This window comes from Strigops habroptila, chromosome Z, assembly GCF_004027225.2.
Source record: "Strigops habroptila isolate Jane chromosome Z, bStrHab1.2.pri, whole genome shotgun sequence".
NCBI classification, from domain to species: Eukaryota; Metazoa; Chordata; class Aves; order Psittaciformes; family Psittacidae; genus Strigops; species Strigops habroptila.
The window spans coordinates 32601784-32673338 of record NC_044302.2 but is presented as its reverse complement, the minus strand read 5'-3'; the positions used below and the strand labels follow the sequence as shown (position 1 = coordinate 32673338).

Sequence of the window (71555 nt, the reverse complement as noted above, 5' to 3'; positions counted from 1 at the left end):
GGCACGGGCTCAACTTCACTTCTGCAAATGGGAAAAAGTCACCCTCATCCCTGAGGCTGGGCAGAGACCCTGTGACCCCTGGCACCAGGCTGAGCTCCAGCAGCCAGGCAGGACAGGGCCTCGGCTGGAGGAGGCAACTACACTCCCTACATCACTCCACAGCAGTATCAGACAGTTCTCCCACAAGTAAGTTAAACTGCTTCCCTGGTTACAGTGACAGAACCCTATTTCTCTTCCTTCTGATACCAGTCCATTTTCTGGTGGATCTGGTACCAGCAATACCGCTGAAAATACAAACAGTACTTCTTTCCTACTCCTCCAAAGAAAGAGTGAGTTGAACTTCATGAGTTTCACATATAGATACAAAAATCCAAATAAGAAGCAACGAAAACCCTATAATAAGTTTTGAATATTGCAAAGTAAAACATGAAAATTAAAAAGTATCATAATTAATGCCACTTTAATTCTTTATACAGATGATAACAGGACTCCCATGACATGATCACACAGTTCTTTCATGGTAGTATCTTTGTTACAAGGTATGTACATTGTCTGTGTTCTAGGAACAAAATGAGGTTTTGTTTTGAAAGAAGAAAATTATCTGCATGCTTCCTGCCTCATTTATTTTGGAAATAGATGGTGGATTAAAAAAAAAAAAAAAATCAGAGAGAAGAATTAAATCAGAGAAGAAATAGTTTTATGAAAGCTGCTATAGCAAGCTTAATCTTTATCCCTGTATTGGCTCCACCATTTTCCATGGACACCTAAAAAGTCAGTTTTTTCCCAAAACAAGTAAAACTAGTTTCCTAGTTTTAAACTCCCCTTTAACTTACGGGAAGTCATCTTCTGAATACAAAACAAGCTACATGAAGATAATTATCACTAAGAAAAACACCAAAACCATTTGCAGGTATCAGTTAAATTCAATTAAAAAAACAAACAAACAACCAACCCACACACACACTACTGGGTGTTTTTAACACTAACTCTGGGCCACAGCTAGTAGTCTACAGAATGCGGAGAGCAACAGTTCTTTCAACTCAGAATGGCTGCAAGTATGATTTCACTCATCCTGAGGCAGCATTTGTAAGCCAGACACTGACAGATTATTAAAACCACTCTTATTAATTGACCCTTATTAAACAACTCAAACACCAACTTAGCCACCACCTGAGAAACTTGAGAAACTAAATTACCCTGTCTAGTACTCCAGGAACCATGCTGCCACATTCATAAGCGACCAGTCAAACACAAGTGCGTAAAAAATGGAACCAAATTAGAATACAGAGAAAACTGAAAACGCAAGAATAATTTGGAGAAAACTAAAAAATCTCCAACTGTCAGCCACAAAGCACACATAAGAATCATACCCATACCCTACCCCTCATGAGGTATTACTTCTTTTCTCTGCAGCTTTACCAAAGGGTTCTGAGGAGTCCAACAGATTACTACACTTGTAGTTGCCTCTTTGGGTTACATCTTCAAAGAGTTTTTTATTGCCTTCATCTTTCTACAATGAATCAACATTAAACAAGTTAAGCACGGTGAAGGAGAGAAAAATGGAACAATGGTCAGGTGTTCAATCTCACATATGAGGCAGCTAGGACCTTTCAAAGCAGTGATCCCTCCAAAAAAGCCACTTGCTGAGAAGCTAACACCTCCCCAGCTGACAGTGCTCATGATCGTGCTCCTGCCTTCCAGTCCTCCACATCATGCATACTATCCCTGCAAATTTAACTCATGAGTATTTATTAAGTTTCTGCACTCACCACCCCCCCCCCCCCCCAATATTGTTTGGGGAAAATTTGTTTCACTAACCTTCATATCATAAACCATCCACTTTTCAGAAACACACTCTGAGCAGATGGGTACTGTTGCATTCCTTTTTTTCTTGTCAGGCACAGCGTATATTGTACTACATTCCACTGCTGAAAGAAACTCTGAGAAACCTGGTCTACTGGGGGCTGATGAGGTCCATATGTCAGGGAAGGCGAAGAGCATCTTCAGTCACAGGCTTGCCAAGTTGGTGGAGAGGGCTTTAAACTAAAGTGGCCAGGGGAGGGGAACCTCAACCGATCCCACTGCTACCAGTCTGATGATGGTGCCAAGAGGAGATGCCCAGAGCCTGGAGAGGGATCGTAGACCAGCAGGAGAGCACATGAAGAACAGCACAAAGGAATTCCTGACACTCCAGCCAGTAAGTTGCCTTCTTCAGGGGGCCAACTTAAATGCCTCTATGCAAACACATTTGGCATGGGGAATAAGAGGAGTTAGAGAAATGCCCATACTTGCAGGGCTTTGATTTTACTGGAGATATGGTGGGATGGCCCCTGCGACTGAGTGTTTGAATAGAAGGATACAGACTCTTCAGGAAAGACAGGCTGAGGAGATGAGGAGGGGGTGTCACCCTCTATGTCAGTGAGCAGCAAGAGTGTGCAGAGCTTTGCCTGGGGATGGATGAAGAGCCAACTGAGAGCTTATCAGTCAGGATTAAAGGAAGGACAGGAACAAGAGACATTATAGTGGTGGGCTGCTACAGGCCACTACAGACCAGAAAAAGAGAGCAGACAAGACTCTCTATAGACAGACAGGAGCAGCTTCACGTTCACAAGCCCTGGTCCTCCACGAGAACCTTCTATGATTCTATGCGGAACATGTCCTTGCTCATGGCAGGGGGGGCACATGAAAGACAACGAGGCAGTTGGTGACAGCCAACATGGCTTCACTAAGGGCAAATCCCAGCTGACCAATTTGGTGGCTTTCTATGATGGGGCTACAGTACTGATGGATGGGGCAGAGCAGTTGACCTGGACTTGGGGCAGAGTCATCTACCAGGACTTGTGCAAAGCGTCTGACACTGTCCCACACGACATCCTTGTCTCTAAACTGGAGAGACATCAATTTGATGGACGGACCACACAATGGATAAAGAATTGGCTGGATGGCCACACGCAGACAGTTGCGGTCAATGGCTCAATGTCCAATTGGAGATGGGTAATGAGTGGTGTCCCTCAGTGTTGGGACTGACCCTCTTCTCTTGGAATGCAGGGATGGTAACTTCCTTCTCCAAGTGACAGAGGAACAAATGAGGAGAACGCTGTGCTGCACCTTGTGCTCACCAACAATGAGGGACTTGTGGGGTATGTGAAGCTCAAGGGCAGCCTTGCCTGCAGTGACCATGAAATGGTGGAATTAGAGATCACTAGGACAGCTAGCATGGACCATGTCTTGGGCCGCACCAAAAGGAGCGTGATCAGCAGGTCCAGGGAGGTGATTCTGCTTCTCTACTCTGCTCTCATGAGGCTCCACTTGGAGTACTGCATTCAGCTCTGGGATCCCCAATACAAGGAGGACATGAAGCTGTTGCCACGAGTCCAGAGGAGGCTACGGAGATGCTGCGGGGGCTGCACCACCGCTCTGGAGACAGGCTGAGAGAGCTGGGGCTGTTCAGCCTGGAGAAGAGAAGGCTCCACGGAGACCTCAGAGCAGCTGCCAGTGACTAAAGGGAGCCCACAAGAAACCTGGAGAGGGGCTTTTTATAGGAGCAAGCAGTGACAGGACAAGGGGGAATGGCTTTATACTGAGAAAGGGTAGACTTAAATCAGAAATAAGAAATAAACTTTTTTACTGTGAGGGTGGTGAAGCACTGCTACAGGTTGCCCAGTGTCCAGGGTTCAGCTGTAACAGTTCTTCTTCTCCTTCTTAGTAGCTGGTGCAGTGCTGTTTTTCACTTTAGCCTGAGAACAACGCTGATAACACACTGATGTTTTTAGTTGTTGCTAAATAATGCTTATTCCGACCAAAGACTTTCTCAGCCTCATGCTCTGCCAGGGAGGAGGGGAAGCCGGGAGGAAGCAGAGACAGGACACCTGACCCAAACTGGCCAAAGGGGTATTCCATACCACAGCACATCATGCCCAGTATATAAACTGGGGGGAGTCACCCTGAAGGCCCAGATCACTGCTCCCGTCAGGCTGGGTATCAGTCCGCGGGTGGTGAGCAATTGTATTGTGCATCATTTGCGTTTATTGGGTTTTTTCCCTGTTTTCCTTGTTTAGTTTTATATTCTCTCCCCTTGTTATTTCCCTCATCATTATTATTATTGGTGGTAGCAATAGTGGTTTTGTATTGTAGTTACGGGACTGTTCTTACCTCAACCCGTGGGAGTAACATTCTTCCAATTCTCCTCCCTATCCTGCCCGGAGCAGGGGTGGGGGAAGAAGGGGGAAAGTGAGCAAGCAGCTGCATGGTTCTGAGTTACCATGTGGGCTTAAACCATGACACCCAGAGAAGTTGTGGCTTCTCCATCCCTGGCAGTGTTCAACACCAAGATGGACAGGGCTTGGTGCAACCTGGTCTAGTGGAAGGTGTCCCTGCCCGTGGCAGGGGGCTGGAACTGGATGAGCTTGAAGGTCCTTTCCAACCCAAACCAGTCTGTGATTCTGTGATCTGCATCTTATAGCAAGGTCTGATTACACTGACCCACAACAGAAAAATACTTACTACTTGTACATGAGGCGTGACAGTATGAATTAATTAAAAAAAAAAACAAACATACTCCAAATTCAGTAATCCATAGTGATATTTATTTTTGCAGTCATCTTCTAACTACTATTTGGGAGAGACACACAGGCTTTGAGAGTTTCAAACAGTAAGAACCCAGATGTACTGCTTCTAGGAATGTTCAGTGAGGGAAGATCACGAGTCATACATTCAGATGTTATTTTTCCTTATATACACTACATCCACTTCAAACAGAGGAAGTTCAGATTATTCTCTTCAAGTTTCTGCCTTTTAAGATTTTTATTTTTTTTTAACCCTTCAGGCATTTGGAATCCCTGAACAACTACATGGCCTTGTACAACCTAAACTTACAGTAGTTTCTGCCTTGGAGAGATCCCTTCTGCAACTTCTCCATAGTTATACTAAGAGCCTGTTTGAACAATAACTGTATATTGCTAAGTGTTTGCAGATAAGGTTATGAAACAACTGGGGATCAACACTTCTCTTCAGACTGCTGCTCTCCCATTCGTACTATTATTTTCTCATCATTTAGGCTAACAGGAGCACTGCTGTCTCACTTCTTGCAGGACATCCAACTTTTTTTTGCCCACACACTGCAGTGCTCCCAATGGCACTTTGGTACATTCTTTACAGCACATGCAATTTTTAATACAGGCTGCAAAACAAAATGAATAGGGCATCAAGGCATATTACTCCCTGTTTGCTGACTGCAGTAATCAGCAAGCATTTTGAAAAGACTATCATTAGTCACCATCAATACAGAGCCACCATAGCATCTTTCAGGATCACAGAAAATTAGTGGCAAGCATCTATTTCGATTTTTACACTGACAACCTTCCTCAAACTCCAGAAGCCATACAAATACACCTTTACAACAGTGCTTCCCACTACTATAGAGTCAGGAGACTCACTTAAATCAAAGCCTATACTGGCCAGTATTTATTTATTTACTACAAAATTCAAGAATAATGGCACACTCAAGTCTGGCACCACTTTGAACTTCTCAGTAAGCTTTACTTAGATGTGGAAAACATCAAAGGAAAAAAAAAAACCCAGCTTTTAAAGCAAGTTACCATCACACGTTTTAATTCTAAAGAACTATTAAATAGCTCTTAGAAAATACAGCTCAGCAATTAAATAACATTCTATATATTCACAAGAATCCGTAACATTTTATCCAGCACAGTAACTGAACCTGTTAGCAGAACTAAAACATTCTCAAACTCACACATTGTTATGTTATGATCATGTAAAATTCCCATTTAGTTTTTCATTACAGTTATTGGTACCTAAAACAAACAGTACTGCATTATTTTTGCAATGATGCACTGGCACATGGCGCAAATTCAACTTGAACTACTTACAATCGCACAAGTTGGGAATTGCTGACATGCACGGTGTGAGGACACAGAGAATGTGCCCTCCCATGAGCAACCAAAGACTGCTTCCTTTGATTATTTATTTCTGAATATACATTCCCAGCCTTCTGCAAGACTCATGATTCAGAAATGACACTGCCCTTGAGTAGTAGGTTAATACAAGTAAGCAACACAGAAACAGCATAGCACAATCTCTGTTATTGTAAATACTGTCATTTCTGTGGTACACAAATTTGATAAAGGCACATGGTGGGGAGAGGGACACAAAAAAGTTTTGAAATCTCAATCACTATGCTGAAAAAATAAGTGTTCTGCAGAGCCTGCACTTTGGAGAGTCACCAGCTACAGTCTGACATGCTAGCAGTTCACCCAAAACACACATAATGCAGATGTGGTGAGGAACCACCAGTCTGGTGTGGACTTCTGGGTGAATATATGTTGAAATTACAACCAAAACGAATTTTAAATGACACATTAATGTATGTTTTTAAATGGAATACTATTCGGCAGGAAATATACCATACGCTAACAGAAATTAGCACACACAGAGAACAGGGCAGAACACAAACTGACTCTAAAGTTATTTACCAGTAGGATTTATAGTTCAAAGGCACCAAAATCTCAAACTATTTCCGTATTTCCACATAATTTCAAACGTGTGCTTAGAAAAGAGGACCCTTCTACCTACAGGTCTAACAAAGATTAAAACCAAAACATATATATAAATATATATATACAGATGTATTTCTCACCAGCTAAATCTATTTCTAAAATAAAAATTTTATGAGTGGGCACATTAAACTTTCTGAAAACCACATTTAAAAACAAGCTAATGAGCAATCATTCTATTCAGTATTTGAAAACACAGAGAACAATTTAAATAAAACAGAGATTCTTATGAGTTAGTTATTCCTGTGTAACACAAACACAAGTGACAAATCCAAAAAGGTAACACAGATGGAAGAACTGGATTTATCATAATCTACATGTCCCAACTGGAGTAACTGCAACCAGTTTTGCAAGATTTTACTGTAGATGTATCACTGTTGTTACTTTGACTTCTCTAATTAGTCTTTTTTTTCCCCTTCATATGAAAAAGCATGTGGGGAAAAAAGAGAAAACCCTAAGCTATACAACTTTATCTTAACAATTAATTTGAATTTATTACCTAAATTGTATTTTCTAAAGAATGCAAACTTTGCTCTATTTCAAGGAGATAAAGGGGGAGAAAACCTTACTGCAATAAGGTCTCAAGAAGACCTTATAGGAGACGAGGGAGAAAGACCTCATCGCTCCCTACAACCATGTGAAAGGAGGTTGTAGTGAGGTAGGGTCAGCCTCTTCTCTCACGTAACAAGTGACAGGACAAGAGGAAACGGCCTCAAGCTGTGCCAGAGGACGTTTAGACTAGATATTGGAACAATTTCTTCCCCCAAAGGGTGGTCAGGCATTGGAACAGGCTGCCCAGGGCAGTGGTGCGATCACCACCCCTGGAAGCATTCACAAACCGTGTAGACGAGGCTCTCAGTGACACAGGCTAGTGGTGGCCTTGGCACAGCTGGGGTAAAGGCTGGACTTGATCTTAAAGGTCTTTTCCAACCTAACTGATTCTGTGACTCTATCTTCTGGCTTGCATCATCATTCCAACTTCCCTGTTAACTCTCCTCCCCATCACGACATCTCATGTGCTCCACTCTTCGCACAAGATATTCTATTGCTTGTGGGTTTGCCTTTCACTAGCACAGCGCTAAAGAACAGTTCAACTGCTTTCTATAACCACCCAGCTTCCTGCCTGAAGCACAAAATAGCTGTGTGCTCTTTACCCCGCCCAGCGATCTGCCCCAGCGAGCAGCAGCACTCAGCGAATCCCGGCTATCTCACCAGCGCCGTACAATGCCCAGGCGTAACAACCCCACGCACAGCCCCGCTGCAGGGCGGGCCTTCCGCGGCGGCCGCGGGGCGGGGTGGGCCACGGCCGCGTCCCCCTGCTGCGGCGGAAGATCGTTCGGAGGGCGGCTGCCGCACAGGTTCTGCTCACGGTAACGGGGCCCCTACGGGCGTTGGCAGCGGTGCCAGCGGCGCCAGCGGCCAGGGTCCGTGTGCGGTCCCGGGCCCGCCCCTGCCCGAGGCGCCTGGGCCCGCGGCGGGTTCCGGAGGCGGGCCGGGCTGTGCGGCCTGCGCGGCGCGGCCGGGAGCCGTTATGAGGCTGTAGCCGGTCTGTGTTCGCTTGTGCGCATCCCCAAGCCGCGGGTACTGCGGTTCGAGCTCGGCGGCCGCCGCAGTCGTAGCGGTGATGTATGTGTGGCTGAGGGAGAACTGCGGCCTGCGGGCACCGGCCTGACCTCCGTTGTTTTTCTCTGTTTCTAAGAAACCTGAGACTTGTTTCTTGCTGTGGGCTCTGCGTTGGTTGCGTGCACGGTCAGGAGACCAGAACGTGTTTCTCACGTTCAGAGAAGCTTCATTTCTATAGCAAAATCCTTCAGTCTCTCCAAAACTGGTTTTGATTATTAAGATAAAACTTTGCTGTGTTTGGAGATGTGTGGGACTGTCGTTTGCTTGGGAATAACAATATCATGCTAATTACAAAAGTTTCGCTGTTGTGTCCATACTTTGGGTGATAGTGTTGGTTATCTGCATATACTTGAACTTAATTCTGTCACCTAAATCCTTTTCCTAATAGTCGGTATGTTTTCAGGCATTTTTGTTTTGTGTTTTTAACTTAGTTGGTGCAATGACGGACTTTGAAAAGAACCTCCATCGGGATGCAATTTCCCAGCTGCACAATTTTGCTGCTGTTGGAGATGCAGCCAAACTGAAAGCATTGCTCAGCGTTTATCCGTCACTCATCAATGCAGCTGCAGATAATGGCTGGACAGCCCTGATGTATGGTGCCAGAAATGGACACCTTGAGGTTGTGCGGATTCTTCTTGAAGAAGGGTAGGCTGTTTAGTAGATCCTGTTGAAGAGCTCTAACCTGAATCCCTTTGCACCCATTTCAGCCTGATCTCAGGAAAGTAAATTACTTGACAGGTAGCAGAACTTTCAGGGTTCAAATTCAAATATACTGTGTCTGTTTATAACTGGATTCTGCTGCCATGACAGTTCCATATTTGCTAAGAAACTCGTTAAGAGTTAGGACTGTGTCTAAAATTATTCCTTTGGCCTTCAAGGATATATTGTCACTTTTCCCAGAGACCAGCAAAAGAAAGTTTGTATCCCATTCCAGCCACTGTACAGAGAACAAATATGGTATATTCGATTGTTCCACTTAGACTTCTTCTTTAAAGTTCATTTGTAATCGACCTGTATCTACATTACAGAATGTTTGCTGGCATACTGACAGCATACTTAAGTAGGACATGATAGACACACCTTTACCAAAGTTAGTGATTGATGTGTTTCAGTTATCTCTTATTTTTTGAACAATTCACTTCCTCCTTGAGCTGTCACATTATTTTCATCAGTCAGTATGACATGAAGCATGTTCATTGTTTCTTAGAAACATGCTGTCATACTTGTCTATCTTCAGGTCAACTCATGTAGTTCTATTTTTTCAAGACACTCAGCAAAGAATGCTTTAGCGTTCTCCTTGGGACCCCAAAGAAGATTCTTCTGAAGCCTAGATAGAGTCAGGACCCAAATATTTCAAATGGAGAATATTTCAAAATAAAGGGTGAAAGTCAGGTGGTGTGCTTCTACTAAGCTCTACATTAATCAAGCCCAGTGTGTTCCTTTCTGCAGCTCAAAAAGCAGAACAAAGCAAGTTCAGTTCATTTTCTGGTTATGAGTAATCTCAGTGTTCCACAGCCTCCAGTGATCATCCCATTCTTTTTAGTTTCAGTCCTGCCCAGATGCTGTGCCCTTTCCTGGGGCCAGTCATGGAGCATCAGGTGAACTGCTGTTTTGTACTGTTGTCAGTATGTTCTAGCATGTAGAGGAGTATCTCAATGCCAGATCTTGTGGACTGAAATCATCTGGGTGTTGAGGAGTCTTTTGAGATTTTGTGGGATTCACAAATTTGGTAAATAGCATAACAGTTTTTTAAGTTATGCTGACTGTAAAACTAGAGTGAATATCTGCTTGTAAATGTCCTTTTCAAAGCTGTTCTCTTAGGCAATTGAATATTGTTCCTGAGGTGATACTCTTGCCTCATTGGTCTCATTCTAGTTAATGCTTAGTCATAATAACCATTTGGACAAATACCGTTGCTGGATACATAAACGTGAATGTCTGTGCAGGTAGCATTGCATAACATTCCAGAAACTAATCCAGGAAAGCTAGTCAACTTTATATATTCATATTTGAGAAAAGCTGCAGGAAATGTTTGTAGACTGGAAAAAAAGTTCTTGGTGATATAACTAAACAGCAGCCTGATCACAGGCTGTATGCACATAAACAGATAGAAGGGGGAAGAAAAATTCAGAACAAAATTTAGTGGCTGAGAGATAGGAATTCCTAATTAAGTAGGAAATTAGACAAGATTGTGCCTAGAGGAGACAATAATAAATGGGCAAAAGTAGTTTCTTTAGCACCAAAACCTTGTAAATTAAGTTTTGAATGCTTTTCTAAAATGGACTCGAAACACCCTCGGAAACTACTAAGGTTAATGTAAAATCTCAAAACAGTCTTGCCTGTGGGACAGCTACATGTGCATCAGTTTTAAGAACTGACGAGTCTGGCCCCACATCTGCTGTGTAAGTTCTAGTTTACAGTGAAATTTCTGTTTTACTTACCCACTTGACTTAAAATTGACAAAAAAAAGTGCATTATTTTTGACATCCCAATCAATCCCAATCAGATATTTATTTTTTTTTTAATACAGAAATATGTATCATGAGTCGATGTTTCCTCATCTGTGTCACTTTGCAGACGTTTTGGTAACAAAGGGATCCCTTCAGGGACCAGCACTGGCATTTTAAGGGTGCTACTTCTCTCACTAAGCAGAGGCTGTATTTTTCATTCTGATTTTATGGTACATATTTTACCGTACCATTGGTACATATGGTACATATTTTACTTTTTTTGTTTTGTCTTGTTATTTGTGGTTATTCAGAAGAGACCTGTAACCTGGCTTTCAAAGTCCAAAGGTCCAAATGTAAATGTCCAGAGAAGGGCAGCAAAGCTGGTGAAAGGTGTAGAGAACAAGCCTTATGAGGAGGGTGTGGGGGAACTGGGGTTTTGTTTAGTCTGGGAAAAGGAGGCTGACAGGAGACCCCATCACTCTCTATACGCTACATGAAAGGAGGTTGTACTGAGGTGGGTGTTGGTCTCTTCTCCCAAGTAATAAATGGTAGGAAAGAGAGGAAACGGCCTTATATTGTTCCAAGGGAGAACAGATTGGATATTAGGAAAAGTTTTATCACCAAAAGGGTTATTAAGCTGTGAAACAGGCTGTCCAGGGAAGAGGTTGTGTTACCATCCCTGGAGGTATTTAAAAGATGTGTAGGTAGCACATAGTGACAGGATTTAGTGGTGGACTTGGCAGTGTTAGGTTTGCAGTTGGTCTCAATGATCTTAAAAGTCTTTTCCAACCTAAATGATTGTATAAGTCTATGATTTTTTTTATATTTTTTTTTAGTGATATGTTGTGTAGGATTTTAATTAATTCATTGCTGTTGTAATACTGCATTAACCATGGTAAATGATGGTCTGGAGTAGATCAACAAACTGGCGTCTCGCCTTAGCAAAAGAAAATGATGTAATGATGTGTGATTAGTCTTCATTACCATAATGCTGAGTATTTAGCCCTGGGACAGACAAACTGTCTAGAAGTTCTTGCATCTTAATAGTGTCAGATGTATAAGCTGTAATTAACAATAATACAGCATCAGGACTCAACATGTTTATCTTGGTAACCACTGTTCTTTTCTGTTTCTCTAGGTGTGACAGGACTATCGTTAATAAATCAAGGCAGACAGCTCTAGACATTGCTAAATTTTGGGGGTACAAGCACATAGTTAATTTGTTGGCTAATGTGAAGGGTGGGCAGAGGCCTACTTTTCTGTCAAATGAAACAAGGGAATATGAAAATTATTTTGGCTTGACACTTCTGGACAGAAGGAGTGATAAAAGAACAGATACCAAGTGGCTAAGCAAAAAACAAAGCCATCCAACTACAGTATACATTCTCTTCTCAAATCTGAGTCCTTTGGTTACTTTGGGTGGTGGAAAAGAGAGCTCTCAGCAGTCAGAAATAAAGCTTTGCAGACTGCACCACAAAGATGTGGAGCAGTACGTGAACCAAACCGAAGATGGGACCTTGATTTTCCTTGGAGTTGAGCTTCAGTTCTACACGAACCTGCTGGCTGCTTGCAATGGAAGAGTTCTGCAAGAAGATGAAGAGGATGGGTTAGTTGCTTGGTTTGCTCTTAGCATAGATTCTGCTTCAGCTGAGGAATTTAAACAGAAGCATGAGGACTGTTACTTTCTTCACCCACCAGTGCCAGCGCTACTGCAGCTACCTGAAAAAGAAGCTGGTAAGACGCATAAAAATCAGCAGTTATCAAACATGTATTCAGAAAGATACACTTTGGGATGCACTGAAACAATGCAAGGACAAACCACTGCAAAGGAATCTGGTGTTCTCAGTGGCTTTAGAAATACTGTAATTTTAAAAGCCTGGCAGTGGTTTTGTGAATAATTTGTACGTAAGTGTGTAAGAACTTGTGCAGTTGCCCAGGTGTTAGCAATGCCTTTGCATGGCAGTGGCAAGTACTGGACCATAAAATCTATTACTATTATGGTTTTATAAGCGCTGCTATTTAAATATTGATGCATGTGCATAACCGTTCTAAAATTAAGAAAAAATCTGTTGCTACTGAGTTTTCATTACGCAAAATGAAACTGTGCCATTAAGAAGAGTGTGTTGGACACTCATCTGAGAAGGAAACAGCATAAGCAAGTGTTAGAAAGTCAGGATCCCAAAGTGAATGAGTGTCATTATAGAGATGGTGTTAACAACTACTGTTGTAAGAAATTTGCTTTTGCAGAAAGATAAAGAGCAAGCTTGCACCTGAAGTTTGAATGGAGCAATGCATTATTATGTCAATACCTGTAGTAGCCCTGAAATGGTCATCTGGAAAAGGTGTGATATGTAATTCTGGCACTTTGCCCAGATAAAGTAGCTTTTGTGAGAAAGACAGCATATTGATCCGGATGAATTTGTTTCTGAATACATAAATTGGTCCGTAGTGTGTTCTATTGCACGTGCTATGCTACAAAGATCTGAATAACTTACATTGCTCAACAATTCAAGCCATAGTCTTACTTAGATTTTTATGTTAAACTTTACTACTTGCTTTTTCTGTGCTGTTAAAAGCTTACATGAATTGGTCATTGATTTTGTGTCTTTTCAATATATTCTTTTAAAGGAGTAGTAGCCCAGGCTAGATCTGTTCTAGCATGGCACAGTCGCTACCGATTCTGCCCGACATGTGGGAGTGCAACCAAGATTGAAGAAGCGGGTTACAAGAAAACTTGTTTAAAAGAAGATTGTCCCAGTCTCCAAGGTGTTCACAACACATCATATCCAAGAGTTGGTGAGAATATTGCAGGATTTATGGAAGTGGCTTATTTTCCTTTAGTTACTTCAGCTCTTGCTTCAGTTTCAGGTCTTAACAAACGTGTCTTTCCCCAGAGTATGTGTGTCTCAGCTCTACTCAGGACTAAGTAGTTCAGGCTTTTCTTTCTTGCAGTAGTCTGTGACAAAGCATTCTTGTGACAATACCAGTCTTTATTGCAATGGATTAATACCAATTAGAAGTTCCAACAACATAAATGAGATACTAGCAATATAAAGGGTCACATTTTAGTTTATTTTTTTCCCTACATACTGTTTTCTCACCTGTTGCAAGCCATCTGAGCTTGAAATAGCTCTGTATCAAATTTGGCCATATATCAAATTTCTCATACAGTGCTCATTTTCCTGTAATGCCACTTTGACTGTATTAGACATCTTCACTGCCTTTCATTATTCACTGTCAGTCACAGACTGCCAGGCCTATTTCTACTCAGAATATAAGCTTGTATAGGCAGTCTTCTATAGCTCCTTTTGTTTATCTGTTGCAAAGGAAGTGTACTGTGTTACTGATGGGGAAACAAGGAAGGAAAAATACCGCTTCTTCCTGGATCTTTTGGTGATTGCGATCACCTTTCCTTCTGCTGTCCTGTCCTCTCTTTTGCAGATGTAGTTCTAGATGTATGTGTATTATATTTCTGGATTTCATGTTCTCTTACATGCTGTAGATACATCTTTGTAGTAGTAAAAGCAATTCTGTCATATTCTTCTGTCTTACGGACTATAGTGAAGCTTGCTAAAATACCAGTGCCTGTTTCTTTAAAGTCTCTAGCACAACAAACTTGGAGAGGAGTAGGTTTATATAGGAAAGACTGATGAACCAGCATTTTCTACTGATAACTCTCTGAAGAAAGTTTACAGACAGCAATACTGCATGATACACACTGTGCTATATGGCACATATGTTTGAGCAGGACAGCAGTCTCTCAAATTATTGTTTATAGTGGTTGCTGAATCAAGCTTTTTCATACAGAAAATACTGGTGTTCTGAAAAACCACCCAACATGGAAAGCAATAGCTGGAGAAAAAAGTATATAAAGGCAGGGGTAGATAGAAAAAACTAAAACCCAAAACAGTTTCTCTGATTGAGAAGCTTAAGAGCTAGATAACAATAAAAATGGGGAAAAGATGACAGATGAACAATGTGCAGAAAGGCATGACAAAAAGAATGACACCAATAGGAGAAAATATTAAACAAGAGTGAAAAAGATGCATAAAATGACCAGAAGTGAGAAAGTAGATAAAAGTGCAACATCAGATGAGATATTGATAGCAAATGGTCAACGAAGTCAAAAGTGGCAAGTTTATTCAGTGTACACATTGTAAATGGAGTATCTGGTTCTTCTTTGGTATTTCAGTCAAAAGTACGTTTCATACCTGTGTTTGTACAGAAGGTGATAGTAAACTGGTTTTCCTGCAGAAATTACTGCTGTCTGGTGAATGCATAGCTAGGTTAATATTGCTGGTACTCATAACAGATTGTGTGCTTTGGTTGCAGGTAATTAGTGTCATTTTAAGCCTTGGCTAGTAAACTGCTTCTACTAAGCATAGGTGTTGCAAAACAAAGTAAACAGATACCTTGCAGGAGATAAAAAACCCATCAAACTGAAATAAAGTAACATCTTGCTCTGGGCCTCTATACAATTCTGATGTCAGTCACTTAAAGGTATCTTACTTGTACTTACATGTATTGGTATTGAATAGGCTGAAATTTATTACTGCTTTTAATTCCCTCAAATGTTAAAATACATTCCTTTCATGTGCCTTACAGACCCTGTTGTAATAATGCAAGTCATCCATCCAGATGGCAACCACTGCCTTTTAGGTAGGCAGAAGAGATTTCCCCCAGGAATGTTTACCTGTCTTGCTGGATTTGTAGAACCTGGTGAGTAATTTTATTTTCCCTTACCAAATGTTTTTTCTCAGATATTAGTATTGTCCATTGAAAATAATACAGAAATATGTTTGATGTTATGTCAAATAAATATTTTTGCTACCTGTTAGGTAGCCTGTCCTGTACTTTCCAGCAGTTGATTTATGAAAAAAAAAAAAGCAACATAAGTAAATATAATTTTAAAATAGCTTTCTGATCACATTTTTAAGTGAAAAAGACATTTTAAAACACATATAAGGTCTTGTCTTTGGTGATATTTAGCAAGGGATTTTAGCATAGGAAATGTAAGAGTTAAAAAGTTAACCTAAAGTTAGGCATATGCTTACACATTTAGAGCCTGCTTGATTACATGGTAGAAAAACAGAAATTAATATCATTTTGAAAGAAAAGTAAAGAGGTATTATTGCTGAACACAGCTAGCAAAATAGTTGGAATTAGTTACCAGTATTAGAAGCTGCAGAACAACGTTTAAAACATTTTATTTTGGGAATATATCTCAATCACCAGTGAAACTGTAGTGTATAACTGTATTTAGTAACTGCATGCAGGTGAAATACAGTGATTGCATGAAAAAGTTTATTCAAGTATCATTTGAAAAGTCAAGATATTTATTTCTTCACTGCTTGCTTTCTTCTGTTGGCCTTATTTCTGATAGTGAATTCAAGTATATAAACTGAAATTTAAGATCTCAGCAGCAGCTTCTAATCAGCTGAGTGTAGCTGAACTAAAACTTCTTTCTCTGATGTGTGGACTGTCTGCTTTAATGAACCTGTAATCAGTGGTTACAACGCGGTACAGGTATGCGTATACCTATTACTATCAACACTCTACATAAATATCTAGTACTTTTCCATGAATATGGAAGTAAAGCTTTCCATTGCAGTTCAAGTTTGGAGAATTGTCTGTATGTATTAAGACAATGAAGAATGAGTCAGGCAAAGTGAATAATACAAAGCAGAAGTATGTGCAAGTCTTCTTGAGCCTCTATTTTCTTACTATTGTAAATTTAAATACTGATTTTCAAGTTGTGTTACATGCTGTTACAATCGTAGTGAAAATCAAAAAACTAATGCTATTTGTAAATGAACAGATCAGCGTTTCAAAAGTAGTTAAAGGAACAATATATTTCCTACCCGATTTTGGACATTTTACATGTGGTAATAATAGCTTACATGTAGGGTAAATTAGCAATTCAGGAAATAAATACTATGCTGGAGGAATTATCGTACTTTTTTTTCGAAGTTCCATTTTGCTTTGGTGGCTTGTTTTACTTTACCAGACTTCTGTATCTTGTGCTTAAGGTCTATGCTCTGATCTGTGAACTAAATCTCTATAGATAATTGTCTTGGGCAGTTTCAAATCTTTTGAGTCAGTTCAAAGCACAGGATGTAATCATTGCTTGGAGTATTTTCATCAGCTGCTTGTTCTTTGCCCTTTTTGATTAGGTGAAACAATAGAAGATGCTGTCCGAAGAGAAGTAGAAGAGGAGGCTGGAGTCAAAATTGGCCATGTTCAGTATGTCTCTTGTCAGCCATGGCCAATGCCCTCCTCCTTAATGATTGGCTGCTTAGCTGTTGCAGTGTCTACAGAAATTAAAGTTGACAAGAATGAAATAGAGGATGCCCGCTGGTTCACTAGAGAACAGGTAAAGTTCAATTTAATTTCCTTCTTGTATTGATTACTCTGTGACTGTATAGGTTCTGGCATACAATAGATACTTGGGGTTTTTTCAGCAAGTTGAATAAGCATGTATACTCTCCATTTTATCAATCTACAATTGCATTATATTGTAATTGTAGATTACACGCAACAAAGAGAAAGGCAGATATTCACAGTAATTTCTAAGTCACTTTTCATTTTGGCAGTAGTAGTATTTAATAGCATTCATCATCTTGAGTTTCTCCAAACAAGAATGCCATGAGATTTGTTGTGAGGAGGGAGGTTTAGGTAAAAACTCTGTGAATTCATTACTTTGAACATCTTTTTCCGTTCAGTGCTTTAATACACTAGCATTGAACTCTGAGGTATTCTTACTTTGAATACTCTTTGTATAAATACAAAGTTTAGTCTGCATTAATAGGAAATTCTACATTTAGCTTTTTTGAGTACTTAAAGTATAGTCAAATAAAAGAGAGGAAAGAAAGTCTTTCACAGAAAGATTTAAGTTCATGAGTGGAAAAAGGAAAGATTGCTTACGCAAATAGTCTTCACAGGCTTTTCCACAGGCTACTTAGGAGCTAAACTTTTAATAACACTGTACTTCTGCCTAGCAGTTGCAAGTGTTTTAGCTCTGTAAGTCAGCTTAAAGGCAAAGTTAGTCAACTATAATCTCAGTGCATTCCTGACATCACTGTGCGCATTATTTTAAATGAGTTCTGAATACAGTCAGTCATATACATGTTGGTCTAGAGGTGGAACTAAATGTACTTCAGAAATGTGCTAAACTGAAACTGCTGAAAGTGTGCTCCCATGTTGCTTGTGAGTGCTTCAGAAACTGAACAAAACACATTTCTTTCTGCACTATGTGTGGGGGAATAGAAAAAAAAATCAAAAAAAAAAAAAAAAGTCATTTATGGAAGACTGTAGAGCACCATCTGGTGGTCTTTACCGTAAAAAAGCTTCACACAAACCTTAAATATTTTGTAACAGTCAGTCTCCAGACTTGTATTAGAAAGAAGGTATCCTTTGGGGCACCTTTGAGCTCAAAAATGTCAGCATTCACACATAATCCTCTGGAGAATCTGGTAGTGGCTCTTTACTAGCAATAGTAATGGTAGACTGATTGATTATTATAATAAGAGAATTCCTGCCCTCATAAAATGTTAGATTCCATGTACTTTCTAATACTATTTTCTAAAGAAAAAAATCTGTCTTTATTGCAGGTCATGGAAGTTCTCGTTAAAGGAAACCAGCGTTCATTCTTTGTACCACCGAGTCGAGCTATTGCGCACCAGTTGATAAAACATTGGATTGGAATGAATGCTAATCTTTAATAAGTGATTCAAGTTAAATTACTTTTTCTAGTGAATGCTAAATTAGGAATAAATTAGAAAGAATTGTTTATCTACTAAATGTGCAAACATGATTTTTTGAGCCTTTTCTTTGGTTCCTGAGCTACTGTATGCAAACCTTTGTATGCTTTTTCACATCTGAATTAGAACTAGACAACAACCCAGTAATTATCCCAAGCAAGCAAGCCACAAATAGGTAAAACTGGTACCTTGTTGTGCACAGGCTTTTTTTTTTTGTTTGTTTGTTTGTTTTGGAATCAAATTATTATGCTTTTTGCTGTTATGCTCTGAATGTTTGATTTGGCCTTTTCTGTCCCCCACTGGAAGGAGTCACAGCATTACAAGGAGGCCTGACCTTGCCTGCTGTTTGAACACTGTATTTCCATCCTTCCAATTTGTCTTAATTGTTTCATTCTCATTTTTTCCTATCCATTCTTTAAATTCTGCCTGGCACAAAAATCAGCATTCAATGTTGAAAGTCTTATCAACAATGGTTATTTTTAAGCTAATGGCATACTTAAATGGTAAATAGGTAGTACTTTATACCTTTTTACATCAATGACCCCCTAAGAGTATTTGCTCCCCCGCTTTGATTTAGCCTGCGCCTACCCAATTGTACATCAGCCTGAATTTAAAGGTATAACACAGTATTCTGTTTATGAAATATACTGGAGAACCATCCTCAAAAGCCTAAATATTAGGTATTTTTATATGAGAATAATGTATTTACTGACCCTAAGCAGTGAATTATTTCATTCTCTGATAATTGGAAATGTAAGAGTAATGGAGGAGAAAAGTAGATTAATTAAACAATTCATAATATCTCAGAATATGTACAGAGTTCTTTCATGGAAATGAAGACACTAAGATTGTTACTACTGTTAGGAATTCTACAGTTAAAAGAAATATATTAACTCCAGCTGTAAGACTGGGAAAGCAACGTAGAAATTAAAATATTTACTTACTTATATTTAATACTGCAGTTCAGATTTGTGCCTTAATTTATTGTGTTATTGAAAAGAATGTTAATATTCTTTCAAAATGGAAGGTTATAAAAGTATACTGTATTATTAATGTCATTATGTAATGGTTCACTAGTCAGTGATTATGCATTCATTGCAGTGATGAAATGCAAATGAATGAAAGGAAATACAATGATAGTTGTAAATATTAACTTATCATATGATAATTGGTTTCTTCAGAGTAATTTGAATTTTTTTTAATCAGTGAATGATTTCAGATTTGTTTCAGAATGCTCTGCAAACTGGAATCAGTAAAAAATTTTACAAATCCTAATGGTTCTTTTTTTTCCATCCAGTGTCATACTATACTCAGCAGCTTTGTTTTTTTTTTTTTAAAACAGTGTGTATCAAACTTTAAAGCAAGAAGCATTTCTGACAGACTTGGAAGAGTTGACAAATCATTACATTGTTTGATTCATTCCCTTGTTTCAGCTATACCTACAAATGAAGAAAACCAGGTTATCTATCTGTTGAGCCATCTGAAAATGAGAAGGAAGCAATACACTGCTTCCCTTAAAAATTGCTTTTAAGGGGAACCATGAAAAGCTACCAGTGGGACTGCATGTTATCAGTGGAATTGATCTTTTAAAAAAATGTGGGACCAAAGGAAGCCTAGTTGCAGGTTGTTCATACGTGTAAAGGGTAATGCATGTAAACAGTGGTGGAAGCTAAGAAATGGAATTTTTAGCTAGTACTATATAATTACACTTTAAGAAAGATGAACAAGGAAGGGATGAGGATCAAATGGAGGAGGGAAGATAAAGAGCAAATACAGGTAGCATAAAGATAAAGTATTTATGACATTGAGGTAACTAAGAATACATGTAGAAGACCCATCCTAATATTAATTTTTTGTGTAGGAAATTATAACGGGTTCCTATAACTGTGAATCTCAGTATCCATAACCAATACTGATATTAAGAATCAGACTATTTTTTAATTGACAATGTGTATAAACAATATATTTCTGCAATTACAGTGCTAATAAATAATCTGAAAATTTTCATTTTTCTTCATGAATAAAAGTAGAAAAAGGATAGTTTAAAAAGAAAATACTTCCATAATCTCCGAGTTTGAAAGTAGTATTTTACTGATCTTTCAGCTTTAATTACTTCTGGTGTTGCAACAATTTTTAATATATATATATTTTCAAAACCTACACCAATGCTCCTTTTCAAGCTTTCTTTTTTCCCTTCCCAACAGATGAACCATTCATGGAGTACATGACAAATACCCTTTGCTTAAGAAAAGTAATTTTATAATTTTAATCTCTTATTTAAAGTGAAACTTTCCCTGGCTTTTTATTGCTTAATTTGACCTGTTTGTAGGTTGTAGGATTTAGTTATAGTTTGAAAATACCTATGCATAGTCATTTTCTGGAGGATAGGTATTGTTTGCAGATTGCATGTGAAATATCTACTTGAAGAAGCAAATGCTGTAGTTATTTAGCAACTAGAGCAATTTAGAAAACTGTTGCAAATTAAATTTAGCAACAGTTAGAGTGTAGGAGTTCTAACTGGAATATGGTGGCAGGAACACCTCTGTAAGATTTTCAGTTATTTACTTACTCCAAAAGGCTGTAGGTTTGCAGTATTCCTTAAACCTTAAAAATAGAGAGGGTTTGTTCACACTGCGTAATAATGGTCTTGCTCTCTTCTCTCTTGCTTGTATAATGGTGCTAGAACAAAAAGAATACTCATTACCTATAGATGGACAAGGCAGAAAATTCTGGGGATGCCTTTCCTCCCAATTTGCCTGTACACTGCAGAGAATTAACTTCAGTGTATAATTTGTAAATATTATGTATTTTACCTGGTTTTGAAATTACAGTAATTTACAAATAGTAAAAGTAGTAATGAAGTTAAAAAAATAGATGAGGTGTTTAAACACAAACCAAAATAGATAGCACTAACCAAGATGAAAGCTCATGTGGTAACATGACCTTACATATTGTGTTAGGTACATACAGAAAGTTGCCTGAAATGAATGGGAAGAGTTATGAACATAACGATATTTAGGGCAACTTTGCTAAAGAATTGAAATGCAGCTTTTAAAATTATGCTCACTATTTTCTGAATGGGAGCCATTGTTCCCTCTATCTACATATAAGGTGAGGTTTTCAGCATAAACCTGGACTCAAGCCGCGTTGCTTAGTAAAGAGGCTCATGCTCCTAAATTCTTTGGTGCACTTTGAAAATCCCACTCTCACTCAGCTGCACCCTCAGAAGCTGGAAAATTTACAAATACCTAGCAAGGTTTTCCCATGCAGGTATGACTTCTGATGAACCAAAAACAATTAAGAAGCAAAAATAGAGATGCAATTTAGAGGGTGTTTGACTAGTTTATCTTTTGTGACTGAACTGTATTTTCTGCGGCTGCGGATCATTAAATCATAGAATCACAGAATGGTTTGGGTTGGAAAGGACCTTAAGATCATTCAGTTCCAACCCCCCTGCCATGGACAGGGACATCTCCCACAGGACCAGGTTGCTCAAGGCCCTGTCCAACCCGGCCTTGAGCACTCCCAGGGATGGAGCATTTGTAACTTCCCTGGGCAACCCATTCCAGTGCATCACCACCCTCACAGTAAAGAACTTCTTCCTTATGTCTAACCTGAACTTCCCCAGTTTAAGTTTAAACCCATTACCCCTTGTCCTATCACTACAGTCCCTGATGAGGAGTCCCTCTCCAGCACCCTTGTAGGCCCCCTTCAGATACTGGAAGGCTGCTATGAGCTCTTCATGCAGCCTTCTCTTCTCTAGGCTGAACAGCCCCAACTTTCTCAGCCTGTCTTCATACACGAGGTGCTCCAGCCCGCTTACGATCCTCATGGCCCTCCTCTGGACTTGCTCCAACAGCTCCATGTACTTGTTCGGTGTTTTCTACATACCATGTAAGCACAATACCAGTTGTGACATTTTTACAAACTTCACGTTGGTCCCTGTAAGCCTACTACTTCCATTTTTTTTTCATATTGAGTATGTGTAAACATTTGAATAATAACATCATTCCAGTGTTGATACTATAATTAAAATTACATTTTGTGGTTTGTGTAGGAGTATTGCCAAGTTGGTAAATGATTACCTTGAACTCTATACCATGTGAAGGAAAAAGGGGTGGATGTCAGCAGGCTAATTAAAGGTAGACCAGTCATGATGTTTCATGGAATTAAATATACTGATCGGATTCTGAGCTTAGGAGACAGAAATAGAAAAAGAAGTGGAGCAAGGCTGTGAACAATGTTGCTCCCTCTTTTATCTTTATTTTTAATTGAGTAATCTGGTTAAGACTTTTCAGACAAAGCTGACATTTTACAAAGCCCCAGTAAGTTGAGTTATTTTTCTTCTCTGCTTTAGATGTTAAAAATTAAATAACTAGTAGTCCTTTATTGCTTCAGTGATTGGAATGATATTGCTGACTGGGGTCGACAGTACAGAAGTGGGTAAGTCCAAAGGAAAAAAATACCTGAACTTGTTATCCTATTAAGCCTTAGCAAGACAGCCAGCCCATCCTTCATGAGCTTAGAAAAGCAAAGTATTCACAGAAAGGCCATAATAGCAAGCACATATCTGAGGAAAATTAATACTGGCTCATAGTAACAGTAAGTACAAAGTTTTTTTTTATTTAATGATACGCTGTCAGGTAGCATTGCATACTTACTGATTGATGGAACTCAGCTTTTAGACAGGATTTCTGCAGGTTTCTCACACATATACAGTTTAAAGAATTTCAGTTATAGTTCAGTATGTAGTTTAGTTTTCTGAATAGAGAAGAATGATCGTTTCCTAAAGAGAAGGAATTTCTAAGATGAATTTTTGATTCCTAAGACTGTGTCTGTCATCTCATGTTAGCATATAGAAACTTAAAGTGTAATAATTTTAGAAGTGAAAGCCTACCTGAATGAACTTCAGTTTGTTTGCTATTGTCCTTCTGCAGCTAACAGAGTAGAGAAGCATAAAACTCAGTCTGCAGCACTTAAATAAGCATTGATAGTAGGTTTTTGCTCCTACCTTTTCATCATCCTGCGCAATAAACTACTTTTGGTAAAGTTCTTTGTTAACAGTTCGTCTTTAAGGACAGAAACATTCTAACACTAGAGCTCTCCCGGTTCAGCGACGGCATAGACATCTTTCAACATACCTCCTAAAACTACAAAAGAGCCTGTGAAATAATATACAAATTTTTGACATTCCAAACCCAAATTACTCCGATTAATGCGGTATAAATTGCATATTTTCTAGAGAAAGTGACCCTGCATGGAAACTGTGTAGTCAGAAAATATAGTATCTAAGGTTCCCCATTTAGATGCCAGAAATCAAATCATAGAAGCTAGGGTAGGCTTTTTTTTTTTGGCCCTTACTTCCTGCATTCTAGGAGAAATGAAAGATTTTTCTCACTTAATTGTGATTCCTAGTTACAGACATTAAAATAAAATCTACCTCATTTTCAAGGACAATTGTTAGAGTATACAATTACTGTGCAGGTTTCTTTTAGTGAGCTGAGTTTCAAGTATAATCAAAGATTTTTGGATTTACATTATTATGATAGATTAATAATTCTGAAGCTCAAAAAAGTTGAATAATTCAGCTTGAAAAAGAATTGTACTTTACTGGCAGTAACATAACATCTTTGACTACAGAAAGTTATATTGAGATTTCTACTGATTTCATGACCAATTGCCACATCACATCTGAAGGATTTTTCACTTACCTGCTGTCACTTTTGGTACTGACAAAACCTGAATTTCATGCCAAAACAGAAACAAAAGTGTCTAAAATGCAAGATAGCACATTAAATGCCAGAATGCCAAACTCGCAGACAAGAAAAGGGCTAATCCAACTATCATTCCAATTAGCAGTTTTCGTTTGGTCTCAAAAGAGGAATAGCAGAGGTCCAACAGTGTAAACAAAAGTGGCAATTTATGGGATTTTTTTTCTTATACATTTTCAGAAATTCTGCTGAAGACAAAATTATATTATCCAGTATAACAGAACTATAATGCCCAAGCATGTTCTCTATACCAGCTTCTAAAACTATGTTTTTACATACATAATGATAAATACATGAACATTTATTGCGTTAAACTGATAGCACTGGAAAGATCTGATCAGTATGTTGAAATATTCATTATATACTACTTGTGTTAAAATCATCACATGACCTGCATGAACCATTTACAGCACAAAGGCTACCTACTGGTTCTCCATTTTGTTGCAGTGAAAACAGTGTATATCTTTCAATGAGGGTAGAAATGAAGAATGTTGATGGAGAAATGAAATGCCTCCAAAGTATGAAATAAATGCTTATTAATACATTCTTTCTTCTTGTTGTCTCAATCCCTCAAAATAATTAAACAGAAAGCAAGGTTAGTTTAGTAAGTGTGCAGACACTTTGTAGGAAAATGAGGTTTATATATGGTTTTGCAGAATTTTAAGAACTGGAAGCTGAACCTGACTTGATTTCTCCCTAAAAAGGCAGAAATGCTTGTTCATATAGAGCCCATGATAGCTGAACTATTTTTAATTATTAATTTCTTGTCACTTGCATTTTCAGTTGTCAGTTAAAATAATTTTTAAAACATTTGTTACCTTATTAGCCTTTTTTAAAAATGAAGAGCATCCTGCCTGCAAGCAGATATCTTTAACATAATGGTCAGAATAGTATACTCACTATTTCTTTGAAAAAGATTGGTCAAAGCCTATGTAACGCTTTGATGTTGCTGGTTGTTTATGTAAGAGTCCAAAATAATGCAAAAGATCATTACATGAGGTTTGGAATTCCTGAGTATGCTGATCTATGTCATAAGTGATGTTCTTAGTTGCTTAGACAGTAACCTTCGTCGAGAATCAGAACTGCAGAAATATTATTCACTGGTGTTTGCTATCTTTTCACAATCTGAAAAAGCAAGATCCTGATTCAGCGTGCTCATTAAAAGTCCCACAGAACATTTCATGGAATAAAGAGGTTGATCTCTGGGTCCTAGTACAATATCTGTTGCAGATTAATTTCACTTATCCATGCTTTTCTAAGTGTTTCATTTGGATATGCTCTTCTTACAGCTAATTGGATACTGCCAGATAATTACTGAATTCCATTTTAATGGAAGCTGATTCATTGCAGCCATATAATTCATGTTTTAATTACTTTTGTAAAATGCTTTAGGGTACTGTTACAGCCCCTGTAAATGGTTTCCTTGTTTGTTTGTTCTATACATTTTGCAAAGATATTTTTGAAGACCAGTCTTTTTAGAAAAATATATAGATGAAACTATAAACAAATGAAAATAAGATACCTACCAGCTGAGGCAGAGACTAAGAAACACTACTAAGACAGGCATTTTTGATAATGCATCACTTTTTCTTCATGTGTTTTTGGGTAAAATACATTCTTTGGCAACAGTACTGCAGAAATGGGTGTTCAGAAATTGTTTGAATAACGTAATAGTGGGAGCTTGATAAAGAGGCTTAGAGCATCTTTGTAGAAAAAAGGCAAAAACAGAAGGTACTTGAGTAAAACATACTTGAATGAGGTAAATAAGAGGTAAACCAATGATGAACGCTTTTTGCCTACTTTGCATGGATCCAGCAGGCTTTCATTCTAATGATTCTAAACACAAATCATTCTAATGATGTTTCTGTTAACTTGAGAAATAAAGTCAAAGCAAAAATCGGTTATTATATAGTATTGTAGAGTATGGGTGGAATTGAATATTGAGGAAAAATGAGAAGAGGCACAATGGAAGTCAATGAGAACAAAATACAGGGTAGTTAAAGGTATCTAGGGCAATGTGGACAAAAGTAGGAGTCTGTATCCAGAGACAGGAAATTAGTAAGAAGGGTTTGATGTTGTGTTCTGTGACATCATTCTTCTCTTGGCCAAGCCCAAAGAGTGGTGATGAATGGTGTTGCATTTAGTTGGCGACCAGTCACTTGTGGTGTCCCCTGGGGCCTGGTAAATGGACCAGTCTTGTTTAATGTCTTTACTGATGATCTGGATGAGGGGATCAAGTGCACCCTCAGTAAATTTGCAGATGACACCAAGTTGGCTGGGAGTGTTGATCTGCTGGAGGGTAGGAAGGCTCTGCAGAGGGATCTGGACAGGCTGGATCAATGGGCTGTGGACAGTGCTATGAGGTTCAACAAGGCAAAGGAGAGACATTGAGGTGCTGGAGCGGGTCAAGAGAAGGCAATGGAGCTGGTGAAGGGCCTGGAGCACAAGCCTGATGAGGAACAGCTGAGGGAACTGTGGGCTTTGGTCTGGAGAAGAGAAGGCTCAGGGGAGACCTTATATTGCTCTCTACAACTACCTGAAAAGAGCTTGTAGTGAGGTGGGGGTCAGTCTCTTCTCCCAGGTAACAGGCGATAGGATGAGAAGAAAGAGCCTCAAGTTGTGCCAGGGGAGGTTTTGATTGGGTATTACGGAAAATTTCTTCCCCCAAAGGGTGCTCAGGCATTGGAACAGGCTGCCCACGGTAGTGGTGGAATCACCATCACTGGAAGTGTTAAGAAACCATGTAGATTACGCCCTCAGTGACGTCTTCTACAACATAGGATACTGAAATTTTAAGAAAGAGAATTACCATCTAAAAAGGAAATTAATATTATCCTGAAAGAATACTAAATATTTTGCAAATGTATTGTGCCACCACACTATTCTAATTCAACATTATAAAATATTTTCTCCATATTTTCCATTCCTTTTTTTGTTTTATTTCTGCCAGTGTCTCATCATTACTATACAGGTTCTCTGAACATGCTTGTTTGGAAAACTAAAGAAAACACATGTTATCACATAAAATCTCCATTATATAAACATATAAAAGCAAAGTAAAATAACTCCTGTATTTTCAATTTTACTTCCAACCAGCTTTTTTCAAGGCAATTTTTCCTGCCCAACAAGATGATCTAGGAGTCATATGTTAGAAAAATATTTTGTTGCCTTTATTATCACAAAGCTTGTCATCACCTGCTTTATCCTGAAAGAAATACTATTACGGAGGTTATTCATGGTGAAAATGAACACATTCTAGACAGAGTTTTAACTATATTTATGGTGGAGAGTGATCTTTCACTCAAAATTAAGAAGCTATTATTCTGAGCTAACCCAAGCACTGCTAATTGTTGTAAGAATAACCTGTCACATAGAGCACTATGTCATTGAATGTTGCCTTCCATCCAGTGAACTGCTGAGTGCCTCTATTCTTGTATAAGTTAATTGGACTAGTGTTCATCTAGTGTCCAGCAGTGGACAGAACAGTCCCTAATGCAGGGTCTTACACTGCTGTCCTGATGCATACAACTAATCCTTACTCAGGTCAATGGGTCTACTCGTGACTAGGATCGAAGGTGATGAGATACCTAATTCTGTTAGCACACGTCAACTGTAGGACCAACAAAGCAAGAACAGGCAAAGACAATGCAAGGAAAACACGCAGAAAAGATGACTGAAAAGCAGACAACTGGTGCCTCTACTTCTGTGGTAAAGCTTAGGGGAGAAAACAAAAAATAACATATGGAAATGTAGAAGGGACAACAGAACTATTTGCATCATAAAGGTTCTTTGCAATGTTTACTTGAAAATTACTTTAAGATATCAACGATTTAACAGACTGCATGTACAATTAAAATCAGATATGTATAAATATGAAACTTAACATCTGAGAGGTAGTAGCTTTAATCACAAATGAACAGTGCAAACAATCATTCTAAATTATAATTCTGATCTACTTACAATCAGTTACAGAAAACTAAAGAAAAATACCCAAAACAAAATAGCTTAATCATCCTGTTCACTTAGGTCTTACATCTTTGACCACATAGCAAAATCTGTAATCCTGCCACAGTGAGCAGCTTTAACCTGTGACTATCTTTACTGATGGTTTCACAGCTGCATGCTCAAATTATTAAGTTTTAGAATGTACTAGGTCATTTCCCACAATCCTGGCATGCAGAGAACCAAGACTTATCTAACTTCAGTACTTTCAGGTTGGCTCATGTTATTAAGTGCTATTTGAATAGTAGTAGAACTAGTGACTATCTTAGGTCTAGAATTTATTCTGCAAAATTTTGTAATGTTTTGCCATGAGAAAACCTGGCAAAAACATACATTACAACTATGAGGAAAAACTTGAATATGATCTTCTTTTGAGCTGATGTGCAATATGTCATGCCTATTATTTTTCTCTGAAAACGTGCCTTGAACAGTTTATGTACTAAATATATTCCTGGCATGTAAGGGGCGTTCAGCATTCAGTAAAATTCAGATTTTCTTTACAGTAAAAAGTAATCTATAGTGCATACAGTTATACAATTTTCAAATGTAAAGGGTCTAGAGTAAAACAGGCAGCTGATTTTGATCTGCAAATAATTTTAAACAACATTTTAGCAATCACATTTCCTATATTGAGATTAACCATTTCATTACTAACCATAAGGGGACTCGGGTGGCAACAACAGAAAACATGAAAGTGGAATTCCTGGAGAATGACAATGACAAAAACCAGTATAACAAAGGAAAGTATTTTGGAAAGACAGCCATGAAGGTCAAGAAGGGGAAGAGGTAGGGGTAAGAGAAAGAGTACGGGAAGGAACTGAGTGTCTAGCATCTTCTTTAGGTTAAATTGAGAGAATTCCTAGAAGTAAAAATATTTTTGCAATTGCAACTTAATGAAATATAATCGAAACCTCAAGTATCACAATCAGATCATGGAGCTCTGTTAGACTGCTGTTGCCACTGTCAGAAATATATGCACCAATCTGCAGATTGTACATAAGACACCTCTAAATATGAATTTGATACTCTTATCATACTTGCATATGGAACTCTTTAAAAGAATATTGATTTTTTTATCTGGAACTAATAGGCATTGCCTCATATCCAAAACTACTGTTAAGTAGTAGTCCCAGCTCGTGCCTCTGTGTCCTTCAAAACCTTGTATTTGACTTTAAGATCATTCTTCCCACTGAGAATAGAGCTTGGGTGGCAGGTTTGGCTGTCTGCCAAGCTTTGGAAAAAACAGAAATATAGTTACATCCTGAAAATTGACAATGTAAACATTCCAAAGTGTCTGCTATGAAATAAATACAAAACTTCCGTGTCTTCCTAGAGTGTTTTCCAAAATGACAGGGAAGAATGCCTGCATTTTTGCAGCCATCCAATGGATGTGTTAATGCACTGGCATGTTCACTCATTTAGCCTCACACAAAATTAAAAAGTTTTCAGAATTAGAAGTCAATGATCGTGTCTTGAAAGAATTTCTTCCCAGCTGTTTGGCTAGCTATGTATCATGACATACATTACATGTAACACAAGTCTTACAGTGTCAATGCAATGGTTAAAAAGCTTTATCCTAATCCTCACTTTTATAACAAAATCTGTACATCCCCATTACACCAAGTAAGAACGCAGCCTGAAAAATTCACTTATGTTCACTCCACAACAATGTATTTGATGTAGTGATGAATGATCATGTAAAGATGATTATAACTAACACTTGCAGTCAGTTGATTTTTCTCCACATAACTCTATTGATTGTCAAGACCATTCCAATGATGTCTTAGCAGTTCAAATACTTCTTATTTCAAACAATGTGAATTATCTATTCCAAGGTCATTAAGAATACAATAGAAAATCTTTAGATTAAATAAACAGAAGCAAATCCTAACACATTGACTTATTTTGGAAAGGTGACTATTTTCATTACATTTCAATACTGTAAATAAAATAAATAAGTCAGTAAGTAAGTAAATAAATAAATAAATAAATAAAGACAGTTGTAAGGTTTAGTTTATTTTCCAATGAAACATCAATCCCAGAAAATGCTACAAATTCTAATTGGTTAAATAGCCTCCACATAGTAACCCTGCTGCAAGGGATACAGACCTCTTCCATCACTACGACGCCGTCAGTCAGTGTTCAGCCCCACTGCATGATAGGAATGATACAGGACTTCTGGATTTTAGCTGTTCTGCTTAGTTCAAATATAAATTTAAGGTCTCAGTTCAATGAAGCTCCAAGAAAATGACTGCCTAACTAAACACGGATGCAAGGCTCAGCTCCCTGTTGAGGTTTTAAGGATTCTTCATTTGTCTCAAATTATGTAAATACACAAATAGTAGCATTCCTAATGTTTCCCTTGATCTGAGCCTTCTTTGATACCACATTTCTTAAGTCCCATTAAATTCAGAGAGTGACATTTCCCACAGGCCTATGGAGAAACACAAATAAACTGGGTTTATTTTATTGATTTCGTGAAAAGAATAACATTTTTACATTAATTATCAGAGAGTTTCCACTGCCATTTAATTCTGAGTGGAGTAGGTCATCAATACTAAGCCAGCATTAACAATTTTACATTCAACAAGTTCCCCTATAAGATGAAAATGTAATCTAAGACCATTTTCTTCCCACAAACAAATGCAAAGGAGAGCCCAGACTGTGAGATGCAGATTGATCTTGGTTTGCTCTGTGTGCAGCTCAGTTATGCACTTAGTTGAGGCTGAGGCCTTTTATTCTCTTCTATTAAGTACATCTGACTTTTTTTAAAGAGAAGAAACAATGATTATTATGTATTTCATTATGTATATAAATAAGAGTGAGTTTAAAATGAATGCTTAAAAGAAAATATTAATCTCTAAAAATCAGAATCAGATAAAATCATAGGCTGGAAAAGGTCAGCCACTGCCCAAACCTTCCACAGCCTTTAAAGAGTATTGGTTCAAGCCCCATAGCTGAGATCATCAGACCTTGATTTTAAGCTATTATTTGGAAAACTTTGAAAATTTTATCAGAAAAATCAAACCAAACAAAACCAAACCAAAAAAAAAAAAAAACCAAAACCCAAACCAAAAACCCAAACCAAAAAACCCCACAAGAGAAGAAAACAGATGCATTAGTATCTGCTCTAGCACTTTTCTGCTTTCCATTATAACCAGCCAGTTCTTACGCAGGAGAAAAGCCAAGTTAGAAAGCCTGAGAAAGTTAGCAAAATAATTCCAGAGAAACTTTCTCATTATCCAATGTTTTCCCTCCCACACAGAAGAGTGCAACCCAGATGCCCTCAGTTCTTAGAAATGAGTAGAAAAAGAAGAAAAAGCTGCAAGGGCAGAAAGAGCTCTGATTCCAGAGAATGTAAGTTTACAGAAATGTTTAATCTGAATTAAAAACATCAGAATCCTAGGTGCTTGTGCTATGTTTGCTCATCAAGACAGAAATCCATCTTTGTACCCAAAACTGTTTGTCAAATTGGAAATATTTACACTGTCAAATTGGAAATATTTGGGTACATACAGGTAATGTCTTGACGAGGCTAATTGTTTTATTTTAGTTGAGCTGCTATCTCTGGCGAAGTCTTTCCAAAGATACTGATGTTAAATTGCCTCAAATTTTCAGCGCTCTTGCTCTAAATGTCTCAATGTTGTCTAACAGCTTGTTCTAATCTTACTTAGGTAGACATTACTGTAAACTGTTATCCTCTAATGCATATACCTATTCTAAAAAAAAGCCTAAGCAAGGCAGAATTTTATGTAATTGTATGAATGCCATGAAATCTTGCCTAGTACAGCTCCCATCAGGAAACAGTATCTTCTTCTTGGAATAGGGAGCTGCAGTTCACACCTCTGCCAGTGTGCCACTGATGTGTTGCGTGATTGTGACAATATCCATTAACCCTTCTGTTTACTCATCTGTAAAATTATTATAAAAGTCAAGTTCCATGTAATTTACCCCAAACTGCAAACATGCACTGGGATACTGATTATCCCAGTGTGTTCACAGGAACAACATAAATACTGAGAGAAGTAATGGAAGTAAAATGGGTAGATCTTTCTATATGCAAATCGAATACCTTATCCCCTAACAACTGTAAAACTGTCTGAGAAAAAAAGAGTTGTTAATATATTAATTTCCTCCAATCAGAGTGAGTTAACATGGCCTACCCTGTTTATCTGACTCCATCAGATAATTCGAACAAGAGAAGTTAATACTGAAATGAAAAAAAAAAATTAAAAAATACACTACAGCTTAAAGATGAAATAGACATTTTAATGAAAAATATCTCAAAACTAATCATACATTTGTGATACTGCTTACCAAATCATGGGAAAAATGTTGGTTGTTTTTTTTTTCTCTTGTTTACCTTAAATTAGATGAACAGTTGTCACCCATTTGTAAATGCCAGGAAAATGTAGGAAGCCTTGAAAATAAAGCAGATGAGGCTCTGGCTCACTTCACTGAGCCACTGGATGTAAAGGGTACTGAAGAAGATGGAAAAGATCATGAAAACAAGAATCAGAGTAGCTCGGATGCATCTGAAGATAGAGACCTTGATAACACATCAGACAGCGAAAAAGAAGAAAGGAAAGAAAAGAACTACCCTCCTCAAATGTTTTCTCCTCAGCAAGATGAAATCCTAACTACAGTAACTTTTGGTGAATCAGAGGGGTCATCCACAGGAAAAATTACACTATGGGGCAAGCCAGACTCTGCAGAGTTGGTTAGTTCAACTACTGGGAAAATTACTGCGGAAGTAAAATGTGGTTCTCTTAGTGTGAAAGTAGAAATTAAGAATGTTTCTTTCTTTGATTCTCAAACAAACCTTGTAGCTGAAAAATGGAAAAGTTCAAAGAACAATAAACTTCGTCATGAAAGACAATACCAGAAAAGCCAGTGTTCAAAATGTTCAAAGTACCAGTGTCCTTCAACTGACTGTTCAGCAGAACACAGTGAGAAATATAAGGGATCCTCAAAACATAAAATTCAAACTGATGTCAACAAAAATGCCTGCCTGAAATTGAGCATTGACACAAAGGAAATTGAAGTGGAATTTGCCAGCAGAAAGAAAAATCTAAAGGTTAGCATCAAACCTGGTGAACAGGCACAGAGCAAAACCTGCAACAGAGAACATGAAGATACGTATTGGAGTGAAACAGATTATTCTGTAACAGAGGCACCTTGCAATACAGATTGTGAATCATCTTTTAGCTTTCATGAAAAAGTAGACTATACGTTCCCAGATGGATGTACACTTCTCCCTCCACCTAAAGAATTTGCTGACTGTGACAAAATGCATTTGGATACAATTGTAGAGAGAGCATCTTTGTACCCCGTTAGTGACAGAAAAGAATGTGACAGCCTCTCTCCAACCTTGAAAAATTTCGAGGAAGAAAGCTATTTCTGTAAACATAACAAAAAGGACTGTGGAGACCACACCAGTGAAAAGGAAGATTTTTCAAAAGACAAAATACTTTTCTCAAAAATAAGTAATACAAATTGTCTTGTAGGTAGTAATACCTGGAATAACCCAAACTCTGGGAAGGAGCATATCAGTAAGAACAATATATTAGGTCAAGAAAGAAATAACTGTGATAAATGTAGAGACACAGGGCAAAAACCAGGAAGAAGAAAGTCTTTCCCAGATACTACTCTTGATGTACCATCACCAGTACACCCTAGAAGGGATTCCGGATTTTATTCATTGCCATCCTTAAAAGTATTTCCTAAGGAGACCAAAGCAGATGCTAATAACAAGAACTCACGTGTTCATACCAGCTATACAGAACTTGGTAAGTGTCCTGACTTGACCTCCTCACTGAGAAGCCTGAGAGGTCTTAAGTCTTCGTGTCATTATGCTTTCACATCATTTGATCATAGTATTACCATTTATACATCTGAACCTGAAGAAAGTCTTGATGACGCTTGTTTACTGAACGACTCTGCAAGCTATGTGGGGCAAGGTGAAGAAACATTAATGGAGAGTCTTCATTCCAGTGATATTGTAAGTAAGAAAAAAGAAAATGGGCATGAAGAACCTCTGAGAAACCTAGCCATATGGGAGGAAGACTCTGAGTCTACTGAAGATGCTTTAGATGAAGGGACACCAGAGTACAACCATATAGAAAAGCACATTGAATTGCAGAACAAAGCTCAGCTGGTACAGGTCTCTCCATGTTCTAGAAGCCCTTCAGGTGAACATATTAATGACAAGGAAAATACTAATTATACATCTACAGAATGTGCCCAAAACCAACTTTCAACTTTACACCCACCCACTGCAGAGACTGAGGTAGCAAAGAAAAGGAGAGGGTCAGTAATGACTGTGATAACTGGAGGACTAGAACGAAGACTCGTCCAAGGCGACACTAAATTGATACCTGATTCTTTTGGCTCTGCAGTGAGGAAAGAGCCTAAACTTCCCTGTAGTATGGGCGAAAAGTCCTTGCTGTCATCCTTGTTATTAGATCCTGAGGGGCATGACAGTAATAATGAATCAGAAAGCTTTTCTGAGACACAAGACATATCTGGGAATATCCTTGTTGACTCCAATTGCCATAATGATTCAGCAGGGGATGCCATTTTATCTGCCTCTTCAGTAAATACAGAAAACAAAGAGAATTTCACAGAACATTCAAATGCCAAGGAAAGACCAGAGAACTTTTGCTGTAAACAGTCAACTGATGATAGCTTAAGGAGAGAGCCTGGAGCACATCAACTACCTCAGTTAGGCAAATCCAACTGTAATGAAGTTGAGAGAAGGACTGAAATGAAACAAGATTTTCATCAGAATGCAGATATCTTCCCATCATCAGTAAAACATATTAGTCAGAAAGGTAGGTGTTACAAGACTTTTGGAGTTAATATCACTTATACACCTTTTGCATAGGTGGTTTAGTGCTCTGGTGACATCTTTTTGGGGAAAATGAAAGTATATTACAATCTTTCAAAGAGATAATGTTGGTATGCTTGGCCATTTGGTTATAATATGCAGCTACTGTGTTGAGGATCCTAGCAGCTATCTTGTAGAGCCAAGTAACCGAAATAATAAATAAAGACAGAATTTTAATACAGCTTTGCTCAAGAAGTAGGTTTCCTACATCAAACGGTCAACCCATCCTACACATCTAGTGAAAGAAGCAAACACCAAAACAGGAGGGTTTTTTTTGGAGTTGCCGTATGCATGAACTCAGAGCTCTAGTCAGTGTTTAAAACCACATAGATCTGTTTTTGGAATCCATGTGATCTAAAAGCAAATACTGCATTCTAAGTACATCTCACTCCTAATTCTGGCTAAGCCTTTAAATGTCATGTGATGACCTTAGTTTATCATTTAACCTTCTTTTCTCCTCTCTTTACGTAGTTAAGAAAACTGCATATGAAAAAGAATTATTTTTAATAGCTAATCCTTTACAAAATCTATTTTCTTCTCTTCTGTAATCCATCTACCCATATCCATGACTGGTCTTTAAAAGGAGTATTTTGAATCATAAAAGTGTAAAGCCATACAGGGGGCTGCACACTATAATGTTAGCTTTTCACATTGTGAATATGTACACATACATATATATGTATGTGGTTTTTAAATATTGCTCCAAACACTTTAATTTTAATAACGAAGTTATATATGAATGTAAGTCAGATTGTCCTCTCCAGAAGAAAATGTTTGCAGCAGGTTTGCAGATTGCAGGTGAAAAATACATACTTCCTTATCATGGGAAAATGCCTTCAAAAATTTTAGTTAAAAGCATATGAAAGTTTTTAATAATCTTTGTAGTTCATGATATCTGCAGAAAATACTGGTATGTCCTCCAAGGTTTTCTTGTTTGGCACTGGTAATGGAAATTTCAAAAATACCTGAAGTCTATATAGACTATATAGATATACTATGCAGGTAGATATTGCTATACAGATCAATATCTAAAATACTGAAATAAATCGAGTATTACTTAAATAGAGTTCTATTTAGAGCAAGGTATAGAAATTAGACCCCAAAGGAAGCCTGCATGCTAAAACCCTTGACTTCTCAACAGAAGATGAGACATTCAGATGTCTCAGATTAGACATTTGTGGTTAAACACACAGCAGAGAAGTGAGGTGTGTTTTGATTTTATTTTCTCCTCTTCCCATTTTGCCCTTTGCTAATAATTACCTATGTGTTTTTCTCACCTATCACCTCATCTGGTCTGTAACTTTGGCCCTGTGATCATAGTTTGATTTTCCATCTGTTACTCTTAGCAGTGCTGTGGAGGTCCTACCTTAAATACGTAAATGTGTACATCCAGAAGGAAAGATAAGCATTCAGAGTTTTAAAACTCATTATATGAATCAAAGTCCACTTGTAATGTGGGAATATCAACCTACTTAGTCAAGACATTGGGCACAAGGTGCAATGTAGGACTTCCTGTGCTTGGTAATTCAGTGACACTGGAAAGGAAATGTGACATTTTTCAACAACGAGTGAGAGCATCTAGAACAGAGGAGAAAAACAGATACAAATATTGTAAACAGAATGGGAGAGAGGAGTCCAGACAATCTAGAAGTCTGCTGGTGTTGTGGGAACTTCATTATTATCAGAGGTGAAAGGACTCATGCAAAGGGCACTACAAGAAATTGGTTTCCTGTGTCTCATCAAGTCAGCTGCCCTGGAAAAGGAGCTCAGTGACACGTGTGTCTTGAAAGATTTTTAATATTTAAGTAGCCCTTGATGTATTTACATCCTGACCCCTGCAAAATACATAAGAAATAAATAAAAATATATGAACACTTGTAAATAAAATCTATGTGCAATTTACACGTTTCTGCATAAAAATGGTGCCATATAAATGGCTATTTAAGCATTTAGCTATGGATACAACTGCCACAAGGCAATCACATGTGCTTCTCTCTGCATGAAGATCTCAGTCTGAAGTGCACACTTTCTGAATATATTCAATATTATTTGGTATTTTCACTTGTGTGGCTAGGTTATCCTTGTATTTAGACTGCAGAAATTTTAAACAGTATTATTGCTTAAGTGGTCTTACACATTCTTCACAAACAATGTCTGATTATAATCTAGCCTTGAAATCAGAAATGAATAAAACCAGAAAGCTACCTTTGATGAAAGACACCAGAGCCAGTGATAGTTCCCAGGAAGAAGCAATAGACCAGTGGGCCAGGAGACGGAAACAGTTCAAGGACAGCAAAAAATGCAGTTCAACTGGAGGAAGCTCCATAAACAGCACAATCACTGAGGGATCAAGTGAGTACTTTAATCTTACAATTGTGTTCTCTTTTGTGTGATTGACAGTCTAACAGGAAATTTCAGCTGAGGTTCATAACCTGAGTCCCTTTCTTACTCATTATCATGAGCAAACATATATTATTCAACTGAACTATTCCTCAATATGGGAGTTAGTATCCTCTCTCTTTCATATAACCAAGTGAACAATCTGACTGAAAAAAAAGTTGATTGTATCATCCTTGTCCATATGCAGTTAATGTTAAGACGAGCTCTAGGCACAGACAAACAGGCAATCACTTATGGCAGCAGCTTTGGGGGCGTAACGAAAATCATAATCCTGATGCCTACGTTGCTTATGTCAAAGCCATGGTGATCTGGAAGTCCTGTGCTCACTAAGATAACCGCTTGCTTCACCTTTTATCTTCAGGCTTGTTGCCTAGATTGTCCTTCACTGTCCTTCCAGTTACTGAAAGTAATTCCAGTAACTGCCTCATTAAGAAATCTGTCACCCCACCATATGCTTGAGCCTGTACAAAACTCATCAGCTTAAATTGCACGGGAAGGAATTTTGAAGATTAACTGCTTAATGAATTTCCATTTCATGCAGATGGAGTCCCCAAGCAAGGATTGCACAGTCTAGGAGACAACATATGGGGTACTTCTTACTTCACACCATCTTTGCCTCCTGTTTTGCTATTTTAGTAATGTAAGAAGTACCAAGAGGTACTTTGTACAGACCAAGAAATGTGCATTTCCCTGTGGAAATATTTTGTGCTATCATGGTTACTTTTGGTGAGGGAAGTTTTATTCATAGAAGTGAAGTCTCCTTTTTAAAGAAGGTTAAATGCAAACCTATAGAAGACTTCAGTGCAGGTTCAGTACAAGACAACTGTAAATATGTTCTATTCCTGTACTGAAGAGTAAGGTCCTAACTCAGCAGGGTCTCAATTCACTACCTAAACACAGATGTCAGTTACCAGCTGGGATGCCAATAGGGTTCTGAAATATGTGACCTACAGCAGACCATGCCTTTTTGAAGCAGTAACTGGATGGCAAATGAGATATACTGAGGCCTCTAATATGGTACTAGCCACCTATATTCAGGTAACTGAGTCAATCCCTAAGTTTTTAATGCCTGTTAACAAAGCAGCAGGGATGACTGACATTTCACATGGAAAAGGAAAAGCTGTTTATTGGTAGCAGTTTGCATTCTTTGCCCCTAAAACAGGTTCAAGCCCACGGCAAGGAGATTAGAAAGTTACCACTTCAAACCACCAGAGCTCAAACAAACTATCAAGGAATACATACACCAGGATAAACTATTCATTGATGCCAACAGTAACTTCTTGAATGCAAAATTGGCGCATAAATTTTATGACATCAAACTCCCACCGGTTTCACAGAGAAAATATATTTTAAAAATCCCCAAAAACAAAAAAAACCCCAACCAATCAAACAAAAAAAATTGCAATAGGTTTCCTTGACAGAAAGTTTTTGGTAACACATGGCATGAACCTGAAGTGGTCTCCAGAACAGGTGAGTGAGCAGACAATTCTGTCACAAATCACAGTATCTAATAATTTTGGATAGTATGCTACAGGCCTGAGACTTCTGTCTCATAACTCATAGTTTCTCTCATAACTCCATAATGCAAGGCAATATTTATTTCACTGTTTTTGCATAATTGACAGATTTTAACCTCTGCTACAATTATGACAGTTCAGTGTTAAACTGGCAAAACACTGTGCTGCACTGAATCACTTGGTGTTGGTCTAGATTTTCTTAATTTATAAATTAATGGTAGCAAGCTAAGATGTGCTTTAAATGTAACAGCCTAGTAATATTTATTTATTGTTTATTTTTGCTTATTTAATGGTAGCTTTTCATACAGTAAATCATGCAATCTCATACTTTCTGCTTAATAAAGGAGAAACGACTGAATGTGAAGTATTTGTCTTCGCAGACACAGTCAAGCAAACAGTCAAAGTGAAAAAGGCTGCCATTTAGATGTATTCAGGAAGTAACTTGCTGAACAAAACTAAATAAAGGTTAATTTTTATCTTTTCTGTTTTGAAACAGGAACTCATTCTGCATAATTGCACCATCAAACACAGGATAAACAAAGCAAACAGATGCTTTCTCCAGCTGCATTAAATCTAGCTGCATTATACCAGGTGTTTTGTACTGAAAGAAGCAGGATTTTTTTTCCTCTCAGACAATGTATACTAAGGATTTTTTTCAGTCTGTTAGTGTAGACTGACGGTTTATATTTTTGTATACATTTCACCATTCAGTTTTAGCTTTGAAGTTCCAGCTCCCAGTCTGCTTGGGAAGTTGTCATGCTATTGCATAGCTTTCTTCTCCACAGCCAAACTGCTGTTTATAGCCTGCCTATCACACACCAGTTGCCTGCTGTCCTATCTCCTTATGAGCCTGAACATTACTGCTTTTTCCTTTAGAAGAGAATTAGAGCTTCCCTCCACCTCTACATTAATCTGGGTGACATGGTTTTACCCAGTGGACTCATTGCAAGACATTGTGAATGTAAATTAATATAAAACATGAATCTGAAAACCACAGAATCATAGAATCATGGAATGGTTTGGGTTGGAAGGAACGCTGAAGCTCATCCAGTTCCAACCCCCTGCCACAGGCAGGGACACCTTCCGCTAGACCACGTTGCTCCAAGCCCCGTCCAACCTGGCCTTGAGCACTGCCAGGGATGGGGCAGCCACAGCTTTTCTGGGCAACCTGTGCCAGGGCCTTACCACCCACAAAGTGAAGAATTTCTGCCTAATATCCAATCTGAGTCTACTCCCTGCCAGTTTAAAGTCATTCCTCCCTTGTCCTGTCCCTACAGGCCCTTGTCCAAAGCCCCTCTCCAGGTTTCTTGTAGCCCCTTTAGGCACTGGAGCTGCTCTAAGGTCTCCCCGGAGCCTTCTCTTCTCCAGGCTGAACCAGCCCAGCTCTCTCAGCCTGCCTCCAGAGCAGAGCTGCTCCAGCCCTCGCAGCATCTCCATGGCCTCCTCTGGACTCGCTTCAACAGCTCCACGTCCCTCTTGTGTTGTTGCCCCAGAGCTGGACCAGGACTGCAGGGCGGGTATCCCCAGAGCGCAGCAGAGGGGGAGAATCCCCTCCTTCAACCTGCTGCTCACGCTCTGGGGATGCAGCTCAGCACACGGCGGAGTTCTGGGCTCAAGCACGCACTGAGCTTCTCACCAAGCAAAACTTGTCCTCAGACACAACACAAGTCCTTCTCCTCAGGGCTGGTCCCAATCCATTCTCCACCCAGCCTGTATTTGTGCTTGGTATTGCCCCAACCCAAGTGTAGGACCTTGCACTTGGCCTTGTTGAACTTCATGAGGCTGGCACTGGCCACCTCTCAAGCGTGTCAAGGTCGGTCTGGATCCCATCCCTTTCCTCCAGCATGTCAACTGCACTACACAGCTTGGTGTCATCAGCAAACTTGCTGAGGGTGCATTACCGCTGTCCATCCAACCTAAAATCCTCAGAACACATGTAAGATCATACAAATATTCAACAGCCTAGGACAAGCCAGAAGTTCTATATTAAAAAAAAAACAAAACCAAAACAAAAACAAACAAACAACAATACCCCCCCCCAAAAAAAAAAACAAAAAAAAAACCAACAGAAAAACCCACACAAAAACAAACAAAAAAACCAATCCACGACAAAAACCCCAACTATTATTTCCTCACCTCCTTTTTAATAAAAAATAAACAAACACATTTGGAAGAGCTAAGATTAGGCAGACAACACATACGGTCATCATTGCCTGAGTCACGCCTGTTGCTTCTTAGCTTCTCTTTTTCTTCCCTTATGCACTGAACTCATACCAAACTTCTAGAAAACTTTCTTGGTTTCCAAATAAAATGGGCTGCATAAGAAAGCTGAATGGTTGGATAAAGCCAGACTCCTCTTAAAGAGGTGCAGCTCCTGTTTTGACTATTTGTTTTAAGACCTCATGTGGCATTCAAGTTCAGTACACAGTAGCATCCAATATTGTGATTGTATGTTTGGATATCTTTGCAGACTGCCATTTTAGCAGCAGCAAAATTGCAGAACTATGTACAGACATTACAAACAGTTCATTGAGAAGCTTGTGGCACTTTTTCCACGCTGGCTAGCTGAGATCCGTTATTCTTCATGTATTTTGCCTACTGACATTACTTTCACTCGGTTTGTCCTCATGACAGTAAATTCAGAGGATGCTCGGTCAGTAGATCTGGGACTACATTCTGAAAATGAGGACGGAGGGTTTTATACAGAAAACTTTCATTCTGCTTCCTGGGTTTTCAGAGGAGACGATGTCTCTCTGGATAATAGTCCTAGATGTCTCAGCAAAAGGCCTAGACCAGTGGCAGGTAAGTTGGCTAAAGCAAACGGTAATAAGTTGCATAAAACTGTTTATTTGGGGCACTCTGAGGATTCCAGGGGATCAACATTTTGCAGAAGACACTGGATGCTTATGCTGAAGATGGGAAAAAGAGCAATCCAAGAATCTAAAAGGTTATAAAAAACCATAAATAAGTAGTTCTTATTAGGTACTGTCCTGCAAAATGTCATAATTACTTGACAAAATCAACACTGGTAAAAGTTCACAATTAAACCTCATGATAAGAGTACAAGCAATGTAATTTTATAACTTTCAAGCACGACAAATTCTTAGGGACCAATTTATGCACATAAAGTATTATAATAGTCATAAAATCTGTTGTCCATCAATCTTTCAAACATAGTAGATCCAGAAAGAAAAGGATCAATTTTGTTAGGGGTATGAAGTGTTGTTCTATTTGTAGTTTAAACCCTGTGATGCTAACGGATACAGTGACTGACTTTTGTAGGGTGATGGGAGGTTTTACTTCATTTTTCAAATGTTAAGTTGCTGAAAAGTAACACATTTCAAATAATAAGACAAACTGACATACCCCTGTAACTTTCCAGAAAACAGTTCTTTGCTGGAGCTCATATATCATACACTATATGAGAGAAAAAAGTTGTCCTCTATAAATCTCCAGATATGAAAAATCTCCCTTAAAATATATGAGAGTAATCTGGAGAGCCATTTTGATTGCCTATTCTCCCAGGGGAGAGCTCAGAAGTTCAGCGAATAGTAAAAGTAGGTATCGAAGGATCTATGATTTTTAGACAGGTAACATCAATTTGCCTGTTATTAAAGTATCCTTTAAAGCAATTTCTATCTGTCTTCCAAATAGTACACAATTTGAAGGCAAAACAGCTGTCATAAATTATTATTAATTTGGCCTGAATTAAACAAACACAGTAAGACAGTCAAATGACCAAAAGCAGACACACTGAGAATTCAAATTTACACTGAAGTCCTCCATGAGTATAAGATTTACTAGCGAGCCAGATCGTTTGAGGCATGGTAATAATACTAAACCCCAAGAAAAAGTTGGAAATAGGCAATTAGACCCTGATCTTTCTTTTTACTGAAGGTGATCCCTTTACCTGTTATGACTTGAAAATTACATGAAGGACATTTTACATGGTTACAGCCACAGGTTGCAGGTGATGCCAATGTGGTGGAGTGTTGGGCTAGAGTACTGGGAGGCAGTGGGCGCAGGCAGTGGACAAGGGAGGGTAAATGAAAGGAAAAGAAACAATTGGTGTTGAAAAGATAGAGGCCTTCTATAATATAAAAAGATGAAGAGCATCCCAGCCATTTGCAGAATCAGGAACTGTCAGTGCCTGTAGATAAAAAGTTTTAAAATCAGCTGCTGCTTGTTAATTTGAACTTGACCTGTAGAGAAAAAGGAATGTCTTTTTTCTATTTTGCAGTCCGTGAAAGAACTGTGAAGATCGCTAAAGGAACTGGCAGTTACCCTTGGGGTTTCAGGATCCAGTTCTCAAAGCCTATCCTTGTGACTGAAGTTGACACAAGTAAGTTGTGTTTGTACTAGTTAAATTCTCCATATAAAAATACTTACATAATATTTAGTAATATATGATATAATATTATCTGCTTAACATAAAACATCTGTTTTATAATAATATATAATATAGATATATATAAATAATTTCTGTAATTAGTAGGTGTAAGGTGTTTAGTAACATGTCCTTGAACTGCTCATGACAAACTATCTTAAGGCCCCAGTGTGCCTGTCGGTTAACGACACTCCACTATTCTGTGTCCTTCCATGCCAGTTGATACCTTATGCAAGTGTCTGCATCCAGCCTCTCTCCACATGTAAAGTCTAGAAGTCTGTTACCAACACCTAGTAACAACAGGAGGCCTTTAAGAATGAAATAGAGGGTGCAGTCATCCTCATAATAACATTTCCAAAAGCCATATTAGCTGAGGACGCTTCTGCTTGCATGGCTTTCCATTGAGCCATCTTTAACCGCTAACAGGTGAGCTGTTAATTCTTCATGGTAGTCCGATGATTATGAGGAACTCCCTAAGAAACTCAAAAACCTGTGTGAGTTAAAAAAGTGTCAGAAGTGTTTCAACAGAGATTCAATGTAAGATACTGCCTCTAGAAATTATCTATACCATACCTACATGATGGAGAATACAGTATTGACAGTTATGCTCAGGAATGAGATCTTGGGAGTCACCACTGACAGATTTCTGAAATCATTGTCTGTGTTCAATGACAGCTTTGAAATCTGGGTAAAAGCTGGCTCTGTGAGTAACAGCAGTGAGAATGAGACACAGGCAGTCAGAGCCATTTTGCTGCTACCTAAACCCCAAATCTAGAGCATTGCTTGCTGTACTTCTCTCTGCATCTCAGGACAGACACAGTAGATTTAGGAGAAACGAAGGTACAGCAGAATCTGATTGATTTCTACTACCAAAGGCAGATATAATGAAAAATGTTATGCTGTACCAAGAATGCTAGTGCATGCCCTCTAACAAGGCATCTAAGAATAGCTCTGTCACTTTACCAGCATATGTATTATATTGTCCAGCTTCCTGACAACACTGTTAAAGCCTGTGTATTCAGAGTCCCGTGAATCCATTAGCTGAACCCAGCACTCTAAAAATTGCTTCCTGAGCTACTAAATCCACTAAGGAAGATCCGAAAAGTCAGAAATCTGAACAAGGGAGCAACACACAGAGAAAAAACAAAATACATCCCTGAAAAGGTCAACAACTTTCCTACCACTTTACAACTCTAAGACTTGTGTTAGAAAGCCATGCATTCCTTAAGATCTGAACATAGTTAGATTTACACCACAGTCATGCTTTTTGCATGGTGCTATTGTTAAATTCTAAAAGTCATTCTAACTTGTTGCCTCAGAGCAAATGTTCTCTTTACTGAATACTAAAAATAAAGACCTCAGTCCAGAAGAGGAACTCAGGCAAAGGAGGGACCTATTCAAAAGAAATACAGGAAAACATTGGAAGTGGTTGTTTTACTTTCTATATGGATATATCTATTGTTTATCAAAGGATCTTTTATTGTAAACTATATTAAAATAAACATGATTTTGACACCGGATCCTAGAGGTTATCCTGTAATTATACATGTCTAAATGCAATCAGGAATTTCCATTATCAATTGAAGCTTTGCGAATAATGTAAGTCCAAAAAAGTCTTTCCCTGCAGAATACTATACAAAGGACTTAGCAAGATTAAATTGTGGCTAAAATGGCTACGTAATGTTCTTCATCCTGAAACAGATACCTAATTTTAGTCCAGAATATTTTTTTTTATACTTTTTCAGACTACATAATATTCACAGCATGTCTTATGTGAAAAGTGATTTAAGTGGATCTGAGAAAGTAATTTTGAATGAAAAGCTTGTTCTGCCCATCTTATAATGTTACTTTTGACTACAAGGTTAAAGATCATTATCATTCATTGCTGATGATTTTAAGAAAACAAAACTATGGGATCAACCATCATTTGTCTAAATAGCACAATTGTGGTGATGTGTGTGTACTGGGACAACTAGCTGTTATTATCAGCTGGGAATTTCAGTACCTATTGATAAAAAGTTACCTCTGTTGCAAAGAAATCTTTCTTGTCTCTAACATTAAGAGTTTTAGATTATTTCTCAATTGCAAACATACAGATTCCCTTAGTGTTCTTACATCAAAGAGTATAACCTCAGAAAAGGTCTTTCAAATTAGAATGTGCAAAAGTTTTTCCTAAAAATACACAAATCATAGGTCATGCATACAACATTGGCCCTAATAACTACCAATGTAACCCTGTAACCTACTGATTAAATAGATCGTATATCACTCCTCTTAACTTTATTTGTATGTTATGTTTTTAAATGCAGTTGCTTTAAAATAGCAACAACAAAAAGAACATTCTTTCTTTTAAAGATAAACTTTCTGTAAAACTCTGTTTTCTCAAAATATGGATCATTTTATTAAAACAGACATAAAAATTGCATTTTTATACTTTGTTGTTTGCACACTGCAACATTATTTTAATAATATTTTAAAGACCACTTATGATCATGAAGTCTTGTATGAGATCCTCAAGGCCAGCACAAACCAAAATGTTCTGGCATTTGCAAATTCGCAAATGATTTGTAATACACATGAAGGTGAACCATGTCTTTTTTTGTGTCTGTTTATTATTAAGCTTTTACTAATCTCTTCCCTACAACTTCTAAGCATCCTTAGAAATACACCGAATGATCACATTTACTGTATGGGTACAAAATCTTTAAAGATATGCATTAAATAGTATGGACCTGGAGCAATATTTTCCATAACATTATTTTCAACGTGCAGTCAGAATGCTTAATTATAAATGAGAAGGAAAAAAATGTGTCCATGAAATTTGCAACTGGGATTTTAGTAACTGTATTGCTGCCCATGAATGGAGCATATTTATCACTTCCTTAACTTGCCTCTATTCCTGCTGACATCTGCCTGAGTCCTGTTGCATGTGTTCTGCAATAGTTAACAAATAAATGAAAGGTTGATATATTAACAACTCTGAGTCAGTGCCTCCTTCACTGACCCTTTGATAATTTACTATGTTATTTCCTCATAAAGAAAAAACCCACAAAATATTATAGCCAAATTATTTTAACCAGCAAGAGAAACATCAGCATAGAAAGTAGTCTTTTGGCCTTACATCCAAAACTCAGAATAATAAAAGCTTTTTCTATTGACTTTACTGAACATTGCACCAGATATTTGTTTGCACTTTAGGATAAAATCCTCAGATTGAAAGGCCTATTTGCATCTTAAAGCATTTAAGTCCTAATGGCATCTTTAATGAAATTTCTCCACTGCCAGTGACTATCTAGTGTTGAACCAGTATCCAGTTCAACACTAGATAGCGTTCAGTTCAATCCCAAAGTTTCATTTGCAGGTGACTAACAGGTTGCTCAGAAAAACTTGCTGGTCCTCTAAGCTGACGTCTCAAAGGCCCCAAAGCATAATCCTTGTTTGGTTGGACAGACGTCTGTTTTGCTAGAAAAGCTTGATCACGTAGACATACTTGACATCCTAACTCTAAGTAAAATGGATTTGGTTTGTTTGTTGGTTTTTGGTTTTTTGTTTTTTATTCCAGACAGTGCAGCTGAAGAAGCAGGGCTTCAGGTTGGGGATATTCTGATAGCAGTCAATGGAACTGATGTCACCAACATGCCACATTCAGAAGCTGCCAATCTGGCAAGGAAAGGTTAGTTTGATATCACAGTATACTACATGGATGGGTCAGGATTGCTGTAAAGTGCTCCAAATACATCCAGACAAGTTAGGTGATGGATACAACAGAAATCTTAAGTTTAATGCATTAGTATTTAATATAGTAGTATTGCCCAAGTCACGTGTTTATCTAGACCTTCCTAGGAAATCAGAAGAAAACAGACATACAAAATATTCCCCAAAGAGCACATAGAATCATAAAATACTTTGGGTTGGAAGGCACCTTAAAGATCATCTAGTTCCAACCCCCCTGCCATGAGCAGGGACACCTTTTGTCTCTCCTGCCTTTAAGAAAGTGACTGAGAAAGTCCTGCAAGTGACTGCAAAGACACCAATACCTTATTTATGCCTTATGCTTCCTCAGGGAGAGACTTCACAGCTTGCTTCAGCGCACCCAGTAGTTATTTCTGTGATGCCAAGACCTGAAGTCTAGTCAGGAGAGCAGAAAGGTTATTTCATAAGGCATCCTTTTGCAGCACCACAGAAACAAGGAGTCAGCAATATCAGATGTGTGTATTCTTCCTAGAATCATGATAACTAAACCCCAAAGATATGCATGTTTGCATGCTGAAAGTTAATCTACTAACATTCTTTATTTATCCCAGATATGGTTTTGACAAGGGCTCATGGGAAGTTCAATAAATTAAAATTACAAGACAGTGACAAATTTAACTTGACACATACCAAGTTCTTTAATTATAGAGGTGCCATTTACACTATTATATTTAAGAGTATATCAAGTCTTTTAGTAGATAAATCTCTGAATATTGGGTATTTTTAACTCCTCAGAGAACATCCTGTGGCCTGAATCTTGGCACGCAGACAGCATTCCCAAAGTCAACTGTCCCTAAAAGAGTTTTGCAAATGAAAATATGTCATAACCAAATTTCTCAGTCCTCTTTAAGGCTTTGCCACTCTGAAGTAGTATCTGATAGAATCAGAATTTCAGGCCTTTAGGGTCAAAGCATTAGATGCATTGATAGCATCAGCAAATATTATGAAATTGTACCTCACTGCCGATAAAAATTACACATTTTAGGCAGCTTTACAACCTAACATCTCCTTTGAGCACTTACCTTTTGCAAATTATAAGCAGACACTTTAGCACAGGTTAGCCTCCAGTGAGGGCTCAGTGAGAGGCACAGATAGCAGAAAAGGTTAGTAGACATGGACAAGAAAGAATTCTCAGGAGCATATGTAAGATAATAGAGACTGAAGATGCCCCTAAGAGCATTCTCAGAAATTTTTGTATAAGCCTTAATTTATGTACACTCATTTGAGCAATGAAATCCAACTTCCCTAAACTGGTAAAATACGCAAGCACCTAAGATGCTGCTTGCAGAGGTAGGTCACAATAGCTGTTCTAAGAAGTGTCTTCAGATAGTTGGCTCCATTACTAGTTCTCAACACAAAAATGTTTTCATTCCTGAATTTCTGTTAAAAGAAGGCCAAATATTGTTTGATTTAAATCTTTGTTTCCTAGGCTGCTTTACTCATTGCTGCTTCTAGAAGTGACACTGGGAGGAGAAGGGCATACAGGATAGAAGACGGCCTTCCTGCTCCATACCCTACAAGGGTATTTAAAAATATTGACATAGTGGGTTATAGTTTTGACCTATGTTTTCACATTCTTCATGTAATATTTTAGGCCCTGATATCCTGACTATGACAGTGGGATCAGATATCAGCCGTTACCCTAACACCCCCAGACCTACCTGCCGAGGATATTTGCATAAACGAACACAGTCAGCAATACTGAAGGGCTGGAGAAAGAGATGGTTTGTGCTGAAACATAATGGCTACCTACAGTATTACAAACACAAGAAGGTAAGGAGAGCGGTCGATGAGGGATTAAGCTATATCCTGAACGACAAAGTGCAGCAGTACTCTACTCAAATTGACAGATCATTATTTGACGTGTAGTATTTACAGAATAACACCGCCACTAAAGATGCTTTTGTATGCGGTATACAGCAGGGGCTCATTGAGTAGTTCTGCCTTTTTTTATCTTAGTCACAGACATAGACACTATGTTTTATGCATTCACATTTAATCTCTTAGTTCTGATCATCAAGAACTCTGAACTGAATAGGCTCTAGGAGGCTTTGGATGAGATGAAGTAGTTTCAGATGTGTAGGAGCTCTGAATTTCCTCTACCATTACGTGTATTTTCTTAAATAGGCATGACCATGAGATTTCTTTGTGTGGGGCTCCATTTATATGTATGATATAATTTACAACGCGCTGGTTGTATAGTGAATCTTAATGGCCCTAAATCAGTGGATTCGTGGTTATCTCATTTTATCTCGTGGTTAGCTACATTTGAGTGTTCTTTACAGTTATTCACCACTAAATAAGTGAATATAGACATCATACTTAAAAAGAGGGAGAAAGAAAAGGGATTTTTCTCTTGAAGTGGTTAGCTCCAGCAGTGGGGGATGCGGGCAGCAGGCAGCGGGCAGAGGCATGGCTCATGGCCCTGGCCGCAACGAGCCCATGAACTCATCTGCCCTGCAGTAGCATTTTACTACAGTCTGTGGGATGGTTCAGCGGCTGATGCATGTACTTACAAGTTACTAATCCCCTCCCCTATGTAGCTTCATGATGAAGTTATTCACTGACAAAGTTACATCTATAAAAACAAACAGATTGATTTCAAAGACTGTGGTCTGTTCAGGGCTTTTTGCAGTTAAACTTTTTACAGCTTGTAAAAGAGATTGAAAGTCATCCACTTAGCATTCATCTTCACCAGATTTCAAGAAAACCTAGCGAAGCTGAGATTTGCCGTGGTGAGGGATTTATCACTAGATGAAGACCATGTAGCTTCCAGGGAATCTCCTGGCTAACCTAGGAAGGGCATCAGCAGAAATATCAGCTGGTTAGAAACAGGTAGAAATGGGTTTGTTTCCAGCACATGGTTTGAACACGTATCAGTGAAATATACCCATGTCCACCCTTAATCAAAAACTACATGAGAACCTAAGCATGTCACCAAGTCCTTGACATGTAAATAGTTTTGTCTCTGATAATATGGTCACATACCTTTTGGTCAATTCAGTACATGAAGGATGTAGGTGTACATGTACACACATACATATGTAGACACAACAGCACAATTTTGCAATGAACATGAATATAATCTAGACAACAGAATGGTGTTAAGGAAGTTCAACCAGCAGAAAAACAATAGGGAAGCTAATACTGCAGGCTTCACTCCTGATCATGACTCTACCTTTTTTTTGTTTTTCTTCTGCTTTATCATCTCTATTTCATACATCAATCTCCCATATATGTATTTCGTCTTTTGCTCATATATATTGCCCTGTTTGTTCATTTTTACATGAATAGTAGAGTCACTCCAGTAAAAGCCTCACTTGATTTTCTTTTTTTTTTGCCTTTTTTGTAAAAACTGGAAACCAAATTATTTTTACCTGAAAGATGCTAACACAATGCTTACCAAGGACTATACTTTGAGGACTCCATAGATTAGTCTTTCTGTATAGTTCAAGATCTCTGATATGCTCGACAATGCATTCTGGTCCCCCCTCCTGGTGATCCTAAGCATAGTTTTTCATGGACAATTCTGTTATGATGAAGGAAAGAATTCACATGAGGCACTGCAGTTTCCTATCTAAACTGAAATTAATCAAGCTTTCAATATTTAAGCTGCTTGATCAAAACCAAACACCTTTGTGGGAAAAAAGACATTTTGTGAAAGGTAATTATAAATAATAGAAAGAGCTTGCTCCTTTACAGTTCCCTATCCACCTGACATTTCCAATAGAAACTCTGATAGGCTTATTTATCTGCATATACCATGATATACACACTAGCCATCTAATCAGGGTTATGCTGCAGAACCACTGGGTATACAATAAAGCAGTCTGGCTTTCCACTGCCGTTATTTCAACACTACCTATTCTTGTCTCAAAAGAGAAACAAATAAACAAACAAATCACATACTAAAAGGAATACAAACATATAGGAACATTTGTTTGGAGAAAAGTATTTTTTTTTATCCTAGTCAGGTCCTTCATCAAACTCCTGAAATGTGTAAAACAAAAATCTAGTTAAGCCTTTTAAACACTCCCCACTTTTCACTTTCCACTTTCCACTTTCAATTAAGTACCTCTAAAACCAAATAGTGTTAGATAAATTTGATTGAGGATTAGAAGGTGCTCCATAATCTTAGATTCATTAATATTTATTAAATTTTCTTTTATTAATTTCAACTAACATATTTCATTTTAAGCCTACCTTTTCTTCCCCAGCTAGCTTTCTTTTATTTACTGCTCTGAAAAAATAACTATTTCAGTCATACCAATCTTATGTTTTGATAGTAGGCTCTTTAGCTACTGAAAGCATGCGTTTGTTTTTGTTTAATAAGAGTAAATAAATTTAAAGCACTGCATTAACATTGTATAGTAATAACTACTCCTTGTTTTCTTGCATTGCCCAAGAGTAGTGCCATTCAACTACTTTTTAAATTGTTTCACAACATTTTTTTACCAGCTGCTCTAGACTCCAAAGAATACATTGAAATACTGCAGTGTTATCTTGGCACCTGAAAGCACAAGGACCTTCTTCACTGCCTCATCTGCTTACACAGGACTCTGAAAATGCTTTTAGTAAGACAGAAAGAAAGATAATTAAACACAAATTTGCTTCTTCCGATACCCAAACAAAGTAAGAGTGAGCTCAATGGGACTCATTGGCACATCTTTCTTTTGGTATGATTTCTATCAGGACATAAGAAGAACAACACATACAAATGCTGCTCATCCCACTTTCTTTTCTGAGAGAATTACAAATAAACTTCTTAGTTTAACACAGCATTTATATAACATGTCATATGGGTGATTAAGTTGGAAAAATTATGTTCCAGGCCTTGCCTCACCCAGGAGGAAAAGTTTTTCCACTTAGTGGATATAAGATGTTCTTCGAAACAGTTCATTGAGGTCAAGAATAATTCAGGATAATCTGTATGTCAGTGTCCAACAAACTAACCAGAGCCATCAATTATCACTTCTTGATTCTGATGTTAAGAACAATTTACATTGGTGTAATTCCAGTGACTCCAGCACAGTAATGCCTGATTTCCACTTATGCAAGAAGGTAACCCGGCCTTTTACTTGTGCCTGAAGGTATGCATATAACATATCTTTCGTTTCATGGAGAAAGGAAAGGGTGTCTCATCTTCTGTTTTAGTCTGTATCAACAAACATGGAGAATACATTTCCTCATCATTGCTATTTACAGGCAGAAATTCTCCATCCTGAGCTCTCCTTTTCCCACCTACATTTAAAGAGAGATTGTTGTTTCTAGGGCTTTTTTCGTATTGACTCACCAATGTAACTGTTGCTCTTTCAGACTCACCTCTATCCAGTCATATATTGGTGAAGTGATAGCTGTCGCAACAGATTCAGTCACTTTACACACAAGGTCATTTTGTTTTCCCTTAAAAAGATACTGCTACTGGCTTTGACTCTACAATCCATATAGGTAAATAAAACACACTTTGCACCTCGGTGGACATGTGGCTATGTTTGCCATCTCATAGCAGAAATATTAGGCATATTGGGGTAGAATCTTTTTTTGTGTAAATTACTGAGATCAGTGGAGATATAATGATATACAATATTTTTGCATGCACTTAGCAACAGTGGAGTTCCACTATGCACTCTACAGTTCTGATCCCCTGTTGTCCAGACCACTGGATCCTCTAGAATGTGCTATTTCCTCTTTTGCTAATGTGCCCAATTTTTCTCCTAGGAAAAATATCTGGACATTGTGAGGAGATAGATAGACAGTGACGTACACTTAAGTCCTACCCTAAGGCAAGTACAAGCAATCAAGTTGCTTGTGCTTGAACTTACACATTTTCTCAAGGGATGTTGAAAGCACATCAGCATAGTGAAGCATTGATCCTTTCTCTACAGAGGGCGGTGTCTCCTCCTCTAAAACTATCATGTACTGCTCAGCACAGTAAAGTGACTGCAAAGTCGTCACAAAATGCCTGTGTTGAAGACTTCAGTGTAGGGCAGAGAAAGCTTAGAATCAGAGTCATAGAATCAACTATGTTGGAAAAGACCTTTAATATCACCAAGTCCAAACTTTTACTCCAGCACTGCCATGGCCACCACTAACACATGTCACTAAGGGCCTCATCTACACGGTTTGTGAACACTTTCAGGGAAGGTGATTCCACCACTGCCCTGGGCAGCCTGTTCCAATGCCTGAACACCCTTCTGGGGAAGAAATTGTTCCTAATCTCCAGTCTAAACCTCACCTGGCACAGCTTGAGGCCGTTTCCTTTTGTTCTATCTGTTGTTCCTTGGGAGAAGAGACCAGCCACCTCCTGGCTCCATCCTCCTTTCAGGTAGTTGTAGAGAGCGATAAGGTATCCCCCGAACCTTCTCTTCTCCAAAATGAGACCAGTTAGATAACAACAGCCATCTAGCCACAGCAGTAGAGCATCATTTCAACAGGTTAAATAAGTTCACATAGATCTCTGAGATGCAACCACCAAGTTGCTTTTAGAACCTGAAAGCTAACTTGGAAACGTTACAATATGCTACAGCCTTCAAGATACAAAAATTCAGGTCTTGTAAACCCATTAAAAAAGAAGGAATATGATTCCTGGAATCCAGGAACAAGTGGACTAATAAGGAGTTTAAAGGCTGTGTAGCATGCATTCTTTATCATGAGAGCATACCTGTTAGAAAGTAACAGTGTTCTCGGCTCAAGAGGAAAGCACAAGAGTAAAGAAGGCATTATAGCCAAAAATGATATTTCCCCAAATTCCTTATTACAAGTATCTGTCATGTAAGGAGCTCAGCTAATTAAAAATGCTGAGGATTGCAAATCCATTAAAAATGCCAGCCCAAGCCACAATTTCCTGGTTTCAATTCATTGTTGCTTTCTTGCTATGTAAGACTGGTTAAAAAACATGTACAACAAGTGATTTTGTGGGTCAAAGAAGACAGAGCTAAAAAAAGGTAGAATTAACAAAAGATCATGTTTGTAACAGTGCCATAGCTCCTCTCTGGTTTGTGTCTTGCTGTGTTCCTAGGAATTATTTCCTGTCCATTTGCCATAAATAGACCCTGGGAAAAAAGATAGCGAGACAGATAACCAATCTAGTATCTGAAAAGGAAAAATATGAAATAAATATCATTGAGGTTATGGTCTAGGAGAAGCTATAAAGATGACTGGCTCCAAACAGGAAAATGTCAACAATATATCTCCCTTGCAGACTTCCTTTCCAGAAATCAGAGACTGATATAGTCTAATCAGATCAGCTCTGTCTGCCAGGTCTGTAAGTTACATTTGTCATGTATTCCATTTCTTTCTCCAATTCCCTCAGCTGAGAATGATATGGAACAATAGTAATCAAGAGCCTTAAGAGTACAAGTTTGCCGCCAGCATTTTGTATGGACTCGAAGTAGGAAAATCAAAAGAAGAAGCCATAATAAGAGAGAAGTAGGAGCAATTAAGTTGGAAGTAGTAGTTAAGTTGGAAATTGCTGTCCTGACAGTAGAAAACAGCATGCTTTAGAGATTCAGATGTAGCAAGAGACAGAACTGTGAATAAAGGCAAATTCACCTTCATGTGTAGCCCCAAGCCTCGGAGAAATGGCCTTCATGATAGTTCATGGTTGTAATGCTCTGAAACATGCTGTAAGAAAACTTCAACAGATACTCCTGAGAAGTACTCTCACTGAACACAGTGGCAGCAGTTAAGGGGGGGAGAGGGGGAAGTGCTTTTTGACAGTCATCTTTGTGATTATATATAATAATGTCAGTTTAAAAAAGAATTATGGTTTGCATTTCTTAGGCTCAGAAGTTTCATGCCTTTAGGAAGCCCTCAGGCATAGCGTGAGTAACTAAGCAAAGTTTCTCAAAGCTGAAGTGAGGGCAGTGGGAATGCCTAACATCCAAATCAATTAGACCCTAGCCAGGTAAACAGCTATTACATCACCTAAATGATCAGGTGTAAGTTCACATTCCTGTTTCCATTATGAAATCAATCAATTTCAATAGCTCAACAGAATCTTGTCTTCTCTCTTTATTGCACTTTAAAGCAGCCAGCGCGTTGGTGTTTAAGTAATGCTCAGATAATTTACACAGCGTTATTTGATTCATGGTCCATAACGTTCACTTTTCCTCAACAGCAGAATGCTTTCCTCTTTAAATATTCTTTATTTAGTGGTGTCTTTGTGAAGAAAATAGCAGTTCCTTAGTTGTCTCTATTAGGGTATGTTTGTGTTCATAAACCATTCTCTTCTCACCGTCTGCCTGATTCAGAATGCCTGGAAACCATATTAAAATTTGCTAATTCTTTTTATTCCAAATAAGATTTAACACCAACATTTACACACCTTGCATAGCCAGATGGATACTAGTCTTTCATTTACAATTTATTCACAACAAGACACATCACTATGCACCCAGGCCCCAGAAAGCAAGTGAAAGCCCTCCCTGGACACAAAGAGGAAATTTAAATGCATACTTAAATGTTCCCTTTTCTTTCTGCGATTGTGTTCTCTGTACACGGGAACAGGGCATTTTACAGAAAGTGTCCTTACAAAAATTGTCTAACTCAGACACTACAATACATGCTTCCGGTTGCTTGTATGCATCCTTAAGTCTACTCTCAGCAGAATAGAAGACAGAGGAAAAAAAAAAATCTTTTATTTCTGTGACATATACTGAGTCCAATTATTATACCAAGAAAGAAGTCCCCTGCCTGCCATGTGTGGACCCTTCACGTTATTTCAATCTGTGACAGACATTTAGTCCTTTGTTCTCTTGAGCAAGCCTGAGTGTTTACCGCTAAGCCTAAGCACTTTATATAAAAGGCTTAGCTATAAATAGATTTAGGTCTGAGCCATTGCTCATAAAGATACCACTTCTATTTGTTCTTCATTCTTGCTTGGAGCTTTATCATCACAGTCTGGGAGCTGCCACATTATTTAGAGCTCATATACAATCTGATTTCTCCTGTACGTTTTCCATGACTCCCATGGCTCCAGGATATATTTTTCAATTTACATTAAAGGAGGTGCTGAGTCCAAGGTTTCCAATACTTGCACTTTATTACTTCTATTAAAAATGAGAAATAACACTGGCTGATATTAACGCAAATTAATTTTGGCCTACTAACAGATTGCATACCCTGACCCAGAGAAAGAGTCATACTCAGATATATTATTTTACCTGATTCAAGTTGTGCCAGATTTTAAGCAATCAATAGTTCTTTCTGTGAGGCTTGGTCCTACAAACTGTTTGTTACTTTTTGTGCAATTAATTGCAGTGAATTACTCAACCTCAATGAAAGAACTAACTGGAATGTTGAAGATGAGGCATATCGCAAGACTAACTGATTGTACTTCATCTGACAGCCAATACAGTTAGGTGTAGGATAATTATGTTCTTCAAATTAGAGGAGCTTTTACATCTTTTTCCCCTATTATCTTGCTCTTCGGTATGTTTCTACTCTCTATAGTTTAGACATAAATCATTGAAGGCAAAACAAAATAAATAAAAAAATCAGCTCTACTGGCAAAAGATACCATACAAACAGTTGTGGACTCTAGAGCTCTCCGTTTACTGAAATATGCAAGTCTTTTCCTCAAGGGGAAAAGAAAAAGATGTAGGGGGAAAAGACATAAATGCCTTAGTCTCTCCTCTGCAACAGTGTGCCCGTACAGGCTTTAGCTACAATTTCCTAAATAAACCTACCACAAAGCACAATGACTGAAAAAAGAAATAGGGAAGGGAAGATTTTAGAGATACTACAAAGCAAAGAGCATCAGGCCTCAGAGAGAAACTGGGCAGAGAAAAACCAGAAAATAACAGATGGTGAAAATGCTGCAAGCCTGAATGCCACAGTTGTGGCCATGTCAACTGTGATGAATGAGAAATAAGAAGGAAAGAGAAAGAGTTCATTTTCCTGTCTCGTTTAAGAGATGTCTAGCTTAAGAAAATAGGGACACCTCAGGAAGACATTTTTGAAAGACAGCCAAAATTTCGCACATTCCACTACTCACCTGAAGGCAATCTGAACCAGTAACCTAGGGGCAACTGTCTTACCCTTCCCACTGCCAGTCGTCTGAGCTAGCCAGTCTTTCATTTCTGCTTTCTAGCACAGGCTCCGTTTCCACATTGCGTTGCAGATTTTTTTCTATTATTTCTTCTAGGATTTGACCTTGTTTCCTGTAAGTTACTTTTATTCCATTTTCCTAGTACTTGTGTAGTTTAATTTTAATCTCTTTTCATAGGTATTCATGTTTATTTTTATTTCTTTCATAGCACATAGCATGAGATGTTCATCTTTTCAGCTTCTCCTTTCTAATAGACAAAAAAGCTTTACTAGAATAGCAAATATAACTCTGCTCAACGCAATTTTTTTAACACAGTGAATCATTCAGGAAATGCTACAAATGCTATTTATTTTCTGTATTTACACAGCATTACACTATTACACAGTATTTACACAAAACTAAATAGCCCTGATTGGTGAATCCCCATTAACTACTTTAACGACTATTTCATACAATAAAGGAAGGAGATGTCTACTTTTCAATTCTTATTTCTCCCTTATTTCAGTTTTACTTAGTGACCCATTGGTGGTTTTTTGTTCGTTTGTTTGCTTTGGGTTTTTTTCGGGGTTTTTTTATTAGAACTATTTACCTTAAAACTCGGGCTATCCTAAGAAAACTAGCAGCAAGGGAAGGGTTACTTCAGGTGCTTTATATTATTCTTAGAACAGCATTTACCAAAGCAGCATATGCTTTCTGCCTTCTACCCAGAAGACTTCATCCATATTAGATGCTGCAGACTGCCAAGAATGCATGAAGTAGCTGATAGAAACCTTGAGAGAACAAAAAATCTTTTCTACTTAAGGGCAGAATGGAACAGTAGTAGCTAAAATCTGAGTTAGTTCGTTTAAAATCTGTATGATACATACCATCAATTCAAACAGCATCACATATGTTAGGTTCCATAGTGACAGTACCATCAGTGGATTACTCTCCAGTCACAGGCTTAAGAAATTACTTCTATAATTTTCTTTTTTCAGCAATAAAACTTCAGCACTTTTTGTAACAAAGAGATACTTGTCAAAGTAATGCTCTCAAGATGTTATTCATGAAAGCCACATGACTGAAAAGAAACGTCTCTCACATCTGACATCAGAATTATGGCTATGTCTATGGCTGCCTATTAGTCAATGAAGGACATTTCATCTCACTTTGAATGCCTCAAATCGATCCTATTCCTTTCCTATGTATATTCATTTGAAATGGATATAAATTATTCTTGGTGCCACAGAGCTCTATCTGCATTCATTCCAGGCAGCACAGAAAGTGTTTAGAAAAGGAGTTCATAGCGATGTGCAATAATAGTGGCCACTCAGCCATTTCAGTGTCTGCAGTGACTATTGCCTTCAGGCTAGGACAGTCAGCAGAATCCAGACCATGGACAGGATCTTACTGAATTAACACTTCATTAACCTAGCACTTATTATACTTTACACTAGAAATGAGATTTGGAACTTTTAAACGTATTTTGGTTATGTTGTCTTTGCAATGTGATTTTGTGCCTGAAGCTGTTATAAGTAAAGTAAGTCACAGCACTGATGACTTTCACAATTGCCTTTATCTTCTGTATTGATTTTAAGTTTTTAATTAAAAAAAAAAAAAAGTTAGGAAGAAAGCAGAAGAATCTAGGAAATGCATTCACGAATGTTTATTTATACTGTTTTTCAGTATTAGGGGTTATATGCATGAAGATTAATGTATAACAAAGGAAGGCTTGGGTGACATGGTTTAGTGTGTGGTGTCCATGCCCATGGAAGGGGAGTTGGAACTAGATGATCTTAAGGTCCTTTCCAACCCTAACCATTCTATGATTCCATGATTCTATGATAGTTACATGTGCCAATGAGCATGCAAGCAAGTATTTAACTATATAATAACCACAGGTGCATATTTTGTTCATAGAAGGATATGTGTGTTTATTTTTAGGCTAATAAAAAAATTAAATGGGGCATTTACAGTTTAGCTCCTATTGACAACATTTAATTAATTCCCAATAATCAACTGATGTTATTCTATGAAACTCCACCACCTGTGTATTTTGCAATTGGCATTAATGCTCTTTATATGTCCTAGCATTAACGCATGTTTTCCATTTTATGGCTGCCAAATTTGGTGGAACTGTTAGAGCTCCAGTCATAGCTCTTCAAAGCAAGGGGGCTAAGAATATTGTTTATAACACTGCTAGAGTTCACTGTCCAGATGTGCGCACCTTTGTTTTTAGTTAAGACACGTGCTTGACGAAAGCTGGGCTGGGAAAGTGGGGCAAGGAATTTGTTTACCTACATACTTTCATTAAGGAGCTTAATGGCTTCTTATAACTAACCACAGAGAAAGACACAGACAATGCCCTTCAGTCTCAAAGAGCTTTAACTCAATCATGAACAAACAAAATGGTTTTGAGATGCTTTCCATTGAAAGTTGTCTGAAATTAACGGAAAGAGTTATGAACATAACGATATTTAGGGCAACTTTGCTAAAGAATTGAAATGCAGCTTTTAAAATTATGCTCACTATTTTCTGAATGGGAGCCATTGTTCCCTCTATCTGTACATACAAGGTGAGGTTTTCAGCATAAACTTGGACTCAAGCCGCGTTGCTTAGTAAAGAGGCTCATGCTCCTAAATTCTTTGGTGCACTTTGAAAATCCCACTCTCACTCAGCTGCACCCTCAGAAGCTGTAAAATTTACAAATACCTAGCAAGGTTTTCACGTGCAGGTATGACTTCTGATGAACCAAAAACAACTAAGAAGCAAAAATAGAGATGCAATTTAGAGGGTGTTTGACTAGTTTATCTTTTGTGACTGAACTGTATTTTCTGTGGCTGCGGATCATTAAACCACAGAATCACAGAATCACAGAATCACAGAATGGTTTGGGTTGGAAAGGACCTTAAGATCATTCAGTTCCAAACCCCCTGACATGGGCAGGGGCATCTCCCACAGGACCAGGTTGCTCAAGGCTCTGTCCAACCTGGCCTTGAACACCGCCAGGGATGGAGCATTCAAAACCTCCTTGGGCAACTCATTCCAGTGCCTCACCATCCTCACATTAAAGAACTTCTTCCTTATATCTAACCTGAACTTCACCTGTTTAAGTTTAAACCCATTACCCCTTGTCCTATCACTACAGTCCCTAACGAAAAGTCCCTCTCTGGCATCTTTGTGGAACCTCTTCAGATACTGGAAGGCTGCTATGAGGCCTCCACGCAGCTTCTCTTCTCCAGGCTGATCAGCCCCAGCTTTCTCAGCCTGTCTTCATACAGGAGGTGCTCCAGCCCCCTTATCATCCTCGTAGTCCTCTTCTGGACTTGCTCCAACAGCTCCATGTCCTTCTTATGTTGGAATTACCAGAACTGTACACAATACTCCAAGTGGGATCTCACGAGAGCAGAGATGAACCATATGATATGACCTCGTGACCAGTTTTGAACCATATGATGGTTCAAAAGAATAAGAGCTTATCACCAGCTTCTACACCTTTGAATATTCCCTGAGTTTATCCCCATCTCACAGGCACCAGTTTCATCTTGTTTCTGAACCTTGGCCCTCTTTCTCTCTATATGCAGGATGAAGGGAAGTGCAGACCTCTGGAAGTAACAAAGCTGGAAGGAGCGGAAATTGGTGTTGACACCAGTCTAGGTAAACCATTTGTTTTTAAATGCATACCTCAAAGTGGAAACAGGATTTTCTATTTCTGTGCAACTTCCAACCAAGAAATGAAGAGGTAAGTGATCTTTCGTTTACAGTGTCAGTTTTGTTATTCTGGTTTGGGGAGAGAGAGTTTGAATTTTTAGAGGATGTTCTGAATACCTGCCATTATCAGCAGGGAAAGAAAAGAATCTGTCAGCCACTTATGGGAAGATGGTGTTTCTAATTTTTATTTGCAGAAGTTTCAAAAACTGTTTTTCAGCTTCATAGGTATTTTTAAGTTTTGGGTTTTTTTCATTGTCTTTAATATTCATGCTTTTCTCAAGATGCCCCTGAATTTCTGATTTATTTCCAGAAAAAAAAAAACTTCACCCATCTTCTCATACCTTTTTCTCCACTGTTATATCAATGGGAAGTTTAAATCTTCCTTGTGGATGTAAACTTGCTTATTGGTCATTTCACATGGACAATCTCTCTTCTGACCAACAAAGACAGTGCTAGTAATAAATACAATACCAGTTTACATTTATTCTACTGTCGTTCTGCCATATTATTGTTTTGGTATTTTAAAATGCAAGTATGCCTCAAAAGTGTGCTGGTTCTGATAAGAGGCAGTGAGTTTGGTTTGACTCAGAGTTAGACCTAAAAAATGCTCTTTTTGCATTTCCCATCAACTGTAGCTGACAAAGCAAAGAGATTAAAATCACCCAAAACACAAGTAATAACTTTTTAGGCTTTAATTTCAAAATGTACTAAAATCTAATCTTATTTTCTTGTTTACTTTATTTGTGAATTATCAAAAATACGAAGCTGTGGTGTAGGGTGACTTCTAGTATTCATCCACCCATCTTTTTATAACATTTTACTACTTAACATAACACCCACCATTGAGGTATGAGAGCATTTTCCATTTCCAAATCCTGTATCACCCATAGCACAAAAAGAATATCTTTGCCAATAAATATATTGCTTTATTCTGTAATCTCCAATTTCAGGATTCGTTACGTTTCCCACAAATTCCTTCTCTATATTATAAGAAATACACACGAAGAACAATCATTTAGCTTGACACATAGAATTATATTCGAAATATATAGATTCCCTTGTCTCTAATATTGCCTTAATTTATTAGTGTTACACACTGTAATGTGAGACTTATTTTTCTGAGAGTTAGCAATGTTTGATTTAATCCACAACTTTTCTATCTTGAAGCCTTGAATGTGTCCTGAAAATTGCACATCCCCTAGATGCTATGTCAGCAAGAGTTAAAAGAGGCAGTGAAACACATTTATTCCGCTCTACCAAGCTAAGTTATTCTCATATTTTGTCATGTTATAGGTGGCTGGAGGCTATGGATAAAGCAGTGCATCCTGTCCATCAGGTAATGCTTTATTTATATGAAAAGCATGTGTATAGCAGATTGTGCAGAAGACTGAGAGACAGTAGATATATTTGTACATGGTCAGGTGCAGACAGCAACATTGGAGCTGCATACTTTTTGCTGCTGGGATGTGAATCAGCTCCAATCTAGAAGCCATACACAGACATTATTGTGACTCAGCTTTACTGTCATAAGGTGGAATGAGTCAGATGCTCCCTTTCCAGATATCAGCAGCTTTAAGCTGGTTCAAAATCATAACCTAAAATGGGGGTAGTGGGAAGGCAGGAAGGTGAGCGATGACTCACATTCACATAATCTTCGCTGGGTGATACTATCTGGAGTAAAGGGAGAGAAGGGGTCTATTTTTTTAAGTATTTATTTCCTGCAAGTCTGCCTTGGTTGCAAGCTACCTGCTTTTTCTGATAGAATATTAGAAAAGAGAGGGGGTTTGCAGAGTTCTGTATTTTCACGGATGAAGAAAGATAATTTAGCTGATAAACTTTGACTTATCTCATCTCTCTATCTCTTTATATACTCTGCTCACCCTATGGCTGGGAGAAACATAGGCATAATTGATCTTGAGCTGCCCCAGAGAGACCTTGCTCTGCCCAGCGTAATTTAGTATGAATAATCCTGGCTGACCTGACTGACCCCTGAAAAGCTAATTTTAGTACTTCCAGGGTTGAAGCACAGAGGTCAAAGCCACTTTCCTGGCCTCATGATTCTTATCCTGTCCTATAGGCAGAACATCTTTTTACAAAAATATGATGTTGATCTGTAAAATATTTTTTTAATAAGATTTAACTACTGAAACAGCTTGGTTTTAAGCAGAAAGGATGTGAGGCTCAAATGCAAAGTATCAAAGTCTATTCTTTTTGCAGGTGAAATAAAATCAATAAAAAAAAAAAGCAAAAGCAAGGTAAAAATTATAACCTGCATTAATGCAGTAAGTAAGTAAACAAATAAATGAAACTTACTTTCCTCCTCTCAAGTCAGGACACATGAGTGAGTCCTTCAGCAGTGTGCGTTAGTGATGGGTTTCCAAACAGTGAAAGGAGGTGTTTATTGTTACTTTAATTCCTTTTCTACTGAAACAAAATTGATCCAACATATATTTCTTGTGGCTTCAGCTTTCAGATGAGATTGTAAGTCCAAAACCAAATTTGTTTCCAAGTATATTCTACCTGGCAGTGTTTCTTACAACAATAAAAAGGAATCTTTAAAGCAGCAAAAATAAATCAAACAATATAAGGTGTGTACCCTAGCCAAAAGAAATAAAAACCAGCCTAAGCCAACAAAGAGGATAAAGGCACACACGCACAAAAGAAAACACATCGTAAGAGTAATTTTTTAGTGTAACAAACGTGAAAATAACTTACTGGATAAAAAGTTCTATTATATATACAGAAAGGTCTCTCATGCATTCACTCATAAACAATACGGGAAGTTGACTCCGTTCTGTGCTACTGCATCTTGTTTTTAATTGCTTTATTTTTTCAGTTTTGTCTTTGAGAAAACAATATCCTTTTCTGAAGGAAACGTATGATTTAATATGCCAGTTTGATTGCCTAACATCTGTTCTTAATGATCACTATACCTGTTGCGTCTTCTAACTGGACTTTCCATTCAGTTGAGTAGGAAAAAGCTTATATTCTCCTTTTTTTTTTTTTTTTTGTTTTGTTCTAACTGACTTTTTGCAATAGCTAGTGTATTACAGTAGGGCTCACAACACAATGTAACAGACCAATATACTGACACTATGTCATTTTAGTGAATTTTTAGGATAACTCTTTTATGAATACACCTAGTATTACTTAAGGCTTTTTCTGCACTTTGCTCCAAGTCTCAGCAGGTTTTTTTCTAGCAAAGAATTAAGCTAGGTACATTGTGCCAGGTCTTTTTTTCCATCATTTTCATGTCGAGGATACAAAGGAAATATCATAAATAAATGCAAAAGAAAACCCCTGTGGAAACAAATAGGATGCTATTCATATTGCACACATTCTCCCCATGAATTTCGAATGACAATGACACTGGTTGATGTATAATCCAAAATATGTATTGCAGATAAGCAAAACACACTAGGAGAGGCTGAGTTCCTGACGCCTGTCAGGTTTAAAGGAGATGAAGAAATGCTTTAATTTCACATTAGAAAATTTGGTCTTACTAAATAACAGGGTCTTTTTTCCTGATTTCCTTTTTTGATTCTCTTATCATACAAATAACCTATACAGTGACAATGTTTCATAGGCTGAGCTTTTTCTTCACATCTAAATGACAATGGGATAATTTTAGTAATGAAAAAGTTTCTGCTTTCCAGAATGGGAGAGGAAGGCATCTCTAAACTCAAGTCTGAGTGCTGTATTCTGGCTTCATACGGTACCATTTGCCCTGAAGCCCAGAAGGTGGATGGTGGTTTTTGTCTTCCCTACTGCACACAGTAAAGACTGCTGAAACAGTCTTTAATCAGGAAATCAGCAACACAATTTTTTAAAAAAGCTTCTTCATACAACTTTGAAATAACTCTATTTTTACCAGCAAAATTTGTACTGAAAAACAAAATAGATGCAAGAAAAGACAAGTTATCATCATAACAACAAAGTAGAAGTTTATCACCATTTGCTATCAAATACAGGTTTTTCTAATTGCATTTTTAGCATTGACTTCTGCTGTGGCTTAACCCCAGCCAGCAACTAAGCGATACAGAGGCACTCACTCACTGCCCCTGGTGGGATGGGGGAGAGAACTTAAAAAGTGACAAAACTCGTGGGTTGACATAAAGACAGTTTAACAGGTAAAGCAAAATCTGGGCACAAAAGCGAATTAGAACAAGGAATCCATTCGCCACTTCCCATGGTCAGGCAGGTGGTCAGCCGTCTCCAGGACAGCAGGGCTCCATCACATGTAATGATTACTTGGGAAGACAAACGCCATCACTCTGAACATCCCTTCTCTTCCTTCTTCTTGCCCCAGCTCTGTGTGCTGAGAACGATACCATATGGTGAGGAATACCCATATATTGGGGTCAGCTGTCCCATTTGTGTCCCTCCCAACTCCTTGTGTGTCCCCAGCCTGCTTGCTGATGGGGTGGGGTGAGGAGCAGGAAAGGTCGTTGCTTTGGGTAAGCACTGCTCAGTAGTAATGAAAACATCTCTATATTGTCAACTCTGTTTTCATCACAAATCCAGAACATAGTCCCATACCAGCTACTATGAAGAAAATTACCACAGCCAAAACCAGTACACTTTGCAAATTATTTTCACAACAAAAGCTAATTTCCTAGCAGTGGACTAGAGCTTGTGTCTTATTATAACTAGCGGGTCCTCCTTAAATTCTTACCATAAATTTTTATTACATGCTCACTTTACAGAACCATGTGTGGGTAGATGTCACACTGCATAACACTACACTTCCACCCTTGGCTATCAAAAACCCAGAGTGCCTGGGGCTTCTCCACCAACTGGACAGAAGCAAAGACACCTGGATTCAGCACTACTGCATTCTGAAGGATGGCTGTTTGTATTTTTATGCCACTCTCCGGTCTACACCTGCCCAAGGTAGGGACAGCTGCTGGATTCCAATTGATTGTTAAAGGGGAAATGTTTCATTACATTTTCCAAATAGAACTTTCACCATTAATGGTTGTTTCTTCTTAGCAAACTCACTCTGTTCCATGAAGGTGAGTGAAGGAAGACCAGTCTCAGCCTCTTTTCATAAAATAGCCACTTCATTCCCCCCAGCAACTTCTTTACTTTTCATCCCACAGTCTGCATTTTTCTTTCTGAAATGGAGGCAATCCAGATCTGTGCACATTACTTCAGGAGCAAGTGTCAGAGACAAGATCCACCCTCCCAAAGTACTTTACGGTGATTGAGCCAGTTCAACTGATGGCAGTCTGCTGAAACCTGTCCACCGTGGTGTTTTAGGGAGAATTCTCAGAGAGAGGGATAGCATAAACTCAGAGTTTCACTGCAACTACAAGGTTTTCACATGGCCTTGGCAAAGCTAGTCCACACAGCAACAGGCAGAATGTCCCTACACCAGCAGAGGTTGGTGCTTCAGGGTGGGGGCATGGCTAGGGACAGCTGAAGAGCCCCTCTAACTGGTCTCCCCATAACAGAACTGGGTGTCTGTCCACTCTCTGAAAGCAGCAACGTGAGGCTACCCGTGCCAAGTGCAAGTATAGAGGAGCTGAATTTCAGGCACTGAGGAGAACTTGCAAGCCCAACTCTATTTTAGATATAAACTCTGTTGAACATGCAGCACAAGGCATCTAAAAATCCACCTTGCAAGAATTGTTGGTATGCTTGTAATTGGCACTAATTTCATAAATGGTGTCTGCGATATACATGGTGCATGCTATTTTATTCTGTCTAGGTGGCCTTTACCTCCAGGGTTATACTGTGAGTGAGCAGTCGCTGGGCTCCGAGAGGACTGTAATTGAACTCAAACCTCCATCTGAAGAATTTAAAACTTTCTACTTTTGTGCAGAGAATGTAAATGAAAACAAAAGGTAAATCAAACTTTCCATACACACGCACAATTTTATTTGCCAGTCTTTGGGAGAGCAGGAACACTGTAGCTTGGGAAGATCTAGTGGCAACTTTTCATTCTGTTTCACTTGTTCCCCCAGATTTCCCTTTGCTTGTAAGTTTAGTTAAACTGCAGTATAGCATGCTGGCACATGTGAGTCATCTGCTGTTGTCAGTGCTGCAGCTACAGCAAAGCTAGCTTGCAGAGGTTCAGAGGGAAACCTGAATAAGGTGTTTTTCACAATGGTGTGTGGGTGTTTACAGTAAACAGAAAAGCTATGGTGCCTCTCACTAGGGAAAATGGAAAGTATATCCTTCTCATTTCCAAGAATGGTTTACTTCCAACCATTAGACCATTAGAAATAAAAAGAAAATTGGCCTATGAAATCATGTTCTGAAGGTGAATTCCCTCATCATAATCCAGCCAAATCCCATGTCTTTCAGTGAGTATTCATCTTGTCTAAAGCCTGTTAATAAAATGATATGGGGTTTAATTTAATGAACAAAGGACAAAGCTTTTCAGTATGTTGGAAATCAGTGTTAAGATATGTTGTTGTTATAGTCAACTCTTCCACCTCCTGTGCCTCTCCAATCCATTTACTATTAGTGTATATAGTAACACAGCTGTAGAAACACCATTTATAAAAGGTGCATTTCAAAGAATACAAAAATGCATGCATAACATTTGATCAGAGACAGTTGTTGGTCTTTCATTTCTTCTAGGTGGATTACAGCTTTGAAAGCTTCAATTAATAAATGGTTACCCCTACACCAAGCAATCCAAGATTTTATGAACAGACCACTAGAGGAGACAAGGATGTGAGAAGAAAGATTATTTTCTCTCCTCAGTTTCTGTTTTCCATTAAAAATTCCATGCTACGTCTTATGATCGATTGCAAAAGATACTCTAGCAGCAGCTAATCTTTAGCATTGCTATACATTCAGAACTTTTGTAAGCATTCGCAAATAAACATAAAGCAATGTGGCTTCTTTGTGGCTGTCTCTATTTTGTGGTTCTACTTTAGCTCAGACCAACCATAAGGCTTTATAGCAGTGAACAGACATCAACATTTATCTGATGCAGAGAAAACAGAAAGCACTGTCTTTCAACATATATTTTGTACTTCTAGATGGTTTATATCTGTAGCCTTTGCAAAAACTTCTGCTTTTCCATGCAGAAGTTTCATATGTGGATTTTGCCTCTAAGTTTCTATGTGGTGTGAGGCTGAAGGTTGGGACAGGCTGGGCAGACCGAAAGGTTAGCAGCTACATACATATTACAGCACACCTGGGGGAATAAAATAAATTTGTATGATTTGGATGAATACTTTTGTTCTGGTACATTCTAGCTTAACATAAGTTCTAATTTTACAGTAATTTTGATTTGGCCATAAGCCATCACAGCACAGTACAGTTGTGGAGAGAAATCAATTCACGAATTAAAGGCACTGTTTCCTCCAAAGTTAGCAGTAAGAGACAGCACCATAAATCTTCATCAGGTATAGCAGGGTTAGACATCTGTGGTTATTACAGCCAGTCATGTAGATAGGTCTTGACATTATTCTATAACATTAAAATAATTCCTTCCATGAATAAATCTGGGTACTCAGTTTCCAAGCTTCCCAAAATACTAACTCAATAAAGTAGCAAAGGCTAGTTCCATTTATTCATTGAAGCCATGGGCTAGCTAAATATCTCATCCTAAAAAATTTACAATTTAATGCTGCAGCAAGGTACATAAAGGAAAACACACCCAACATGGACAAAAGATTTTCTAACAAAGCCTGTGATACTTGGTCTTCTTATCACAGTCCATAGACCTTAAGATTGTTTGAACACACCAGAACCTCAACTACTTGCTTGCTCTTTTTAGTAGCCTGGAAAATATTACATATATACAATAAAAATACAAAAGCAAGTGGTGCTCCCCCAATCACCACAAATGTATTTTTTAGACCGATTCATTAGCTTTAGATAGTCAAAGCAATAGAAAGCTGTTAAACAGCTGAAATGGTTTGCTACAGTGGTTTGAGTTATTTAGTTCAAAAATGAGAATGGTTAGTTAAACAGTGCAAGTAATTTTTTGGAAACTGAAAACAGGCGCCTAACCCCAAATATGTTAATGCCCTTGCTTCATATAAATCTGTGCTCTGAGCTAAAATATATAGCTGAATTTGAAAATAAACAGTCGTCATAGTCACATTCTACATTTATTGCTAGTATTTTGAAATTTTCGTGTTCGGAAATAAAATTCATATTTCTGCTACAACTCTGAGAACAAGTAATGAAGTAGGTATAAATTACTTAATTTTCTTCTTACTCTTTTCCACACGGGAGAAAATAAGACATATGGGTCAAGCACAAAAGCTGTGGGCTTGAGATTAATAACATTTCCTAAGGAATAGTTATCCAATTTAGAGTGACAGTTCAGAGCTAAGAAGCAGAAAAACAAGCAATAGGAAAAACAAACGCAAACATAATGAAACACAAGTGTGTTTCCCAGTTTGACATTTGGAAAACAAACAAACAAACAAACAAAAACCCAAACAAACAAAACCAACAACAACACCCAAACCCCAGATATTTAAATGAGCAGAGTTGGGTCTCTAAAACACCAAAAGCATAAACACAAGTGCTTGGTTGTTTAAAAAATACTTAAATAGTAATTAACTGAAACACTTCTGGTGATGCCGAGAGCATCAACAGAAAACGTGAATTTGTGAACTTAAAGAACATCATTGTTAAATTTGTTAAATAAAAATGTCCAAGGACATGCTGGTCTTGCATCATAATGTGATTTGTTGTTGATGCATCCTATCTCCAGTTGCAGCAATAAACTGCAAAAACTGTGTCAGCTTAGCTGTTTTTACCCCTAGGTTCTTGCTGCCATCCTCACTAGAGGAATACATGTTAAAATGCCACATTTAATGATCCAGAAGAATTGTGTGATAATTCCTCATTTTCTCTCATGCAAAGTCAGTTGTCATAGTTTAAATGACCTTTATCTTCACATGAAAAAGAGTTGGGATAAGAGTGAGAAAAATGTTTCCACAGGGAAAACCCTAATTCCACCCTGAGAAATGGAAGTCTTTCTTGGCCTTCCCATGGGTCTAAGAAAGAAATACACTCTTTGCTTGAAAGAACATGAAGTAGAATGTTACTTTTTCCAGTCTTCGAGTTGTTTCAGTAATTTCAGTAATTGTCTTTATACTTACAACAATTCAGATGGGAACTTAAGAAAGTAGGTTGGAAATATTTCTGAAGAATCATGAAAAGAAATTCCTCAGAAATTAGACACATCTTAGATAATATAATTTAAAAACAAAAAGAAAAAGAAATAACAACAACAACAAAACCACTCAGAGGTACAAATTTTGCTATGAAATAGAATTTTGAGCTAGCCAGCAAAGAAATAGTGGGCAGCCATGACATCCCCAAATCCAGATTTCTCCAAAAGATGAGGCAATTTAGACTTAAAACTTTATATAAAGTTCCCCTTGGGAGTCTAAGTTTTAGTCCCATTTTGGTTTTTGTTGCAATTCCTTCAAAAGAAAATATGGAAGGCGAAAGTGTGGTAAGCTGTGTCTCATATCAGTGAGGGATCAGCACAGCAGTGCAATCACTGCATTGCCAGTATCTCACTATGGCTCTATTGTTTGCATTGAAGACTTTATATTTTATTGTTTGCATCGAAGACTTTATTGCCAGAGAAACCCACATTCAAGTTTTTCCTTTCACTGCCCGGAAAAAGATTGTATTGAAGCCAGAAAGCTTCCATTAGCAGAGTATGATATTCCACTGAGAAGAAATTGGGTCATGTACTTGAAGCATGATTTATTCAGATGGTTTGCTGCACTCCAAATGGAGCTCATTTTCTGCCCTGTTCAGCAGAAAATATGTGCTAGGTTCTGCAGAGGGAAAGCCGCAGAAGGTCACCAAGGCATTTTCCACGAAGTGCTGAGTTATTTAGCAGGAAACACTTTGAGTCCACAAATACAGTTTTACAAAGTGTGTAATTCCCTTTTGTACTGTGTTTCTGAACTATAAAGGCGTTGGGGTTACTTTTTCACCTTCTTTCTCCTAGACCTCAGAATCTCTTTTAAAAGAGCTAAAAGTCATTTCAGTGGAAAATATGTTTTAATTTTCTAGAGCTAATCCATCTTTCAAATACAGCAATGATGAGATATACATTAGCCAAAGCCAAAACATTGCAACACTCTAGGACAGAAATGTGTCAGCCTAGTACCCAGACTTCACTGACACATGGACACTTATGCCCATTCTGTCCAACGGCATTGCACTTATTCATAAGATGTCATGCTAAATTTATGTGAGCGGAGGGGGCGGATTTCAGCAGTATGTAGAGTTTAACATTTCTTATTCAAGATGATATTCTCAAGGGCAAATTATGCCAGCTGAGCCAGATACTTCACAACAAAAAAATCACATGCTGACAGAGCCAGGAAATACTTTCGTTTTTCTGGGAGGAAAAAGTGTTGCTTTCATCTAAACGTTTCATCATTTAGGAGAAGGTCTTCTGTTATTGAAATGCCCTGGGCATTTTGGCCTAAGACCCATACCATGCCAGAAGCCAGGTCTTTGATGCTTTTGTACAACTGCACTTTACATCGGAAGTGGTGTTATTTGCCAGGATCAGCAAGCACAGCTAATGATTTTCCTATGAGGAAATCTGGCATTATGCATGTGTTGCTCAAATCACATAGAGCAAAAAGATCAATTGCTAGTGGCCCAGTGAATAGGCACTGAAAAAATGATCATAAAAGAGGTAAACCTTAATTAAGTAAATGTCCTGAAATTGCTT

The 71555-nt window shown here is 38.1% G+C and overlaps 2 protein-coding genes across 6 annotated transcripts; both read left to right on the top strand.

Annotated features, from left to right (window-relative positions):
- The first annotated feature begins 7638 nt into the window (after nucleotides 1–7638).
- Nucleotides 7639–21143, top strand: NUDT12 (nudix hydrolase 12). 4 transcript variants are annotated; one of them, XM_030512819.1, is made up of 8 exons: nucleotides 7844–7942; nucleotides 8627–8840; nucleotides 11784–12379; nucleotides 13274–13441; nucleotides 15251–15364; nucleotides 16819–17018; nucleotides 18256–18374; nucleotides 18656–21143. In XM_030512819.1, exons 2-7 carry the CDS (start codon nucleotides 8635–8637, stop codon nucleotides 18364–18366), a joined length of 1395 nt encoding a protein of 464 aa, XP_030368679.1. In that variant the 5' UTR covers nucleotides 7844–7942; nucleotides 8627–8634; the 3' UTR covers nucleotides 18367–18374; nucleotides 18656–21143. The 4 variants fall into 4 exon arrangements, with proteins under 4 accessions (XP_030368681.1, XP_030368679.1, XP_030368680.1 ...); XM_030512820.1 differs by lacking the exon at nucleotides 7844–7942 and adding an exon at nucleotides 8070–8108; XM_030512822.1 differs by lacking the exon at nucleotides 7844–7942 and adding an exon at nucleotides 9745–9793 and having other exon boundaries at nucleotides 8770–8840.
- Nucleotides 21144–34129: 12986 nt separating this feature from the next.
- Nucleotides 34130–67715, top strand: LOC115619877. Of its 2 annotated transcripts, XM_030512814.1 has the most exons (11): nucleotides 34130–35011; nucleotides 37237–37419; nucleotides 41619–41786; nucleotides 43225–43326; nucleotides 46934–47044; nucleotides 48719–48897; nucleotides 60739–60896; nucleotides 62159–62201; nucleotides 65572–65758; nucleotides 66579–66714; nucleotides 67457–67715. In XM_030512814.1, the coding sequence occupies exons 1-11, from the start codon at nucleotides 34153–34155 to the stop codon at nucleotides 67554–67556; spliced, it is 2226 nt and encodes a 741-aa protein (XP_030368674.1). In that variant the 5' UTR covers nucleotides 34130–34152; the 3' UTR covers nucleotides 67557–67715. The 2 variants fall into 2 exon arrangements, with proteins under 2 accessions (XP_030368674.1, XP_030368676.1); XM_030512816.1 differs by lacking the exons at nucleotides 66579–66714; nucleotides 67457–67715 and having other exon boundaries at nucleotides 60739–60811; nucleotides 65572–65665.
- Nucleotides 67716–71555: the final 3840 nt, after the last annotated feature.

What these genes read in the sequence shown, in the direction of transcription:
- NUDT12 (XM_030512819.1), top strand. Translation starts at nt 8,635, where the DNA reads ATGACGGACTTTGAAAAGAACCTCCATCGGGATGCAATTTCCCAGCTG. An exon ending in TGCTGGATTTGTAGAACCTG is followed by an intron (nt 15,365 to 16,818) that starts GTGAGTAATTTT and finishes CTTTTTGATTAG; the next exon opens with GTGAAACAATAGAAGATGCT. An exon ending in GCTGGTTCACTAGAGAACAG is followed by an intron (nt 17,019 to 18,255) that starts GTAAAGTTCAAT and finishes TCTTTATTGCAG; the next exon opens with GTCATGGAAGTTCTCGTTAA.
- LOC115619877 (XM_030512814.1), top strand. Translation starts at nt 34,153, where the DNA reads ATGGAGAGTCTTCATTCCAGTGATATTGTAAGTAAGAAAAAAGAAAAT. An exon ending in TCCAACCAAGAAATGAAGAG is followed by an intron (nt 60,897 to 62,158) that starts GTAAGTGATCTT and finishes GTCATGTTATAG; the next exon opens with GTGGCTGGAGGCTATGGATA. An exon ending in CAGTGCATCCTGTCCATCAG is followed by an intron (nt 62,202 to 65,571) that starts GTAATGCTTTAT and finishes CTCACTTTACAG; the next exon opens with AACCATGTGTGGGTAGATGT.